Source organism: Danaus plexippus, chromosome 8, assembly GCF_018135715.1.
Source record: "Danaus plexippus chromosome 8, MEX_DaPlex, whole genome shotgun sequence".
NCBI classification, from domain to species: Eukaryota; Metazoa; Arthropoda; class Insecta; order Lepidoptera; family Nymphalidae; genus Danaus; species Danaus plexippus.
The window spans coordinates 2890963-2963051 of NC_083542.1; the positions used below are offsets into that span (position 1 = coordinate 2890963).

A 72089-nucleotide genomic window follows, 5' to 3' on the forward strand; every position below is an offset into this window, starting at 1 on the left:
ACGCGGATTTTATTATTTAAAAACTACATAATCCCGACGTTCCGGTTACTTTGCAGCAACCGTGATCACACCTCGTCTGCCCGTGATCACGGTTGCTGCAAAGTAACCGGAACGTCGGGATTATGTAGTTTTTAAATAATAAAATCCGCGTAGTATATCCGAATAATACTAGTTTCATTTAAAAAAAATGAAAATTTTTTTTTCATACATTTATGCAATTGTATTTTTTGAGTTTAAGACATAATTGTTTTTTAATTTGTTATAAAAAATTAATATATATTTTTTGAACATTACACATATACTGATACATATCTTCACATAGATATATAATTAGTTCAAGAAATTTTCTTTAAATATGTAACCTACTGCATAATTTCCTTTTAAAATACTTTTAAATAAGATGATGCATTAGTAAAGATTTCTAGGAGCTTAAAAAATGGAAATCTGTATCATTTTATTCAAAACTGTAATACTTGAAATAAAAATATATATTTAGATATTTTTTAAACACAAACTTATATATGAATATTCTGTATAACATTTCGCAATCAGATAAGCACCTAAAAGCGACTCCGCAATCTTGTTTTCGAATTGGTTTAAAGATAAACGATTCTTAATAATTCCAAAGTGATTTAACTGAGTTTTTAAAATAATAGTAACATTAAAAGAGCTTTTAGATAAATAATTCCAATAATAACATATTATTAAATTTTTTTGATTTCACAGATTAAGGAAATTATGTAGTAACTTTTATTGAAGCATTAATTGAAATAAGGATGAATACATACATATATCTTGTTCGTCCAGATTAAACAAAGCCCGAATAACATAAACTATCTTTCCTTCGGTATTTCGACATGCATACGACTCAATAGAAACAGTCATGTACAAAACATGCGAAATTTTGGACATGTCGCTTATATATTTTTTGTAATATTTTAACTATATAAACATATGATGTCATGATGTAAAACATATTGTTTTTGTATTAAGCTCGTGTAACTTTTGATACTTGGACCTAAACATAAAGCTGTCATGGTTTGGTTAAAACATAATTAAAGTTGTATGAAAAAAGTTACAGAATTGTAATTGTATTGTATTTTTTAATAATAACTACGCTTCCTATTTCCTACCTACATTCTTGTTCTAAATACTCTTATGACACACACTCTCGGGTCGATGAAAGAGCTCTCTATGGACAAACGTTGGACCTTTTAATGGTTGCTCCTAGCTCCCGTGCATGAATGAAAAATAAGGACGACATTTTCACTGTCGTGAAGACGAGCAGTAAATAACAACCTTCTGCTATAATTACAAAAATATTCTTACACTATTTAGTAAATTAAAAAGTGTTTAAATGTTTTTGAAATATTTTGTAATGATGTAAAAAGTGACGGTTACTTATATAAACAAACTTAAATCCTTGATTTTTAAAAATCTGATTCTTTGGTCATAGCAATCAACAGGTTTCATTATATTAAAAGGCCATAAAAAATTAAGAAGCATAAAAAACATTTTAGCATTTTAATTTTTAAAATAATGGACATATATGTAGGTATATATTTAATTAAACATAAACATCGTGATGCTGAAGTAAAAGGTCATGGTCTTATGAATGGGCAATGAAACTAATTTTTAATAGCATATGTAGCCAATTTTCCTATTTATAAAAACTGGCAACATTGTTTCAGGGGTGTTAACCCGACGGAACAAATTAAGTTATTCAACGACGTTCCGTGAACGAGTTATGCAAATCGAATCATCAGTTTTCCAACGTCCGGTTAGTTCAGTTCTTTCTATACGTGGCAGTGGGAAATTTTGCTGTTTTACATTTTGATGAAATATTTTACTTTGTTCTTTGGCAAATACTGCTGTATTCTGAACTTATAGTGTAGATTTTCTACCTTGTTGCTAGTTTAGATAATCACATCATTCTATATGTATTAGAATATTTTGTTTTAAAATAAGTTATTAGGAAATAATTTTTATATAAAAAAAATACTTCAATAAATTTTGTATTACCTTTAAGCAATGTTTGATACAAAACATCTTAGAGCAGCCGATTTAAAGGAACGTATTTTCGGAATCTCGTTAGCTATAAAATGGGTCCCATAAAGATTCGCAGGCGGTGCCATTACTTCGCAGATGTTATCACAACATAAAACATCAAAATTAAAACTAATAAAATATAAAGTACATGACTTATATAACAGGCTAGTGGGATAAACAAATAATGGGCTGTTAGTAAAAAATATGAGAAGTATATAGATTTTACTACAATATAAAAGAAAATTAATGTAATTTACCTTATTAAAGACTTCAATTTTACTATTATAGTGTCTATACCACATTGAGCAATTTTTGTTGTTAGTTCATAAAGGAATGTATTTTCTACCAATAATGAAGCATTTTAACTTATTTACTGTATAGCAACGATTATTTAAATGTATATAAGCAGCTAAGTTTCAACTAGCGATCAAATTAAAAATTTATATTAATAGCACTATCTTAAAAAAATGTATAAGACATCTTTGAAGCTTGAATGGTGATCTCACCATCTGGTCAAAATCAATTAGAGTTTGGCCAAAATCGTTAGTGGTAGTTATTGATGGTTATAACGTTCATAGTGCTAGACAGAACTTAGTGTTCACATTAATATTTTAGTGGTAATTAAGAGCTGCTCATATAGATTAGAGAAATGCAGGAATAGTTGCTTTTTGTGTTGGAATTCAATTTATAGCATAAGATGGAACCATACATGAAATAAATATAATAGCTAGCTTAATTCTAAGCAAGAAATACCATAACTTTTAATCATTTTATTTCAGTGTCTATATTCATTTTCCAATATGAAATAATCTCAGAAATAGAACTACATTTCTAGCAAAAATTCTCGTGATTCGAGTATCATTGCTTAACATATTTAAAACATTATTCATTAACAAAAATATTAAATTATTCTTATAAGTTCATGATGAGGGATAACGACAAAAAGCTAAAAATTCCAATATAAATCAGTTTATTTATCAAACAACTTACACATAAGCAGTTGATAGTATAACATCGATTTTTTCTTTCAATGATTTAAAAAAGCCCTGTGATATATTTCCACGGTTATATAAAGATTGACGTGCCGTCTGTGCACACTATCTGACCTAAACAAATATGAATCAATATAAAGGATACAGTGTACTACAAACTTCATCATAGCTGGATATGTTATTCACGGGATAAACCAGACATTATTAAGTGGAAAATGTTTTTATTATTACTCATGTAAAAATTAATCGTACACTAGCCTGTCTGTCTGTGTAGATTTTTCACAACGCTGAACTAATTTTCATTACACTTAATGTGTGGACGCACACGTATTTGAGAAGGAAAAGGCTACTTTTCAGCGCAGGCAACTAAAAACTAAATCTACACTAATAGAGCCTTGGGCTTAAGTCAGTGATAATGTAAGTGAACCGCTTATTCAATGGTAAAGAATTTTAAAATAGTGTCTGAATAACCTATGAATCGTTCGGCTTTTTTTTGTTTTACTATGTTACTTTCTTATTCGGTACATTGGCTAAAAAACTTTTATAAATCATTACTATACCTAACACAACTTAATATTTTTCTATTTGAATATTGGAGTAAAATTCATAATTTATTTTTCTAAATTCATATATACGTAGTTAACAACATGACACTGAGGTTTTAGAGTAAAAGGACCATGCTTCTAAATCAAATCTAAACTCTCATATGCAAAGTAATGCTTGCAACGTAATGTTGCAATTAAAATGATTATGAACACATTTTGTACACACTTAATTTTGCGGTGCTTTTCGTTTTTTTAGTGTTACTTATTAAATAATTACAAGAAAATTATAATAAAAAATTCTGTGAGTTTCTCAAAGGAATATACCATTATATAAATGTAATTACATTCATATAAGTAATGAGTGCAGGCTAAACTTTTAAAACTAATAAGATAATTTTTTTATGTTACTTTGAACTCGGAAAGTACTTCAAAATGCTTTCTATTTTAAATATTGTTGTCATTTTAGTAAAATTTCACAATATAATACCATATTTAATAACGTTTTTATAAGTGTAATGTAAAATTTTTTTTTTCATATCTTCGTTACTTCCCGAACATTTCTTTCCAATTCACTAATGTTTCTGTCAGTTTAATAAGGCACATGAAGATAAACATATCTCAAATCGGTAGCTCTTTGAATCGCAGTTAGAATTAAGACTCAAGACTCAAGACTTAATCCGTCTTAAACTGATGGTCACTTAGCGAAATATGGTTAAAACATTCTTAAGTTTTAGCAAGATTCGACGAAACAGATAGAGTCCCGTGTTGAAACTAATAATAAGCATAATATTATTCTCATATTCATATACTTTAATATTTTGGAGGAAAATCCATAAATTATGATTATGAAATAAGCAAAATAAAGTACAATAAAGAATGTATGTTTTACACAATATTTAGAATACTAGCATTTTATCTTTAAACTTAAGGTGAAGCTACTTGTGATAAATTACCAGCTGGAGTTCAGATTAAGCTGTCTCCTGTGCACAATTAATCAACGGTTTAGAAATTAACAGAGGCGTTAGTTACATCTTCTTCAATGCTATGTAGCATCCACTACCTTAATTTGTTACACATCATGACAACAATTATCTAAAACGTTAATTTAATACATAGTATCTCTACTCGACGTTTGTCTTACTCAGAATAACATCTTATTTAAACCTTTTTACAAAGTTAAAAAAAGTATATGGCATTTGTTTTTTTTTGTCTCATAGGTCATGATTACAATGTTTCAAATGTCCTTATAGTCATAAAATGTTATCAGGAATATTTAATAATGATTCGAAGTATAAGTGAACCATCTCTAGGAACTGTTACGGGGTTTGTAAACGTTGAAATTATATTACTTTACAATTTAGTTACGCTATGTTATGCCCACCATGACTCAAGTCATACAAAATAAGCTCTACTGTGTCCTTGAATCAAGTGTATATGCATCTTGCTAAATGAGTATTTTTGAATATAAATATTCACTAATATTAAAAATCTTGCTTACTTGTTCTAACTTCTGTAATTCATTTCTCATAATACTCTTTTGGTAAATGTTAAGATATTTAAACAGAAATTTAATAAAAACAGATTTAATGTTACTAATATTATTGTGGAAATAATAATGAATTTTGAAAAGGATTAATTGTTAATGCAAAAATTAACGAGAATATTTATTTTTTAATAATGTTATATAAGGGCGTTATTGGCGTACTTTTAAAGGATCAACTTCTGAAGTGAGATAAAGATCTTAAGGGCCTATATATTCTAGTCATGAAAAATCAAAAAAGTCACGATAATTATAGTAGTGTAATATAAAATAATTTTAAATTTATTTAAACTTTTTAATTTTATTAATTTATCTTCACAACAAAAATATTTTTTATAGCAGAGCGATCACTCTCCTATTGCTGAATACAATCTTTATCTGATAAACACAAACAGCACGGAATGGTGTAGGCAAAACATAATTTTCGAAAACTTTTTTAAACTGATTAAAATTTGTTTTGAGAATCTTTTATTTAAAAAAATATCTCATTTGTAAACGACTTCGTACAAAATTTTAAACTGAAAATGTAATTCATATTATAAAATTTATATTACCTTTTAGTACAATAGGTACAGTTCTGGGAACTGGTCGTTCCAGTAAAATTAATATTAAAAACAAAGGCATTACTTACACGTTACGAGGAAGATGGTTGTGGGAGGGAAGGTTTGGAGGTATTATACAGAGAATAGTTTTAGCGCCTTGGAAAATTTGGTGGCAGGTTAATTCATTTATTCATTACAATATAAAATATATAAACGTATAGAATATAAAAATATTTTGAATTTTACAAAACACTTATAAAAATATAACAAGAAAAGACAAATAATTTTTTAGTCGTAGAGATATTTTAATATTTTTTTTATATTATTTTCGTAATCATAAATATTTTTTTTTTGTTACAGATCACAATTTTGTTTATTGTTATATATGGATACATTGTTCATCTTCTACTTGCCTATTATTTGGAACAATCATATTTACTTCTGGAAGTAACCCTTGTGATTGGCGAGATTTTTTTCTTTTTTGATGTTATGATACAGCTGTTGCACGAGTTTTGGCCCATTTTAAGACTGTACATGCGAGTCTACAGACGAAGTTATATATCGTTGGCGTATGATGTCATAAGTCTTATGCCACTGATTTTGATATGTGTGTAATTTCATACTTTTATATATTAAAAGATTTAGGAAAAACAATAAATGTAATGCTATAAATTAGTAACTTTAGTTAAACAATTGTATGTTTTAAATCACGGGTCACTATATTATCCTATTTTCTAATAAATTTAGAGCGTTTTTCTTGGGAAAGTGCATACGCTTTACATTGTGAATAAAAATATTACATTAAAATTTCTGATCAATAATTAAGTATGAGATATCAAATTCTTCACGTTGTGTTTGTCAAGCTTCTAGAAAATTTATATATATTTTTAGTCAAACACATCCCGGAGTATCAAGAAGGAATACTCGTTGGAAGATGGCTAGGAATTTTTAGAATATATAGAGTAATTGGTTTCTTTCAAAGTATTAACGAATCGGTAAGTGAAATAATTTATTGTAATAATATTTTTATAATCGTAATAAAACAATTTTTTTTCGGATTCACTACGCGTTTATGTTTATTTTTTAACAACATACTCCCGACGTTTCGGTTACTTTGCAGCGGTGATCCATGATCTCGTCCGGCATCCGTAAATCGGAAAAAAATATTAATTTTATTTCAATCAATATTCCTGAAAGTCTTATATCTCATTATTTTTATACTACGCATGTGTATTATATATCGTTATTATCACATCATAACTATTTCTTAGTCAACATTAATAGCATACATAAACCTAAGTTATTTTTTAATTCACGTTCAAAAATGGCTACTTTGTTGACAGATGCGTACTTCAAGGATAAACTTGTATGTTGGAGAACACTTTGTCTCACTGGGTCTAATACTGCATGCTAGTACTTGTTTATGGTATTATTTTAACAAACCACAATTAGATCCGAAAGAATGGCATATTTATGGTTGGTTTGTTGGTTCAAAGAAGCTCAAATTTGACAAGTATGTTTTAATATTTAACCAGTTTGTAAAGTACATAAATCTGTGACTCCATACATTTTCTTTCAGCTATCTCACATGTTGTTACTTCTGTACTTGCCGCTTGTTTAATTGCATATTTGGGGATAGCTTTCCATTGGTAAATGAATTATTTGATTAGCGTATTAAAATTAATCATAACATTGTCAGATTTGGTTTTATATTCTTTTAGAGCTATAAACAAAAATGGTTAACTTCTCTCTTGATGATTTTTGGATACGTTTGCATTAAATACCATTTCATTGGAGGCCTCACGTGGTGGCTTGTTCTTGATAGCAGTCGCTGGGTGACCTTTGTTGAACAGGTATTTATTGATTACAATATTTTTTTTGTTAACAACTTTTCACTGCGTTGGTATGAGATGTATAAAATGAGAATTTTAAACTGAAGCAGAAAAGAAAGGTTATACGTATGGAACATATATGGAACTAATATAAAATGTCATTGTTAATACTTTTAAGGGATTATTAAGGTATACTTTTATTGTACAGTATCACCACATGGTCCATTTCCTGAAATTTAGAGGGTCACCAAATTTTTTGATAGAACAGGCGAAAAGATATAAGAAACAATTATGGAAGATGAAAGATGGAATACTGACCACACAACATTTACATGAATTACCCTTGCCTTTACAAATGGAATTAATTTTCGACATCAACGTTGGAAATTTTCATGATTCCCTACTTTTAAGAGATGCCGGTACCATAGATATTTTATGTGCGAATTAGTAAAATGTTAATAAATTAAATGTATTACTGTGATAATTTAGATGAATCATTCATGCGCCATATATCATTACTTATGAGGCACGAGCTTTATTTGGAAGGTCAGAACGTTTGGAACCAAGGAGTGGTTAAAAATGGCATGATCTGTATCAAACGAGGAGTTTTGGAAATACTGTCGGATGAAGATGACGAAAGTCCGATGATTGCTTTTAAAGACGGAACTGTTAGTTAAAATATTATTAGTTTGCTAAAAAAATCCTAGTTCTATAATAAAATATATACCTACATACATATACACGCGTTAGAACTTCAGTAAATTATTTTGATTATTGAATTCCAAATTATTGGTAATTAATTTTGAATTAAGACCGATATTCTTAAAGGTATTGGGAGAAATAAGTTTGTTCTACTCAATTCCATCGAAAGTCACAGTAAGAGCAGCCACATATGTTGAACTTCAGGTAACATATTAATAAAATTATGTAAAACAAAGTTATGTTTAATAAAAATATTTGTTATCTAAATAAAATCCTTCCCAGGTCTTACGACGGACAGATTTCATGCGAGCGATGAGTGAAAATCCACATTTGCTTCAACAAATTAGAGATAAAGTCGATTCCCGGATTAAAGACGCTAAGAAAAGACAGGTCTTTACTATAATTTACTATTGTTATGTGGTCCCAGAGATTTAAGGATTTCAAATTTTCCTCCCACAGAATCCCTCCTAATCATTTTTGTGTTATACAAAATCCTCTTGATATCTCCTCCTTTAATACAATTTTTTTCTGTAAATCCTTCTCTGTCCTGGGTGCACAACTTTAGAACTCACCTTCTGTCTACAAAGAGAGTCCAAGTGCACCTGCATTTAAACATCGACTTAAGAGACATCTTCTGTCACTTTTACCTTCTGATATGTAATGCTTATTTATTTATACTATTTGTATAAATTTATGTGTATATTTATGTATATACTTTATGTATATAACTATGTATGTACAATATCAAAATTTTCTGTTATTATGTTTTTTTTTGTATGCTTATATATAAATCTCTTTATTTTTTTTCCTTCTCTATTTTTATTGTACCTACACCACGCTTTCTCATCTAGTTCCCTCTATCAATAGGGTTTCTGGTAGAGATCTCTTTTAAGAGATAAGTTATACTTTGTGCATCACTTTTCTTTTGTAATTAATTTTGTAACTATTTTTACTCTTGGTACACAAATAAATAAATAAATAAAGGCTATTTATTATTAGAATATTTTGAGTTATTTAAATTTCTTCTTTCTACACAACTAAAAATCGGCCTGGTAGGTAGTAAATAATAACAATCTACTACAATTTTAACAGCAGTGTTAAGTAAAGAAAGAAAACGTACTGATTTATTCTTGGTAATTGATTATATTAATATGCAAATACTATATTCTTCCAGAGAGCGATAGAAAAGTATGATCGCGATGACTCAAGATTGATTAAAACTCGTTACAGGCCTATGAAAGTACTTAAAGAACATTTAGCAGGAATAGAAGAGGAAGATCCAACATTCGTCGACGATTCTCATATGTATTATAAGGGTAAACATAAATATGTAATTGTATATTTTAAATAACTAATGAAATAATTAAAAGCAAAGCAAATTTACATATATCGATAAACACTTATGTTGTTTTTATAACGGTAAACGATTTTTTAGTTTCTTTGTCTGTCTTTTCGTTCCGTCAAATCTGTGCAATTGTTGGATTAATTTTTATGGAACTTTCACAGAGAGATAGCTAATAGTATAAAGCGTAACACTAGTTACTTTTCTGTATAAATTTTATTTAATAGTTAATAAAAATAGCACGATATCGAAATTTTGGGATGACGTAAACGAGGGCACAGCTAGTGAATTATAAAATTTTACATGTTTATTATATATTCATATATCAATAATATAATATCAACAGATTATAATATAATATTATTATCTACAGACGAAAATAATGAGAGTCGTCGTAAATTTACTACGGAATATCTAGACTTGTATCAATTGTCTAATAATGTAACGAGTATAAACGAACCGCGTATTTGTCTACGAGCAAACTTTCCTTGGATTTTGGAACCGAATACGGATTTCGTAAGCTATATTAAAATAATAGATCTTTATTAAATCTAATTTTATTTTTGTTGATTTAATTGATAAAAATCTTCATCATAGATCATGGAAAATGATAAGCAGATTTAATGTTAGCAATAAGTATGCTTTATCAGAAAATTTGTGGATAAATTTAGGGGTATTATTATAATAATAATCTGTATTAAAAAATATCACAATATTTTAGTTACATATATTCGATGTTACTCACTTTATAATGGTGCTGTATATCTGCTTCCTGTGTCCGCATTTCTCAGCGAACCGTAACTTGCCTGACTGGGAGAAGATTCTTAACACTATTGTTATCGCTGGACTTTTATTAAACATATATACACAAATCACTACTGCGGTAGTAAAAAAGGTTTGTTTTTTGACATTTCATTTCACTTTGTAAGTTTTGTAACGGAATTTCCATAACTTTTTGTAACGAGAAAAAAATATCTGAAAGAAATTACATTTAGGCTGATCACACTTATCTTGATATGTTAGCGATATTCTGGAAAAGTTTACAATATTAAAGTTAATATAAAAGTCGATATAAGTATTACAGAAAAATAGAGAAAACTGTTTAGCGGATAATAAAATGGATTCTTTTTAATAAGGTGATAATAATTAAGAACGTTATTTAAAATTAACTCATGATAGAATTAAAAAAGAAAGAAATTAAATCCTTAACTGTTACCTTACAAGACGTTAAAAGATTTCATTAATATATTTCTTTTAAACATCCTTCTCAACAATACAGAATGTTAGAAAACTTACGGTACGTGAGATAATTGAAGAAAAGATGGCCACTATGGGGTTTTATTTAGATATAATATCTGTGTTTCCATTGTATATATTCACTGACACTCTGGATCCTCAAAATGAGTCCATTGCTACTCAAATAGCTGCAATGTTGCCCATGTTGCAAGTATGGCATGTATGGGACTACTTGGATAAATGGCAAAATAATTTTTACAGTAATGCCAAGGTGAATAAAAATATAGTTTTATACATTTATTGTTTATTTAATTTATGTACGAGGTAAATAAACTTTATAGACATTATTAAAAAATTTCAAATTTTTAAACAAAGCGACTGAATGATGAACTATTGAAGCTATGCATATATTTTCAGATGCTTTCTCTGTTGAAGTTTTTTCTGCTATTCATAATATTTTGTTATTGGTCTGGATTTATTTTATATCTAACCGCTTGTCCTAAAAACTTATGTCGTGAGGTAAATATTTATATAATATGAGCACTTGTTAATTGAACACTTTAGATTCTTATGTTTAAATCTATTGAAAATAGGATTCATGGATGGCTGCGTTGATTTATTGGGAAACTAAAATATTCGTTACAAACGATGCTAAGCATGAAAGGCCAAAAACATCGGCTTTTTGTCTTGGAACAGCCATCATCACTGGCAGTGGATCATCCAATGTGTATCCAGGGACCGGTGATATAATTCTGGTCTTATTCAAATATTAATTGACTATATAGTATAAATATGATAAAATGATGTTTTTATGCATGAGAATGTGTTTCGGTTTCTGATATAATACACTGGGTTACTTATTTTACATTCATTAAAATTTGTAATGTATTACTTTAGCTTGCAAAAAATGGAATAGATTTTTTTATTGCTTCTAAACGGTAAGTGTTGTAAATATTTCAGGTCATAATCTTAATCGCCTTTGGATGCTATGTTAGTTGTTTTTACATAGCTAAAATAAGTTCCCTTTACTTGCTGTCTACTCAGAGAAAATTAAAATTTAAGGTGAATATATAAAATGTAGTAAAAAGAACCAAAAGGTACTTAAAAATATAAATTTATTGATTAGAATATGATTGAAATATAATTCTTATAGGATTCAATGAGAGATTTATTTTACTTTCTTTCTGTGAACCACGTGAGCGGAAAAATAAAATCTAGAGTAAAGAAGTTCTTTACCGTGCAATGGTTTGTATATACTTTAAAGATAACGAAAGCATTATATTTTTTCTGATAAAGTAATAAATTAATCTAATATTATGTTAACTATAAACAAGGTACTACAACAACGCTGTATCAAGTGAAGAAATATTTAAAGACATGTCTAGCAATATTCAACAAGAAGTTCTGGCTCTGCAAATGATTGAAACGTTTCAATATTGCCCTCTGTTTCAGGTTAGAATTTAATTAATAATTCATTCTTTTTGTTACGAATTTGGCCTTAGTATAACATTTTAACCTTCGACATAAGAAGAGGGTTACTCTAAGTTTGATGTATGTGTGCGTGGGCGTGGGCGCGAGTTCGTGCGTGAGAATAGCCTCGGTTTACTTCAGTTGAAAGTCAGTTTAATTGCGAAGGCTGTTAACTATGGTTGGTTAAATCTGTCGATCAGAGAATGAGTATCAGTTGTTCATAAACTTATGCCGGTGGTTTTGCGTACGATTACTCTATGGGCTCACTGAAATTAATATAATCGTTAAATGAAAATTAATGTGTAGGTTTTTTTTAAATTTAATATAATGTAATGTTAAGAATCGGTTTCGCTGTAACAACTCTAAACTATTCTTTCAGGACTGCAGTCATGATTTTCTACAAACATTAGCTTCTAATTGTAAATCTTTAGTTTTACCCGAAAACGAAGTTTTGCAACATGCAGCTGATATCGGGAGGGATATGTATATTTTAACAAAGGTTTTTTTAAGTTCTTTTGATTCGCTATTGCATTTTTCTTAATATATTAATGAAATGTTTTTTTATATTTTTTTCAAGGGTCATTGTAATAAATTAAATCATTTCGGCAAAGTCGAGTCTTCAATTGGTCCTGGTAGCGTTATTGGAGTTATAGAAATGTTGTATGGCCTTCCAAAGGTATTTTTAATTACATTCTTCACTCTTTTTTGATTCTCCTTTATTGTTTCTATCCCTTTCTCTCGTGGTAAAGTTAATGTACTTTTTAAGTCAATAGAATCAAAGAAAATAAAGTATTATAAAGCCCTAAAGCCCTATGGCTTATGAGCCATATAGCCTCCTACTCCATAAAAAAACCTTACGAAAATACGATTCAAAGTTGGTCTATAAATATTTACTCTGTGTTTTCTGGATCAAGATTGAACTGTTCAACTTTTCTGACTTGACTGACTGACTGACTGACTTTTCAAACTTTTCACAGGTTCACACTGTGCTGACTTGCACCAACTGCAGCTTATTACACATAGAATACAGTGCTCTCGTTCAATGCTGGAGTACGTTTCCTGATATAAAACATCCAATTTTTGAGGTTTGATCGGATTTTCAAATAAGATTTTCATGTTGATTTGTTAGAGTTTCATATTACTTCGATGTTCGTCTGTCTCTCAGTTTATTTCCATTGAACCCCAAAATATCTTGACCGCACTTGAGTAGAATGTTGCTCGCCGATAAATGAAGTTAACAGGCCATTTTAATATAAAAAAATGTGTAAATTTTTATAAAAATATTGAAAATAGGAATAGATACATTTTGATTTTTAAAAGCTTTATACTCGTACTTATGGGTCAATTGTGTAAAGTCTAAGTGAGTAATAGTAAATTTTAATGTTTATAATATTGGTTGTAGACAATAAAGAATCCTGAGATAGAAAAGGAGGCGTCGCAATTTGTAGATGGTAAGCCGTTATTGGGTAGAATTGATACCAGAACGAACAGATTTACGGTATTTACTTTTAAACATACTTATATTGTATATAATTATATAATTACTATTGAATTAATCACTTATATATTACTAATTTAAGCAAGAAATAAAAGAAAGTTTTGTTGTATTGAGTGGACATAGAGGCAAAGAGGAATTTCTAGAAACTTTTAACAAACTTGGCATCATGAGGTTATTATGAAAATCTTTTAAATCATTTATATGATTACTGTGAAATTATAATATATTTATCTTAGTTAATTTAAGTGATATATCAATTAAGAATCATATATGTTTACGTAAAGTATATTTGGTTTTAGTCCATTCGAAACAGCATTAGTGAAGTAACAGTGATAACGTAAATATGCCGCGTGTAATCAGAAACAGCCCCTGTTCTCATAAAATTGTTATTTAAATAAAGCGAAAAAACCCTTCATTACTTGTATAAGTCCTTAACGAAGTGTTTCAAGGCTTTAATGTTAATTAATTTCTATATAATCATATGTATCAGTAGCTGTTACAGCCTCAGATTAACCTCTTTGATACATCATCTCTCTCCCCTTTGATTCATCATCATTTCTGAAAGACCCTTCAATTATATCCTATTTTGGTGACAATGGAACGAACTAACTGAAGAAAAAAGAATATCGGCCTAGAATTAATGCAATGCCGTAACGAACCTTTAGTCATATATATTTATAAGTTACTCCTTTTTGAAGTTGGTTAAATAATAGTCTAAGTTATATAGCATAATGTGATAAATTTATTATAAAATACCAATTTTTTTCCAAAAATTAATTTAATATTATTGTTTTTTTTTTTAAGCGTCATCATACTTTTGGGTCTAATCTTTATTATAATTCGAATTTTCTTTTTAATATATAATTTCAGAAACATTAATGTATTACTCCGCAGATACTTAAGATATATATTTCTACCCGGATGTATAACACCACATGGTCTTTTTATAAAACTTTGGTGCACGCTACGATTCTTCTTGGCAATTTACTACATATTAATTGTCCCCTATAATATTGCTGTAAGTATGTAAATAAACCATTATTGCATATAACTTCATTTTTAAGTTTTGAACTAAGAAAAAATGTGTTTGTAGACAAAACAAAGTAAAAATGGCGGCGGATATAACTGGGTGGATCTTTTTCTATATGTGGATATAATAGTGATGTCTTACGTTGCTTATTACGATGATAAATCACTCCTAATAACACATCCCTTTTTGACGATGACGAGATATTTGAAACATGCCTTTTTTCTTGATTTGATAAGCGTTCTGCCTTTTGAAGAATTGGTGTGTTACGGTTTATTTGTTAAAAAGTTGCTATTTATTATTTTGTTAATGTTGACTATAAATATATTAATACTTTCAGTTTAAAATTATTAATGAAAACTCCGAATCCGACCTTTATCGAATAAATCGCATTATTCTCGTAAGTAGGAATTCATTCCACAGTATTAATTATTGAATTTCAACAAAGCGTTTATCACAAACATTAATTCAGTTGGTCTCATTAAACATCAATACACCCAATCAGTTCACTGGTTTGATGTCCTTAATTAAGTATTTCAACAGAAAAATTTTGAAAAAAATCACTAGTATAGTCTGAACGCGAAAAGTATAAAATTATTTTTCATTTATTTGATTTTGTTATGAATTGAAAAATATAATTAATTCTTTTAGGTTTTTAGAATCACAGGAGCTTTCAATTTCTGGGAGAGTGATATAATGAGAGTCAATGAAGCTGTTATTCTTCTGAAGTTTCTTCCTGTTGCTGTTACTATCGTTAATCTTGTTACGGCCTTAATTTTCATGAACTCTTGTACACCATACACAGTGTCGACAAGTAACTTAATTATGGTTAATTGTACAAGTGTCATGGTGCTCTCGAGCGAAAATCATAGAATCAAATGTAAGTTCCTTGTTATAAACTGTACGGTAATATATATTTATTTATTTATATAAATGCATGTATATAATTTATTCCATATGGTGTACTGGTGTAAATTTTTGGGGTACAGAATATAAATTATATAAGTTACCATTCTGCCATATCATTTAAGCACCATGTCATAACCATATAACCACATATATATATAAAATTGACAGTGCCGCGTATCTGTAGAATACAATCAAATTGTACATCAAAAGATATTTTAAATAAAAATAAATGAATGAACATACATTTATTTTTATTTAAAATTTCGTGTAATGAACTTATTTATGATTCTAGAAATAAAGATAAGATTAAAAATAATAATTTATACTATATTATATATTTGATATTTAGCTTATTTTTCGTATTGAACAATTTTGAACATAAAATTTTCTTCATCAATACTTTGCAGATGCCGTCTCGGAATACATTTACACATTTTTCTGGTTATTCGAAATATTAGTCGGTAATTGATTTTCAAATTATTATTTCTTCAATATTTTACGACTGTAATAATGAAGGGATATGTTTTGATAGCTTTGTTTTAAAGCTCCTTATTCTATTACCATAATTAATATTTAACAGGTTGTGGGTGTATGCCTGTTGCTATTCCTAACAATTCTGACATTTGGTTGACAATGGCATTGCAAATCTTTGGAGTTCTATACTTCGCGTTTATGTTCGGCTACATAGCTTCAACTCGCAGTGCATCGTCTCACGCGTTATTGGAACACAATGTAAGAATTTACGCACCCTCTAATATTTTTAATAAAAAAATATTGCAATAAATTTGATACTTAGAAATAATAAAGATATTCTTTCTGTATTAGTTCAGTACAGTGTTGCGTATTATTAAGTTTGAGAACATTAAGATATAAGAACTCAAACGATATATAGCAGTATTTAAAAAACCTTTTAAATGAAACTAATATTTTTCGGATAAACTACGCGTGATTTATTTTTGTAAGAAACTATATACTGCCGACGTTTCGGTTACTTTTCCGGTTTACCCGTGATCACGGTTGCTGAAAAGTAACCGAAACGTTGAGAGTATGTAGTTTCTTACAAAAATAAATCACTCGTAGCTTATCCGAAAAATATTAGTTTCATTTAAATGATAAAACTCGCGAAAATCTTAGATCTCATTATTTAAAAAACCTCTTAATCACGCATCAGCTCTGTTTGTAAATTTAAACTACGAATTTTAATTATAAAATTTAAGTTTTAAAGAGAATTTCACAAAATGCAATGTTTAATTATTCTACAGAATATTTTCTTTTTACGTAGCTTTATAATTTTACGATTTTAAGGGAAAAACATGTTAAAAATAATTTTGTGCTTATGACTGGTTAAGCTGAATTAGAAGTAATGGCTGTGATGATTAATCAAGTCAGCGAAGGCGTTCTTTCGCATAATATTATCTTACAATCTTAACAACTTCAAAATTGCAACAGCTTTTTATTCTTTCTTAAATTATGATCATATTTCTTTGCAAGAAAACAAAAACCGCAAAATACGAGTTAAATGGACGAGACCTACAACAATCGCTTCTTCACTTTAGTTCACAAATATGTAGTCCTATCTTTAAATCTTAATTAGAAACAGCTATTTCTTTACAAAACTTTATAGATGTATAAGATTTAAATACTTTTACTGAATAGAAAGTAAATATAACTTCCAGGAAAACGCTCAGGATTTGGCTAACTTTCTTTATCAAGCAAATGTCGACCCCATACTTACAATAAAGACTTTGAAGTATTTCGAATATGTTTGGAAAAGGACACATGGCAGTGACCCACAAGTACGTTAAAGAAGTAATTTAATTAAAACTTTCATGTTATACGAGTTATTTTTTTCTTCCATATACCTTGGTGTATAAACGTGTTACTCACATACATAAGTATTTTATTTATCCAACCGACAGCTGTTTTAATTTCTCGTGGAACCTCGTTAGGTAGGTTTAATGTAAACAATACTTTTCTTGAACGTAATAAATGCGAGATCTTGATATTATAGAAAATATGTCGAGGATTAAACTGTGCGCTAATGGAAGACACTCTTGTGTTCATGTATGAACGGGCTCTTCGGGAGGTGCCGTTGTTCGGTAAAGTGGAACGGTCTTTCATCAGAGTCATTACGCAGCATCTTCATGAAATGTATTTTCTTAAGGGCGACACGGTTGTGCAATGCAAGGACATACAATCAAATATTTACATCATTTACAGGGGCAAGGTGAGTAACGTCACGTAGTAAATATATAAAGCCTGGAAATAAGGTCTATTAATATTTTAAAAAGTTTAATGATACAAAATATAATACTACATAATAATCTCTCATCAAAAATAAACTTATTCAATAAAAACGACAACATCCTATTTTGCCTTTTTTGCCCTTATAAATTGTCATTATATTACTTTAAATTATGTATAATATTAGTAAAATTAACCCGTTGTCTACACATTATAATATTATAGTACGTCCAAAATAAATTTTCATGCTGTTAAAAAACACTAATTCTCTTTAAAAGTAAGTTTATTATTGTATTCATAAAATTAAATAAATTAAATGAACTTATGCTCAATCATTTGAGCTAACAATAATTTTCCGTATCACTTATATCTGTAGTCCACGTAGTTATGAACACCTTCTAACATCCGTAAACGTAATCACATCTTACTAAATAAACACATTTTATTATTAATGAGATCTAAGATTTTCGCGAGTATTCATTTAAATGAAACTAGTGTTATTCGGATTTACTACGCGGATTTTATTATTTAAAAACTACATAATCCCGACGTTTCGGTTACTTTGCAGCAACCTCGTCACACCTCGTCTGCCCGTGATCACGGTTGCTGCAAAGTAACCGAAACGTCGGGATTATGTAGTTTTTAAATAATAAAATCCGCGTAGTAAATCCGAATAACACTAGTTTCATTTACATTTTATTATTATTTGCGTAAAGAGATTTCAGACATGATTAAAATTTATTGAGGAGAATGAATTAACGAAATATTATGTTCAGGTAGACGTGATGAACTCATACAACGAAATGATAACATGCATGGGTCCTGGTGGAATGTTTGGTAATTTTACTGGAGTAAGTATACATATTTATATGTCGTAAGTAAAAATTACATTTTCTAATTTAAAAAAATTTTGAACACAATAACCATACTTATGGTGATCGCGATTTTAAAATGTCTGACACACACACACACACACACACAAACACACACACACACACACACACACACACACACATATATATATATATATATATATATACATATATAAGTTTAATGCATATTGAAGTATTTTTGTTTGAAATTTTCGCGAGTTTACTGGCAATATATAAGAAGTGAGACGTCCTTTACTAAGTATGTCTTTTTGTTATATATTTTTAGTGGCGTGCAATAAAATTATAATAAATAATGTATAACAACTTATATATTTTGAATTTTTTTATCTAACAGTCAACGAGCTCTAAATCGAATTCAACTCAGTCACAATCTTTAAGAATAATTATTGTGTATGATTTAGTTCAATGAGATATTAATTGTTTTTATCCGTCTTAATTTAAGGCTTCTTTTAAGCTCAAGTCGCATTCCTCATGTTACCGCCAGTCTGAGAAATTCATAGTTGCATCAACTCAAGATTTAAATGTCATTAAAAAGCTTTAATTCCTTAAGCTACAATGAAAATCTTATAACTTATCTTATTGCTGGAACTATTTCATAGCAATGTTACACATCTATACACTGAAGAAACATACAACTGTAATATAAACTCGTTTCAGCAAACAGTTTCGAGTTCCGAAGTAGCGATATACGCAAGCCGAAATTTGGACCTGTTAGTTCTGCCTGCTCAGACTTTCTTCAATTTAGTTAAATACTATCCCAAAATACAAGAACCGCTAAATAGAGCGTTTGAGGTTTCTAAGAATTACATCCTACCTATAACAGTGGATAATGAAGATACTTCGTCCTGTAAGCGGATCAAATATTCAACTCACGATTACATAGTATCAGGAAATTATAATTATTTTATTAATTAACTCACATTTTACAGCCGATTCTGACTTGGACTTGTTATCACAGGATTCCGCATTCGATTCAAGAAGTGGCTCTAGCAGATTTGAGACTGGTAATACCGTAATAATAAATATGTCCGCGTAAAAATAAATGATTTTTAAAAATAAAACGATTTAGCTAAATGTTTTTTCCTGTGAACTTGGGCAGGGGGTGTTCAATATAAGCTGACAACGGCTCAATCGACAAGCAATATAAGTCAAGCAAAATCCTCTGTTAGCGTGATGACGTATCAGAGCTATATGGATATGAATAACCTATTGAAACCTGGATCTAAGTTATACCAGGTACTTGAGTTATCTAGTGGTTGAAGAAAACACTGAAAAATTATTCCAAGAAATTTAATTAGTATATTTGATTTTTTTTCTCCTATTGAATCAAAATTCGCCCAATCGTTATCTTAACGCCACAGCGTAAATTTAAACACGGGAGATAAATAATTGTAGAGCCTTAATTACATAAAAAAATAATTAATATGTTTTATAACCAATTGAAATATATATATATTTTTAGGGTTATGGTTATATTACCTGCGCGATAGCAACAGCCAACTACGTGCTTGCCTTGTACGAGCTGGTCACCTTAAACGACTGCTTCATTATATTTTGGCTGCAATACTTCTTCGACGTGTTTTTCTACGTCAAAATATATTTATCAATGCATGGGGTATGTATACATAACATAATAAATAACATTCGAGACAATTTATTTAATATTTCTTAAATTATACTTTGTTGTCAATAGTAATAAATATCATTACTTTAAATTATGATATCACAAATCGCAAGTTAACACATGATCGTACAAAATTACGTATTTATTTTTTTATATGGGGTTTTCCAATAGGGACGCTTGAACTTTGACAGCTGATTGCGGCCATGTTGTTTGAGTGACAGCTGTCAAATGCAGTGTGTTATATTCATTCCGTCCTCCCAAACCACCATGGCAGGTTACAGTGTCGAGCAGCACGTGCAAATCATAAAATTGTTTTATGAAAATGGGTCTTCAGTTCGAGCAACGTTCCGCGCACTTCGCCCGTTTTACGGTCGCGATGATCGTCCTGCCGAGTCGACTATCCGTCGATTGGTGGACAAATTCGAGTCAACCGGGTCAGTTAACAATCAGCCGGTTCCCGTGCGTCAACGTAACGCGAGATCTGCCGAGAATATCGCCGCTGTGCGCGACAGTGTCCTCGAAAACCCGCGGCAGTCAATTCCGCGTCGCGCACAGGAACTCGGCCTTTCGCAGACGACAACTTGGCGAATTTTGCGTTGTGACTTGAGCCTGCACCCGTACAAGATCCAGCTGACCCAAGAGCTCAAGGTTAATGACCATAGACAGCGCCGTGTGTTCGCTGACTGGGCATTAGAGCAGTTGGAAGTTGACGCCGATTTTGGCAAAAAAATCATCTTCAGCGACGAGAGGCATTTTTGGATGAATGGCTATGTCAACAAGCAAAATTGCCGTATTTGGGACGAGATTCACCAATCCACACGAGGTTCACCAAGTGGCAATGCACCCGCAGAAAGTGACTGTTTGGTGCGGATTTTGGGCCGGAGGCGTGATTGGTCCGTATTTTTTCGAAAACGATAATGGTGTGGCCGTCACCGTCAATGGTGAGCGATACCGGTCGATGATAACCAACTTCTTTTGGCCTGAAATCGAGAATATGGATCTGGACAACATGTGGTTTCAACAGGACGGCGCTACGTGCCACACAGCACACGCTACGATGGAAGTTCTGCACGAGCAATTTCTGGACATGGTCATCTCGCGCGGAGGCGACGTGAACTGGCCACCGAGATCGTGCGATTTGACCCCGCTGGACTTTTTCTTGTGGGGTTTTCTTAAGTCGCAGGTCTATGCCAACAAGCCGCAAACCACCGATGCCCTCAAAGTCAACATACGCCACGCCATCGATCAAATACAGCCCGATTTGTGCGCCAGAGTCATCGAAAATTGGACCTTTCGTGTGCGCGCCACCAACCGAAGCCGTGGCGGTCATTTGAATGATGTCATATTCCATACATAATGGGGTCGATAGACCTTCCAAATAAAAAAAAATTTCGCAAATATCTTTCCTACATGTATTTTTTTTTGCATTTCAAAGATCAAGCGCCCTTAATGGAAAACCCTATATAAATGTTTTTTTTCCAAAAATACGATCGTATAGAAATTCAAAATATGATTAAATTGACCTGCTGTTTTAAAACAAATGCTATAACCATTTTATGTGTAGAACTAAAATTTTTAATCCTTGAAACTTTAAAACGGCATCCTAATTTCATTAAATTTATCGCAAACAAGATTAGAAGTGAGGAGCTATGTATCTCACCATATGTATATGTATATACGAAAGAGAGCTATTAATAAAACGTCATTTTCAATGAATATGCATACAACAAAATTTCATTTTCGACTTATAAATACCGACCGCTTGAAATACCTTTGTTCCAGGGATATCTCAATAGGCATGGTGACCTAATTCTTGATTCAAGCAAGTGCCGAGCTAGATACTATAGACATAAGCTGTGGATGTGGAGCGATTTAGTAGCCAACTTACCCACTGAATTGCTAGGCTTTTGTTTTTTGTACGTACCAGTGTACAGTCAATTATAATTTATATATAATAAATGAACAAGAAAATGCATTTCATGAATACAAAATTCATAATTTAAAATGGAAAAGTAGAAAATATATAATTTTAATTTAGTTTTAATTTTGAATCAGAATAATATGTTTGTAAATTATTTTAGTAAATCAGTGACAGCAATGCACTATCTGCGTGCTAACAAGCTATTGAGAATAAAGTACCTCGTTGAGTTTTACCGCACCACCTCCGCCGAACTCACCAATAATCTAACAAAGCTTCAGGTAAATATTTATTACATAAGTTTATACAATGTTACAAGTCATAAGTATTGTTTTAATTTGTACAATATTTTAGAAGTAATTGTGAACATTTCCAACCTTATCGAGCGTTCATAAAGTAGGCTTTGTTGTAGGAGCTAGCTCTCAGTTAATTTCTCGTCTATTACAGACAGCAATGACGTTCTTTATCGTTGTATTATTGCTTCATACTTTTACTTGTCTTTGGTTAGTAACGCTTACAGCCATCACACCGATCAACTCAATAAGAACGTTGAAGTTATATATATTGGATGAGTGAGTTGTTTTCATGATACCTTAAACATATAATAACAATTTATCCAATAATTATATTATATAATCGATTGTTTAAATTTTATTAACATAGTATAGTATTTATTATTGACATTAATTGATTGCTGCAGTGACACGTCTCAGACGGAATGGGATTACACAACATCATTTTATATCATAGTAGCTGAACTTACATCTACCGGTGGAGATGAAATTCTTGTAGATTATTTGCTACCAATAATTATTCTCGCCATATCATTGATATCCGGCAAAATGTTGGCTGCCATTGTTATTGCAACAGCTATGCAGGTTGAATACTCTACCAAGTATGCTTTGAATAAATACGAAAGGGCTACTGGTGAGCTCTTAGACGTTCTGAAAAATCAAGGACTGTCAAGTAAGAGAATATTAAGCATTTACTTTCTAGTATAGAATTAAAATAACAATACACACTCTCTTATAGGTTATCAGTTGAAGAAAATATGTAAATATGTTCAGCAGCTATGGGTTACGGAAAGAGGGCGTCAGGTAAGCGTTTATGTTAAAATTATTACCATCTGTATTGTATAACTATATGATATTGGAAACAACTAAATCAATAAGTTAAATTTCTGAAAACGTAGTGTTTTTAAAACTCAACTTCTTGTTTATGAAAAAAAAATAAACATATATAAGTTTAACATTTGTATGTTAAGGGTTTTTCAAGTGTCTGTGTAGCTTGGAATTATGAATAATAACAATGGTTTTGAGTTTTAATTATTATTTCATAAGAAAAAAATAAACGAATTACAAGCCGACACTACAGCGTCTTAACTTACACTCCCTATTATTGTTATTCTGTTTGACATCTCTATTCATTTATTATATTTATTTCTCATTTCGAATAATTTTTTTACTGTTTTGATTTATAATAATAAAATTAATATTTACTTCCATTAGAAGCGCCTTTGCTACGAATATTTAAAATTAATATTAATCAATTTCGTTATTTTAGCTGCCAGTATTGATATCGAGAACTCCATACGTTCTCCGATGCGATTTAATGACGGCTATGTTTGGTCAACATCTAAGGAATTGTTTCTTATTTGCTGACACCGGCCAACCTTTTCTACGTCAGTTAACAGCGTTACTGGAATACTCTGTTTTCTTCCCTGGTACGTTTGATTTCATACATCTGTTTCAAATTTGAAGTAAATTAAATTTTAAATTATAAAATTGTCCCGAAGTAACTTGATCAATTTTATTAATAAATTGACATATTCATAGTGAGGTTATTCTGCACCGTATCGTACCTATCTTTTTGTTGATTTTGCCAACTTCGCCTTATAGTAGATACAGTTTGTATGAATATTTTAGATGAACTCATTTCAAAAGAAAATTTATATAGAGAATATAATTATACCTTCAATATCTATTAATGAATGTAAATTGTATTGGTTCCTAGTCCATTTGATCTTACTATTTCTCCTTTTTTGTTAGATTTACACTATACATAATATTTTTACGGAAGTTCCGATGATATAATTATCCTGTTCGCTTTTCATATTTATTTCGCAGGCTTTAAAATAACATTAAATAATTAGTAAATATAAGTAATTATAAAATCTAATGGGTAACTAGGTGACGGTATGTGTATACGTATATGTGCTAGGACTTACCATCATGATACATGTTGACAGTATCATGATGGTATACAAATTGTCTTTGTTATATTTCAGGTAATTACATAGTAGTAGCAGGGGACAGTGAAGCCAGAATGCATTGGGTAGCATCAGGAACAGTGTCCGTGGTGTCAGTAAAATCTGACCTAACCGAAACCACACATGAGATCTTAGGTGTTGGAGACGTGTTCGGAATACTCCAGGGTTTGAATCGAGGAATCACCCACTGTTTTTCCTACAGAGCTCAAAACAAGGTTATAAAAATATTGCAATAATGTTTTTTTGTTACTTAATTAACCTATCAGACATTTGAGCTAGTGGAAAGAAAATAATTATAAATTTATTTCCGTTCTTAAACCGCTGTTGGGTATCTGATAATATAATTAAAATTACATTTTTTGTTTCTATTATACAATTGTAACAAGATAATTCGATTGAGCATACCTTACAAAGGCTTCTTGAAAACACTTTTATTTCTAATGACGCGAAAGTACAAACAGATGTTGTGGGAAGCGTAAAACTGTTCCTAGGTAACTGAAACGTGCTCGGAATACTAAATGCGTTCGAGCGTACTTTTTTCTTTTGATCTAGTCAATAAAAAAAATATGTTTTCGTTCAACCTCTATTTTATATCAGAAAAACTGTAAAAGAAAATGTTCCTATACATATGTGTCAATAAAGTTGAAAAATATTTTTCAATACAACAGATCACTTAGCCATCAGACCCGTTACTTTCTCTGACCTGAATTATATATATGAGATTTGTCATATTACTCTGAATATTGAGAATCTCCCGTAACTTTATCTCATTATTCATTTGTAGGTCAGCATATTAACGTTGAGCCTGGATTCCTGGATAAATTTATTACCATACTTCCCGGACGCTCAAAGGATTATAGCAGAGAGGGCACAAATATTATTTACGCGAATTTAATTTATTACAATTTTCATTTAAATTATTTTATTAAAAATATATTAAAAATGAATGTTCATATCTTCAGTAAGATAAAAAAATGTATCAAATTTCAAATGCATATTAGTGTTACATATATTTTATTTAATAAACATTTAGTTATCTCTTTTTTGTTCTCTACTACGTAATAATAATAAAAATATGTTGAAATATACGTTTACGGCTTATTTCCGGCATATGCTGAATCGTCTCTTATTATAATTTTTTTATAGTTCTTTCTCTAGTCTTGCCACTATTCGTTTATAATTGAGCCTTTTGTCTTATTTGAGATAAATGATTCAAAGTACTTTTATAAATAATGTCAAGACTTTCACAGGTTGTGTGATTTATACCTCAACTATTTTCAGCTTTCAAATAAATGCGTATTGGGTATAATGATTTAATTTTAATTTCATTTACCATTCAATTCAATATGACACTTTAATTTTATCTTACATAGTGTATTAATACTATATAAATCTAAATTTGGAGCAGAAGTGAAATTTCAAAATAATTTTTGTTCTACCTACAACTTCGATAAGTTTTCACCCAATTAATCGAAAACCAACTTTGTACTTGTTTGTATGTAGATTACGTTATGTCGTTCATAAATATTTTCAAGTTATTTTGCGCAGTTTGAAGAGTCATACACAAATATCTGATAAGCTAGCCGATATGATATATATTTCTGAATGAAAGTGATATCAACTCGACCCAAAACTTTCTTGGGTTGGCCCGATAATACTTGGGACCGTTTTCCATCAAGCTGGATTTTAGGAATAAAATTTGCATACAAACGTGTTATGTACCGTAATATACTTACAGAAACTCGTTTGGAAGTTCCATCTGGATTCGTTGAACTTTTAGGTCCGTTTGTTAGGATCGAGAAGTTTCTATTTCATTTTTATGGTAAGCGGCTGCAGTTAATGAAAAACCTAAATAAACCGATCCAAATCCCTTCTGTAACCAGCTATAGGTTTAACATACTAAAGAAGTATACAACATCTTAAAATTTAATATAATTGAATGGTTCTGGTAAAAAATATAATAATTTTTTGATTCCGGTTTAAGACTGAGTAAAGATCAAAGCCAAAGGTGTTTTGAAAACACCAAACAATGGTTAAAACGATAAACTAGTAACGTAGCAAATGATGATTATTTCCATAAAATTATATTTTAAATACTGAAATGATTTTAATTTGCAAACAAATAAGAATATCGTACCATACATATTCATCCTTATTTAACCTTAATATAAAAAAATAGAAAATATTATCTGATGGATCAGATAGTGAAATATAAGTCGAGATTTATACATGTAACTTGAGAAGTAGGCGAGTCCATAACAGTGTACTAATTTTAGAATATAAAGGACATACAGCACTTTTTTCTTAACGGGTGCCGTGATAAGCAGAAAACACTGCAGTGCGCAATTTATGTAATACTTTTAGTGCTCGCCCACATGTTGCAGCCATTTAATATGTTCTCAACTTAATAGGCTCCGAGAACAGTTTCTGCACACGCGGCTTTATTTGATATATAATTTTTATTTAAAATTAATGTTCTTAGGTTTTTGATTCTAGACTAAAAATATTTACATCGACACTCTCAATGCTATTATTTTACGAACCAAATAAAAATTCTTCATACTCGTTTCACTCGAAATCGTTATCATTTTTAATGATCACAATTTTTATTTCTTCATTCAATTAAATTACTCTTAATTGAAACTGATTGACTTCTGATTAAAAGCGTACTTATAAATTATAATAACTTCCTTATTCATGTCATTGTATTTGAAAACTGGTTTATTTCTTCCTATACGACTGGTAAATACAGGAAATAACAGATCCCATTGATTTAATTCTCGAGTTCCATTAATGCGGTAATCCTATTACAATCTAATTGGTCTGTGTCGGCTCTCAGACTGGATTAGAGACTAAAGCATCATAATAGCATTGTCCTTTTTCGCTTACTCCAATAGACATCATCCCACGTTACGTCGGAAACGCTTTAACAGCAACTTGCAATTTTCCTTTTTTAATCTATATTATTTAACGACGTAGGATAACACACGTCCGGAAGTGGTTTTCGAAATTTGTCATGACTTTAATTTGAACCATTAGTCGTTTTATCTGTCTAGATATAGTCAAATAATCCATAGGAAATTATTCTCTTTGCTGTAAATTTTAATTAATTAGAACATTCAAGTACTTTTGCTACAACTGCCCTACAATCCAATTAGTAAAACAAATTACTTTCCTAGTTAATCCATCAAAACTACGTAAAAATATTATTCTGTTCTATTTTTGCAACAGACGTATCTCTTTACGTACTAGTCCAAAAAAAATACTTTAAAATCATTTTTATTGCAAATTATCTAAAAACATAGTTAGAAATATCCAAATGTTGTCTATAAAGATAAAAATACTTACTATGTCTGTCCATCAACAATGCTTTGCTAATGGAGCGAAGTAATGATAAATTACTGTTTAATTTGCTTTACGAATTTCCAAGTAATTAGTAACGTCGAGTAAAACTCTGTGGAATATTATGCATACCGACAATTTTTGTTAACCGTCTATTTACAGTTTGTTAACGTATAATTTGAATGTAGATATCTCTTTAACAATTTCATTCTTTTAATCAATCTATCGATCAATCTAAATAGGTATAACAAATCCTTTTTAATCAATCTAGGTTAAGTATTGTTCCAATATTTAAATTAGAGTTCGAAAATAAAACATTACGAAAGGATTTGACTTTAATTCATAATAAGTTATTAACATAAAATCAGCTTTGTTTTAAACGTATCATCGCGATCTTTCTCTGCAACTTTGTTGTCTAGAAATTCAATGAAATAAAAAGTGGTAGCCAAATTACACAAGTTTAGATTAAAGATATCTTTATTAAAAAAATATTAATGAAAGATTTTTTTGGTGAATTTTATAATTATAAATATTGACAAAATTATATTTAATATAAATATTCAAAGACAAGTTTATGTCACAAAGTAAAAAGTGAGATCTTAAAAAGAGACAAACAATTTATAAGGAATTATAAGTTTGAGCAACAGTTGTCCGGTTTATATTTTAAAGAAAATATTTGTGTTTTTTCTTTAATTACGATAAATACTCATTAAAAGGGCGTTGCAAAATAAAAATACGTGTGTATAAATAGACAATATTATTGTAAAAATTTTTGTATACATATTAATATGTATAACAGAATTTACTAATACATAGACAAGATTATTTGCTAATATTTTGGCAGTGTCCCTTCAACTCCCCGAGTCTTGTGAGCAACCTGTAGGAGAACAAATATTTATATATATTCCTTTATTTTGTCTTTTTGGTTTAAAAACAATGAGTCAAAAATTTATATTTTTATTAAAAGAATTCTCGTCGTTTATCTTTCTGTATTGAATATAGGCCCTTATCTTATATATTTAGTGACTTTTTCTAAATGACAGCCAATTAATTTAAACTGATCATAAAATTTCAATGAGCTATAAAATAGGGTAAAACTCTTTCTGAGTTGTGTTTATTGTATTTTTGATTAAGTCATGGTACCATGATCTTGGCAGTAGTGACGTCGTCTTCTACGTCGTCGTTGGGCCTCACAGGCATCTAAACAGGTCTCCTCTGTTAGAAAAAAATATTATAATTAATCATCCTAAATACAAGAAAGGGATCTCAAATAGTGATATATTTTTACTTGACCACGTGTCTACAATAAAAAATATTAATATTACGATTTTATTACTTTGGATGTTATCCTAAAATTTTTACAAAAATAATATAATAATTATACGATAGCATGGAAATAGTTAATACAACTGTAATAAATAATAAGGGAAAGAAAACTGAGTCCTGTCAGAATGAGATCAAAGACTTTCGCGAGTATTCGTTTAAATTAAAGTAATATTTTCGGATTACTACGCGTTATTTAATTATTTATTTTTAAAACTACATACTCACGACGTTTCGGTTACTTCGCAGCAACCGTAATCACGTCTGCCTGTGATCGCGTTGTAATCCGAAAATATTCGTTTCATTTAAGTCCTGTCATCACAGCATATCAGAAAAACTTATTTAAGAAAGCATTCCTTAACTAATTATTCTTACCATCACAACACGATGGATGGGCTGGTGGAGCAGCGTCGTCTTCGTGTCGCGCTAAAGCACGAAGTTGTAGTGTATACGCCCGTGAACCGCTGCCCACACCGAGACCGTCACCACCCGCAAACGTCGCGTATGGACTGATTTCATACACATCTGTTTTAAAATGAAATATTTAGTTATCGTTTAAAAACCAATAATAAATTTATGACATCTAAATCGGACGACATAGGCGTATCTGTAATCTGAATTATATCATACCTGGTGGGTCAGGAGGTAGTTTGGGTGTTGGATGAGGGGGCGGTCTGTATGTACCACAACCTGGTTTGTCACTGGTGATTACACGAGCAACTGCACCTTCACCTCTGAAGGTAAGTATAAACATTTTAACTAGAAAATTAGAATTACCAGCTCTTACAAGCTCAGATACGAGAGCAATAATATTTATTTTTAATGTTTAATTGCTTTTTGGTCTTAACAGAACAGAATTACTTCGATAAAAATATCAATTATCAATAAATATACATATATTTAACCAAAACTGAACAGCTATATCAGTTTTTTCATTTATGCTTAATACGACAGAAGAAAATATGTCATATGTTTAAAGCCAGGCAGTTCCAGAGTGAAATTCCTATAAAACTTATTTTCTTACTAAAACGAGATAATCAATAAACTGCTTACAGCTTTAGAGTCTTTCATAATGAATTCTAAAATAATTCTTCATTTATAACGTTCAATTATAAAATATCTCGTGAGAAGATCTTTTCTTTAGAAATTAATATAATGATTAAGAATTTTACTCCCATTAATGGGACGACGGCCCTTTGAATTTAAAGCTAGAATCTTTATAACCTCTGAGATAATTTTAGTTATATTTATCAACAGTACATTTTTTTTAAATATATCACAGGATTGTTGGAAATAAACCACTACTCACAATTAAAAAAAAATTGCTTACTTACATTCATAAAATAAAATATTACTTATTAGGCTCACTTTACTTTTGTCATGTATTTAATATATATAAAAATATCGAATCTTGCTATAATCAGCCATTCCGAATTAGAAAAACTTGAAGAAATGAGTATTAACGTTATATACTAAGTATATTTCACTAAAATAGACATTATATTCCACGCTCGATAAAAGTCTCCGTTATCTCCTCGTTATTATTCGACATGAAACGTAATAACACTCACGAAAAAAGCGTTACTTCAGCATAATTTTGGCTGGTTTCATTTCAATTACTTACATTTACATTTTTGTAGACTTTTCGACGGATGCCTTTGTGAGCAGACATTTTTAATAATACACTAATGGAAAAAATAAGGGACCACAATAAAAATTGAATTTTTTGACGATTTTCAAACTGCTATTTTGAATGTATCTTTGATAGAAGTGGTCGTATGGGATTAAAAAACATCAATTTTAAATATAAAGTTCCTATTTTAACGACTCTTCAACGTTGATGAAATATAAGTAGAAATTGACTGTATTTATATAATTTTAGGTCATAAATATGCAATTTTTGTATTCCTATGTGTGGATTGTATAAGTTTTGGTTTTGTTGCCAATAACGTTGCAATTACTTGAGCTTCTAACATTTTTACAGGTCTCCAAATAATAAAGTTTATAAACTACATGTATATTAGTTTGACTAGACATGACCTTCTAAAAACGAAATGACAGATTAAAATTTTATAATCTTTAATTTTTTGGATTAATGTTACTCACCTTTTTCTCCTTAAAAGAATTGCTAATATAGTAAGCGCTGCTAGAGATAACGCTGCGCAAAGAGCTAACAACAAAGCTAGCTCGCCGGCAGTTGCAGGAAAAGGAGCATCAACTTCCTCGGTATAACTACCCTCAGCCGGTGTAGTTGTGAATTCATACACTTCTCTGGTCCATCCAGCTTCATTTGATGCCCGAGCAGCGACCCGATATCTTGATCCCGGAGTCAAACCTAGTGTTTTCAAACGTTATTTTGTATAATAGAGAAAGTAATTAGAAGTAGAGCATTGAGAACTATGCATTAGCAGTTATTTACCTCCTAAAATTACTTCACCTCCAACCGGTACGTCTCTAGCACCAGTAGTTCCCGAACCAGCCCATTCTAATTTCAAAGTAACTGGTCCGCAGCCACCATCAGACCAAGTGCTTGTATCAAATCTAGCATGAGTCGCATTAGTTCTAATCCATCTCGTATCTGGTGGTGCGGTGGGGGGACCCCCAGATGTTCGTATTGATATTTCAGCACCCGGTGCTCCACCAGCAGACCCATATGCTCTATACGCTGAGCCACATCTGAGTCCTGTTAGTATAACGGGTCCGGGACTTGCAGATTGCATTCGCCACTCACCCTAAAATGTATGAAATAAATATCGAAAGGAAGAACAAAGTGCGAGAATTTGAAGAAGATGTAATTATTCAAAGAAAAGGGAACAATTATTATACCTCTGGTGCAGACAGTCGCCAATGTAATGTGTATACTTTTGATAAGGCATGACCTTGTACTTTAGGAGCTGGTCTAAGATCTAATTCCAATTCCCTCGATTTAGCTTCTAGCAAGGCTAAACTTGGAGGAGTGGGTGGTCGTAAAACATATAGTCTCCAAGTGACAGAATCAGAACCATGTGGGTTTTCTGCCACACATGTGTAGTTGTCTGCATGTGATAGTTCCAATGCTATAATAGGGAGGATAATAATTTTAAACTGTTAAGCAATGAGAGTTACACAACACAGATCTAAGAAATATATAATGCCCTACTTCGTATTAATAGAGCGTCGCCATCCAAATGAAAGGGGTTTCGAGGATGTAATGGATTGCCTCCTCTTAACCATCGTTTAGCGGGTGGAGGAACTCCTCCAACAACACAACGAAGAGATAATGACGTACCAGCTGCTCCAACTGCAATACCCCCAAATGACGATATCCGAGCCGGAGCTACAAATTTATCATAAGAATATAATACTGAGCTATCATATTATGTAACGCTTTGTTTATTCTAAATATTATTTGTAGTTTTATTTTATTTCTCTTTTCAAACTAAAAATAGAACTGAAAAATACTTTTACAAAGTTATTTTTAAGTACTTTAATACCTAGTGCACTAGTTTGACAAGCAATAACAGAAGATGGGGGCCCTTCACCGACACTTGTAGCTGCTCTGACCCAGGCCTCATAAGTTCTTCCGGCGCGTAAGCCGCGTAGGGATTTCATGCATTCTACCATATTGTCCCCCTCTGTGCATGCGTTTACACGTGTCACGTTGGCTTCTTGAGTCCTAGTAATTTTTATTATTTTTGTAGATTATGACTGTTTGATGAGAATACATCTTTTTTTAAGTAATAAATAGAAATATTGTATCAAAAGTATATCTATTTTCATTTCATTATATGCTAAATGATAAATCTGTGACATAAATTTTCATATTTTAAAAAGCGCCAATGAAAATACAGATAGCCTCCTGAAAGATTAAAAAAAGCGGAATTAATGACTGCGTCCGATAAAACAGAACGATATATTTCACGTACCCTGATAGATCTTTGACGTAAAGCGAATAATGGGTGAGCTTTCCGTTTGGCTCCAGTGGTGGCAGCCAGGAAGCTCTGAGTGACCGTTCACTGAGAGCAATCAATTTCATGCCCCCAGGCGCACTTGGCACTAAAACATCGTGTATGTTGAGTTTATATCAAATAACTGAACATTTTAATAAATTTAAACTACCCCCAACGCATTCATTGTCATTTAACGATTATACTGGCACACGTGAGATAATTAATTGAGTAATAATAGACCAAAAATGTATAACTTTATTTTGGACAACACACGATATTCGAACACTATTAAACGACGTTAATAAAATATAGCAAAAGTGGTTTTTATCAATTTATTCTCAATTTAATTAAACTGGAAATAAAGCGGGGAAAACAATAACGAACAAGGAAATCATTTTTACATTAATATATATATTTCTTATCTCTTTTGCTTACCATCTTCATCGGTCTTACAAACTTTCGGTGCGGAGAGAGGGCCATCTCCAGCAGCGTTGTGAGCTCGAACTCGTATTTCATACTCGGCGTATGATGTTAAACGAGATATTGTTGTGTCCTCGCCCTAGTTCAGTAAACGAGTTTGGAACATTTTAATAGTCTCTTATTTTATATTGAACATTTAGAATTCATATTTCTAATTGTTTTAATAATTACTTGATCTTAGTGTTATATTCTTTTGATAGAATTTGTTACTACCCCCATTTTTTACTGTCATTTATATGTCTTAAAATCCAAATATGACCTTATAGTAATAAATAAATATGGTAAATAAAATTTTAGAATTCTTGTATGATATTCGTTTTGTACCTCAGGCCAACTTACTTGTACTCTCAAATGAGCGTCCTGAGTTGGTAATAATGGATCAGAGTCTCTTCTTGTGTACTGTAATGTATAATGTGTAATTTGGCCCCCTCTAACATCAATATTTGGGGGTCGCCATGAAACGCGGAGTGAAGTTGAACTACTGGATATGCAGGAAACATCTTCTGGACCGCCGGTTGGAGCTAACAAGAAATAATTCCATTCACAGTTGCAATACCAAAAAAGATTTTATTTATAAATTGTTGCCATGTCATGGTTGTAATTGGTCATAAAAAGGTCTATATATGATTATTTAATTAATTATTATGAGTGGAAAACCTTTAAAAAAAAACCCCCTTTTATGAATATTTCATTTGTAAAATTTTATATTAAAACCTGTTATTTTGGCTATGGGTGTAATCTCAAATTACACAGCTTTGTATGCATTTCATAGCAATGCTTAAATCTTGCCGGTTGTTAATGTTAAGCCTCTATTCATATTTCTCTTGTTATTCCGAGCAAAGTCATTATCGTAAAAAAATGCAGTCAGCTCTTTTAGCAGAGTTTGTATGGATTGCTAAAGCTACTGAATCTACTTGTACTTGAAGTTGCTTTGCAAAACTTTTACCTCCCTCAGCTACAAAGTAATTAAATAGAACATTTTGTTAACTTCTTTAGAATTCAGTGTGCTTAGAAGTTGTAATTGTTGTTTCTAAAGAAAACTAATATAATATTTTACAAAGAATCTGAATACGTTTTTTATTAGTTAATTATAATTTAATTATAAGAAATGTATTCGAGGAATAAAATATTAATCAAAAATACAAATATCAATCGATGTCTGTCTTATTTTACACTAATAAGACGAAAGACTGAAAAACAAACTTTAAACCAACACGGCTAATAATTCTAGACAAAGCATTTACCCCAAAAGCCAGATATAAACGTATAAAAATGCTATCAATTTGTTCCGAACCGTTTGACCTGGAACAAGGCCACGGTTCAATTAAGCCATTTTGCATTTTGATAGGAAAATTTACGATGGCCGCTTTTGAATATATACGCCGCAGTGACAAAACTTATGAGTGCCTGTGGTTGCCTTTATTGGACTTCCAAAGTACATATACATATTTACATATTCAAATGAGTCTTGTTCCCGAGCCCGTTTTTTTCCTTTCCCATTAAAAGTTCGTCTAACATTTTTGGGACTCGCAAATGATATTTCTGTTTATGAAACAGGACCCGTTGTGTACGACAATTTTAATGACTTTCGTTATGAGAGCATATGGAAGTCTAAGCAAATGACATCAAAATCATACAGATTAATATAACAAAGTAGGGCCTTATGTCACCGTATCTACATGATTTTATATTTGCATATTAGGTAGCTTAAAATCCCCCTTCCATTTCGTAACAACTGCATGGACACAATTAATTAAGTTGGAGGCATAATTATTTTGCCATAAAATAAACTATTTATTTTAAGCATTGTTATTTGACGTTTTTATTATAAAAAAACAGACAAACTAGTAATACTGAGTAATATTTTCTGTTCAATAACTAACAAATAACAGATTATAATAAACCAAAACAAGCAGAATCTGCTTTCATTTTCTTAAAAGAATAAAAATCAAATTATTATAATATTCTTTCTTCAGAATCTAGTAGCAACATTAATATCGTGAAGAGATTTATTAATTGATACATTTACATTAATGTTATTAGTTACCAGCGACATGAATATTCTTTAATTTAAGGATTAAAATGACAAAAATTGCAACCGAACGGATTAAAACGTTTTATACACAAATTATACCTATAAACAAACAGGTATAGTTTTCTTGCTTTCGCGGATACCAAGGACGTTATAAAAAAACCTACATGGATAATTATATTTATATACTGTTTATTTAGTAGGTACTATAGTCCTATAAAAAAATATTCAGCTTAGATTAATTTAATCATAGCATGCACAGACTTGGCACCGAAAAGATAACTCACGTGATTCCAGAGTATGTCGGTAATGAGGCGGAGATAATGGACCAGTTCCGGCTGCGTTGTACGTCCGTATGGTGATCCCATATCTAGTAGCCGATTTAAGACCCCTGAGGGTAGTGCTTGTGGCGTCTGCGCTAGCTCCACTCTCAGAACCCGTATCACTGGCGCCCTTGCCTTCTTCGGAAGCTTCCCACCACCGAATCGTATATCCTAAGAGTGTACCATGCCAGGTTTCTCTTGGAGGTGGCTTTAAAAGATTCATTTTTATAAAGTCATACTTAATATAAAAAAATAATTTTACAAAACTGAAAATATTAATTGATACAAAAGTGTGTAAATATTTTATGAATTATAATAAATTATAAAATAATCATTTAACGTAAACAAAGTTAGTTATATTATATAATACTTTAAATTAAAGAGTTATATTTAATTAAAACAAAAAACGCAAAAAGAGTTAAGTAAAGAAAGTATATTAAATATCTCCCATTAAATAAAAATGTTATAATAATATTTCAAGACACTTTTTACTTAATGGGCTGGTTCCGAAATAAGGTACAGAGAAAGTTCACGTTAAAGTACTCTTACATTAAAATAACACTCCTTTTAAGCAACCTATTATTTAAAACATTGTAGAAGGTACTTTAAATAATCCTTTATCCGCTAACCTGCCACGTGACTTGAAGCTCTCTCGCTCGAAGCGCACGTACCGTGATGTCACGGGGAACTCCTCCGGGCGCTAATGAATATGGAATTAGCTTTTATATTTTATACGGCCATTGCGTCTCGCTATGTTTAATAATAGATGCTATGCGGTATTCTTATAACAGAGAGTTATTTGATATACAGGCTAAATTGAGTACGATTGCTTTTAAATGTTGCTTAAATGAATTTGAATATACAAAATAAAGCACATGTACTAAAGTTATTTGAATCGTTTTCAATTATAATAATATTCCCTTGTGTCATTGAAAATACGAAATTAACTTTGTGTCTAACGGCCCGACTGTGATGAGATTTGATTTTATGGGTTGGTAGTCGAAGGTAAATTTTTTCACTAAGCGGAGCCGGTCACAAAATCTAATTCTTTATAAAAAATTAAATATATGTTTTTGTTAAATACTATATACTCTAAAGAAACACTAAATAATATGAGTAATTACCCTCTTCACGTGTAGTGAAATGAAGGGGCTGTGTGTATGAGGAAGATCCAACATCGTTATACGCAGCCAGTCTTAAGACATAACGCGTATCGGGAGAAAGACCCCCTAGTGATGCACCTGCTCTATTTGGACCTTCAGTTCTATTAATAAAAAAGAAAAAGTCTAACTAAATACCAAAAAGTATAGGATAGCTGGGTATAGACATAAATAAGTTTGTTGCTCTTTGAAGTGACGACTACTGGACTGCACTGTAGTTTGTATATAAATATGTATGTTTGTGATTCCTAAACGAAGACTAACTTCCTTCCATTACAATATTTTCAAGAATCAACAGCGACAGCAATAACTTTTTTACACTTTTTACCTTCAAGAAAAAAATAATAGGCACTTACGCAATATGAAGTAAGTCTGAATTAGCGAGTGTCATGTTGAGAACTTCTGGTGAATCCCAGGTGTCTATCAAAGTGGGGAGTGGAGCATTAAGCGGAGCGTTCGTAAGATCCATCGAGAGCGGTCGGTATTGTAGTGAGTAGTGGGACACAAACGCCCCCCGAGCGACTCTCCATGTAACCCGAGCTTTACGCGACCATACTTCTGATATTCGCACCTCTTCTGGCGTATTTGGTCTCTCTATTCACAAAAATAATTAGCTGTATAATTTATGGCTGCCATCAGATGAACAACATTTTATTTATAGAGGAATTTCAGTAAGGAATAAAGTTAATAAATTACCTTTTACAAAAAGCCTGAATAGCAGCTCGTCAGTTCCATAAAGATTCCTCGCCATGCATCGATAATCACCTGCATGCTCAGGACCCGCATGAGTTATGGTTATTTCCGAAGTCATGGCACCATTTCCCAGATCTCTCATTTCAACCCCTCCTGAACCGCTATAATAAAAATTTTACATAAAAACATTTGATACATTACAAATATCAAAGAATTACGAAGTTTACTAAAATATTTGTCAAACCAACGATCTCCATGGTATTCTGCGGTTTACAACACATCCATACATTTGTTTCTTACCCAGCCCCTCCCCCCTCCGTCCGTCCGCCCGTAACGTAAAAGAAAAGGCAAATACAATTGTCGACTAATTATATGATGTTAACATTTTCATACGACACACTGGTATTTATCAGATTAACAGTGAATTAGTCCATCGTTGGCTATCTGACGAGTTACATATTTAGCTCCGTCTCTGATTTAATAAATATTCGGTAACATTTTACCTGAATTTATTATATTTACATATTCTAGTCAAGTGTTGTAAGTGTTTTATTACGAACACATTTTTTTTTTGTTGAAGATGAGAATTTTATTTTTATTAAAAACTCGTCTCAATAAGTATGAAAAAATATATTAAAAAAGTATAATTGTTATTGTATTTAGGATAAAAAGAAGTTTTATTTTAAAAGTCAATCTGGAAACAGTCTGGAAAATGACAACAACATGTATATAATATATAGATTAGAATAAAATAAAACATACTGTAACGTAAGTGGTCTGGAATCATGAGTCCAATGGACATGTATTTCTGGCTCTCCACGTACAGTGCAAGTGAGTCTTGCGGTTGAACCACGAACGACCCATCTTGTCTCTCCCGCACCCCCTCTTGTCAGTTTTGGGGGTTCTAAATAAATTATATTTAGATTATTGTGTTATGTATTGTTGTCATTGCATTAACATGCGTTTGTTGACTATTTATATATAATAACTAAATGATATATTGAAAGTCAATAAATTATAATTTGAATAGGTAAAGTATTATAAAAGATTTTTTTTATATGTCATCAAAGGTAGAATACGTACCCCTAACGTCAAGAAAAAAGGAATGATGAAGAAATGAATGCTGGACACGAGCTGTGCAACGATACCAGCCCTCATGTTCTGGTGTCGCTGCTCTTAACCACACAGTACCATCTGATAAAATAGAACCCTCGCTGGCACTTGCCGATTCAGTTTGACTCCAAAGGATATGACGCCAGTTATCTCCTTCTGTTGTAGAAATCATAGATGGATAGAAGTGATAATTTTTATGTTATCTGCCATGACCTAAGATATAAATATTGATCTACCTGTTGTGAATTCCCAAGATATTCTAGGCATTGGTTGTCCTTTAGCTGAACAAGGGAGGAGAACGGCTGCACCGGCGGACACCGAAGTATTCTGAGGTCGCCACACCCAAGTCGGAGGCTCTAAGCGGAGAAACTACTTTATTTATTATGCTATCCAGTCTTATTAATAATTTTCAATTAGAGTTTGCATTTTTAAGTAAAGTATAACTTTAACTATGTAAATAATTACCTTTAACGATCAAAGATGCGCTATGGCTTACGGAACCAAAGTCGTTTGTGGCTTTGCATGAATATTCTCCGCTATGCATTGAATTTAGGTCTTGGATGACTAATATTGTAAAAAAGTCCATATTTTTTTGTTCAACCTACAAAAAAGTATTTGTTTTATTTTACTGGATACAAATTAATCTACAGTTTATTTAACAATTTACATACTTTCAATGTTGACGGAATAGGTAAATTATCTTTATGCCAAGAAAACTGAATCGGTTTGTCCCCAGACACTAAACTGCAAGTAGCCTGTGTACTACCGCCTACCTCTAATTCTTCTGGGAACTGGAACGGCGCTATTTTAGGAGGTTCTGTAAAAAGACTTTCCATTTTACCATTTAAATTCTTGATTTTACACATTAGCATAAAAGTGATTTACACAATCAATTTCTTACTATGTACTTCAATTCTAACAGTTCTTCTTGCAAGTTCTCCGCTTTCAGCTCTTACTTCGCAAGTATAACTGCCTGATACCGCATTTCTAACTGAAGTCAATCTCAACATGCCTTTCTCATCGTTGCTTTCAATAGGACCATCCAATAATGAACCGTCTTCACGACGCCAGACTACCTCTCTAAAAACGGGAACAACGATTTTTCATTTTGTTGAAACATACCATGAAATATCATGACTATAGCAACTTACTTTAACGGATAACCCGAATAAGGACAGTACAATGTTACATCGCTATCGGTTTTGATGTGCATTGGAGGTAAATATCGTATATTTGGAGGGCCTGTAGAGAAAATAATTGGTATAATCATTAATGACATACTAATAATAATATATGACTACAAATATTGTTTATCTCGTCGTACTAATGGTTACCAAAAACATTGAGCCGTGCGTGATGTGCTTGAAATCCTCCAGAATTAGAGGCATTACATCCATATCTACCGCCTTCATCAGCACTTCTAATAGTTATACTCAAAGTAGAAACTATCGTTCCTTCTTCCCCTCCAGGTACTGTTTCAGCTCTAGTGTTGACATTATATCTAAAGTAATTAATATTTTTATTACATAATAACTGACAAAAAACGTTCTTACAAATACTAATGTCTCACTTTTCGGGTGCTGCTGGCAACGGTCTATTGTCTAAAGTCCACAAAATTCTAGGAGGTGGAATTCCTGTTGCTGCACATCTAAACGCAATAGTTTGACCAATGCGTGTTATTGCTTCACTAAATGTAGATACCAATCTGGGTGGTCTGTCTAAAATATAGTTCAGTATTTTATATTAAACGTCAGGGACATTTATCCACCAGAAATGTTTTTTTTAACTAGAATTATATATACGTATATAATTTAAGAATGTAAAGAATAGAAATCCAGCTTCAAGTAATCATATTTTTTTTTATGTATTAATATTTTAAAATATTACCAGCTATAACTAATTCAGCTCCAGCCACAGCGGAATCCGAATGATCAAACGCAGTGCACTGATACATTCCGACATGGTGTAAACGAACTGGTCCTAAAGCTAGTCGCGGTTGAGGAGAGTGCAATGGACGACCTTCATGTTGCCAGCTTACAGTAACCCCTCCACCTCTGCCGCCATGAACTGAGCAATTAAAACTACCGCTACCACCAGTACCGAGCATCTATAAGATGTTTTCCACAAATATTGTAGGTGTATATAATATGAAAAGAATTTTGTAAAATATCTTTGTAAAAATAAATTACCAGTGGATTAGGAGTGACTGAAACTGTTAAAGGCTCGTATAAAACTAGACGTACAATAACACGAGGTGAGGTTTCAGTGCCCGCTGTGCAAGCGTATCGCACCGCATGGTGAGCGCGTACATTGGGCAAAATAAGTGTACCTCCACGAACAACACCCTCAGTAGCAGTTATCCACACACCGTTTGCTTCCTGTCGCTGCCAACTATGTTTTGAGTTTGAATATTTTTATTATTTATTATTAGACTTTTATTTTGGTTAACGTAACTTAAAAAAACATTTATTAACACTTACATAATAGCGTGTTTATTGATATGTCTTATTATACATGGCACTAAGACTGTATCTCCAATACGAGCTTCAATAGAATTAACTTCAATATTTTCCAGCCAACTACTATCTGTGACAAAGAAAATTAATATATCTTATAATTTTACATTCTCGTTGTTAAACTAGAAGATTTTACAGAAGACTGGGACATCATAGAACCTACTCTAATTTAGTTTTTTTTTTTAAATGGTTTGATAAGGGATTAAAATAATTTTCCTTTTTTATTCTTATATTCGAGGTTCTAACTCTATGGAAGGTTTATATTAAATTTATATCATAATTTCTGACTTCATAAAGCTCACCATCTGTTGTAAGTTTCAAAGACGGGCTGGGGACATCAAGCGCCAAACATGAATATTCCGCTTGTATATCAGCCTGCGTTAAATCCGAGCCAAGTAACAAGCCAGCCCCAGCCACCCACCGTGTATCTGGAACAATTGCTTACAATTAACAATAAACTATGCAACCAGTGGCAGAATGCAGCGATAGTTTTTGGCAACATCACCCAAATATGCAATATAGCTGTACTGTTTCCTGAATTATGCCGCTCTATTCCTGAATTTTGTTTCCTTTATCATGGTTTTGCACATATCTATATTCCACATAACTTTGTGTATTATTAACAAATAAGTGATTTTTTTTAACGAAAAGCTCTAAAAATGTAATAACGGATAATAAAAACTGATTTTTTTAAAATTGAATACTAAATTTACATTTTGCTATTAAATGTTGCTAATCGTAATAAAACTGACCAGCTCCCATATATCCTGATGATAATGGCAAGCCATCTTGAAGCCACGTAACGTCTACCAATCCCAACTGTGGTGACAATTCACAACGGAGCACAACAGCACCTCCGACCTTCGCTGGCATTAGCTGTCTCACAAGATGTGATAAGACGCTGTCTTCCACTATTGAATAATAAACAATAATTTAAACATGGTTTTCAACACTAAAAATTAAAAAAAAAACGGTTTTTTCTTAAAAAAATTTGTTTGATTCTCAACATTTCTACGCTGAAGGTTGAGTTAATAATTAATCTCTCTACAGTGCAGATGACGACTATGGTTTGTTATTAAAAATAAATTTCATTTTATTTATGATGTTTTTGCAACAATAAACAAATCACAGCAAATAATATTACAAAGCAAACTATAAAATACAACAAACCATTAACATTTCATCGTAATTTATTCGCAAAGTAATAACGTGGTTACATGAATTAACTGGCAAATTAATTAAACATGTTTCTGGAACAAATTTTAACGGACCTTTCAGTGGAATTATTGAAATCATTTATTTAATAACATATTCGTCACTTGTTAACGTATAATGAATATTCAATGTCCACATGAAAGGAACACATTTTTTATTCAATTTATTAGTTTATCAATAAATATATTTTGTTTGAAAATTATAAATAATTTATATATAATATGTACAATAATATGAGCGTCTATTTCGCTAAGAAATAAATAACTTTCCTAAGTTCTATGCTCTCTGATTTATGAGTATTACAATTTCTCTGAAAATGAAAACAAAGTATTAAGAGAAATGAAATTATGAATATACAAGTAATTGCACACAATTCGTTGCTTTGAAGCCTTGTTATTGGCTTTGTAATTGGATTTCATATTCTTCATGTTTCAATATAATACGTAACTTTACCTTTATTGAAAAAGCTTTAGGTAGTTATTAGATATTTAAAAAGTAACATATAGTAACAAAGTAATAATTAATTATACATTTCATAAGTTAATGAGAAACATGTTGATGGAAACAAAATAAAGACAAAAATAAAAACATCAAAGTAATGTATATTTTATTCATTATCCATTTGAATGAGGAAAAGATTGAAATGCCTTTTCTATGGTTGTTGCCTTTCAATTATTACTTTGTTTATGATAAAATAAATAATTAATTGGGACTCGGGTCTAAGGAAAACGGTCGCAGAATACTTTTGTAACCACCCCCTGGTTGGGGGGAGGGGGATAAAAATTATTTGGTTGTGAAGAGGACTTTCTATACAGATTTAATGTATTTATTGTTTTTGTTGTTTTTTTTTAATATATATGTTTTATACTGAGAGGAAAATGTGCTGATCATGACTCCAAGAGCGAATTTGGTACTGGCGTATCTAAAAATATTGGTAGTTTAGATTATGTATTACTATGTGTGTCTAGCACGAGAAAAGTGTAGATTAATATATTTATAATAAAAAAAATATTTAAAAATTGTCATCTTTATTATAGCTATAATACTATTCATCGCTTTTTGGATCTGTATTTTAAAATTACTTTTAGTAAATTATTATGTTGATTAACCTGTTCCTAACAAAAACATTGTTTAAGATTTTCTATATTGTGAATTTGAACTGAAAGTTTGATAAATATATCTTTGTTATAATGAAGTTTTGAATGATGAAAATCAAAAATTTAAGCATTCTGTACTTGTTATACTTTATACTATACAATATTTAAATACATCTACTATTATAACTTCATGAAAAAATTATATCTCTTGTAGATGATATATACTTTCAGATTTCTGTATTATTAAATAAACGTGTTGGATTCCGGCACAACGTTTTGTGACGTTTTTGATAGACAAAGTGATATTGATTGTTCCCATGCGAACAGATCATCAATTAGGGATGATCCTATTTTATTTATTCTCTTATTATTTTATCTGTATTGCGATTAATGTCGTTGAAGCATTTTCCTCAATAATTATACATGTTATCTCGCTATTATATTAAATTTATTTATTAATGAAAAAATGTACCAAAAGTTACTGTTTAAAGAGTATTGTTACTACATAATGCTATCCAAATATCTCACGAACAAAGGAAAACTTAGCTTGTTTCAAACTCGCTCTAATGTCATTTTTAATCCCTTAATTAAAAGTTTTTCCGTGTAAAAACTCCGAGGGCCTTAGGCTGTTTTTCATTTTATTTCATATTTTCTGTGCTGTAACAGAAAGTTAATTGGTTCAACTGGGAATTTTTAATTTGTTTAGCTCTCTCCGTTCAGTTGTGTATTATTTTATTTTAAGTCATTATCCATACGTTAATGGAATAAGCAAATGCATTCCTGTTTCTCTCTCATTTTTTTTTTTCCAAACAACTGGACACTAAAACTAATGGATTTTTTTCTAGCAAGAGCAACGTAAAGGTAAATAGAAAATGTGCAAAAAAAAATAATTAAATTATTTTCAATAACAATCATGTCCTTAATTCTTGAATAACAATTTAATAAATTAAAAAATAATGTGTTAAGTTAATCTATAACTCTAAAGTGTAATACAGTTATAAAATAATATTAGACGTAAAGACAAACCTGCTTGTAGTAACATGGGTCTGGACAGTGTGACACCAGCTCGGTTGGAAGCCCTGCATCGTAATAAGGAACTGCTACCACCACCACCTGCATCTACAAGTGACCTTCGAGCACCCACCACTAGCCTACCATCCGCTAACACGTGCCTAGGGACAAAGAGAAATCAGTATAGTAATAAAAATAAATACTTCCTATAGTAAACATCTTCGAGAAAAGATAATTAGGCCATACAATTATAATGTCTATTCAAACATTTCGTTTTACGAACGACTTTCAAGAAACGAATGAGCAGATGACAAATGTAAATTCTTTTTGTATTGTGATTTTGATTAATACCAAAATTATTTCTTGGTATTAAGAAAATAACATAATAATTGTACTTTTGCCTTCCTTAATAATAAAAATGGTACTTAGAGGAGATGGGCTGATGAGAGGTACTTAAGAGAAATTGCTTGTTTTTATTACAATAATACATAATCGTTGTGTTGACTTAAAAAATAAGTAAGAAAAATAAAAAATAACCAGGATTTATTAGAGGAAGAATTGTCTATAATGTCGTTTTTACTTATAATTACTTATACTTATAGACGTGGATCCTAAAGTTCCTTTAAACAAGAAATATCCTATGTGTTATTCCATTAGTACATCATAAGATATAATTATCTTTACTATTAATAAAGTCCAGACTTGAATTCAGTGTAATATATTTTTACACTCTATTAATTTCACCTTGTACGAACCTGCGAACCGTTAAATATTATATCACACAAACGACTATTGTTCAAAAAATTCTTTAGTCTCAGCCTTTTAATAAAATAGAAGAATCACAATAAACGTAACCTTTCACTTTTTAAATAAGGCTTCTTTACGTAACAACAAAATTGTATTTTGATAAAACATCACATCCCATTATCCCTCGAAATTAAATTGATATAATCATATTTTTATATTTTGTCGGGTCGATTCGCTTGTAAGTAAACGACGTTGAAGAATATTAGGTGATCAATCTTTGAAGTAGCGAGTGCTCAGTATAAGAGTCCAGACCCTTTTACTGTTACATACATATACGTGTTGGGTTATAATACATCTGGTTTCTCATTTTACACCGATATTAAATATTTCACACATAGATAAACTGTTTATAGTCAAAGTAATATAACTAAAACGTGTCTAAAAATAATTCAATTATAGCGTAAAAATACCTTAACTATTTGTATTCTTAAATTAATGAGATCTAAGACATTCGCAAGTTTTATTTATTTAAATTCTTAAATTAATGTTCATAGATATTTTTTCATCAAATTGTTAATTTAAACGCTTTTAAATAATCTTTAAATAAATATTATTATAAAGTAAATTGATCCGTAAATCAAATTATCGTTCAAAAATGTTGTTATTATTATTGTTATAATGTATACAGATATGTAAGTAGTAAGTTTTTCATCACATGCATTAAAAATATCTCAGCTTATATCTTCATCAAATACTCAAAATATCTTTTTACATTTTCATCTAAATGTTTCTTTTTTTATGTGAAAGGTGGCAAACGAGCAGACGGCCTACTTGATGGGCACTAGCGACCGTCGCCCATGAACATAGATGTGGTGGATGTGTGGTCAACCTTGATTTTTGAGAAAAAGGAAGGGGGTGGGAATAAGGAAATGGCAGGAAAGGGTGGAAACAGGGAAAGGGCAACCGGTTCTCTCACTCATCGGACGAAACGCAGCCACTAGAGGCTACTTCACGCCCATCTTCTGTGAGAGAGTGGTACTTGCCCGGTCCAGCCAGCCCATGTTAGAGCAGCAGTTTAATCACAGCTAGGGTCTACCACCTCTAATGTTATAATCAAAACTAATAATTATTTATATTCTACTGATACAACAAAAATGAAACGTTTGACAAACGTATGTTCGTTTTGATCACTAAGCAAAACTGTCGAAATTGCTACGATAAGGCAGAAATTTCACTTTAATCCCATGAATATCTATAATCGAGGAATATAGGTGAGAGTCGAATAAAACCCTTAACAATAAGTATATATTGTATAAATAAAATACCAGTACTATTTATTCGTTTGTCTATATATATAAATTTTATTTCTGTACTGCCATGGCCCGGTATCAGATATTGTTATAATAGAATATTTGATCACACAATCTAACAAAGCTTGACAGGATATCTGTTTCGCGCCGACAACTCTAGACACTCAATCATCCTATATTATACATCAGCGTTTGAGGTACGAATGACGTGAAAGCAAAAATATCCTGTATTATAATTTATCACCTCAAATACAGTTACTTATGGGAATTCACTCAATGCAAATTGGTGTAATATTTGGATTTAATATATTGTAAACCATATTATTGACTTTTCGTTTCTTAAAGACAGCATTAATATAATATACATCTATTAGTGCCCACTGCTGAGCCAAGACGTCCTCTCACATGGAAAAGGTTAGAGCATTAATCACATTTCTCGCTGAAGGCGTAACATAAGGCTAATCAACAAATATGGGCAAACGTCAACTTATGGCACAAATTGATATTTGTTGGTTCGAAATCGTTTTTATTGTTCACTTGCTTTCTGTAATTATTCATATTTCATCATATACAAGTACTTTTTTACACTGTTTTAGAAATTATTAACAATTATACATTTAAATGAAAATAATATTTTTTGGATATACTACGAAAACTACATACTCCCGACGGTACGCCAGAAAATTAAGAAATCGATGACGGTAGATGATAAATAACAGAACCAACTGACGGACTTTCACATCTCGTCTGCCCGTAATCACGGTTGCTGAAAAGTAACCGAAACGTCGGGAGTATATAGTTTTAACAAAAAAATAAAGCACGCGTAGTATATCCGAAAAAATATTAGTTTCATTTAAATGAATAAAACTCGCGAAAGTCTTAGACCTTACTTTTGTATATGTTAATGAATTTTTACCAACAAATGAATTAAATATATTTTAGATGAATATAAATACATCGAATTGTTAGTAATACATTGGTAAAATAAAATCTTTAATCAATAGGAACAGGATAAGGATCTGTCAATGAAATCACTCTTTGAGTTAATCAAAGTATCAAACCCTTAATCCAATCTAAAATAATAAAAAAACAAATATTTGTTTCCAAAAATATAATGAAACAATCGACAATCTAATCGATTAATCGACCTTTTCTTCCTCTCTCGATATTATCTTAAAACTAAGGGCGATGTTCTAATATATTTTTTTTTATGTCATTTGTACCAATCCTTTAAATTTAAATTCTTGAAGAATATCGTTCATGTTTAGAGCCAAAAATATGAAAAAATAATTTATTTATATCAAGTAACATTTTCATAAAAATAGTTTTCCTAGTTTACATTAGCTAAATTGGAGAACATTTTAAGCAATAATTATTTTAAACTGATATCGAGGAAAGAGTTTTTCAGCTGAAAAATAAATCGATGTTATAAATTTTACAGCTCTTCTCTTAAATCAAAACATTGTTCGGAAAGCGAGTTATAATAGCTCTTACATATAAGTGTTCAAGCAAGGTGTCTAAAGTTTACCGAGTCAACAGTGTGGTGTAGTGCTGACATAGTTTATTTAAAGCAACCTTAAGAATATAGAGCCTTAAATCTTCCCCTAAGCTTAGCGATAGAGTTTTTATTGATAAAAATAACAGTCTCCCCAACTAAAGCACAATATGAGACAGGTTATATCAAAAAACCAAACTTACTAATATTATAAATTTAAATAAATTAGGAGTGTTTTACGTCTTTTTAAAGTTTTTAAACGAAACACATATAGATTTCATTATTTTTTCTAGATTATTAAACGTTAAGTTCCCATGAAAGTTTTTAAATTTCCTATAATGTCTTTCACTAAATCAGATATGGGACCATTTGTCTGTTTATGTAGTAAACGGAATATATTACAGACATCCACAATATATGTAGAGAGAAATTTTAATGAGAACATTACTAAAAACTTTATACTTTGTTCTCGTTTGGAGGAACTAAGACATGACTCGTTTATGCACATTTTAGGTGTAACTCAATCGAAAACTTTCACGATTTATTAGAAACGGCCCACGAAATTGGAAGTTATTCCACATATCATTTGGGACTTTGAATAGTTCGATCCAAGTTTTAGATCAGGTCGCAAATAACTTAAGAAGTATGTGATTAAATTTGTTATTGCTTTTCGTAAGTTTACTAATTAGTTTTTTATTATACTTTTCATTTTTAATCAAATATAAAAATATTAATAATCAAAATAATAAAAACAGAAAATGTTTATTTGTGATTCAAATAATCATAGATCTGACAGTGAAAAAGTAAACATCAAATTTCATTAGTGAAAAATTATTTCCCTCTTGCTTATTAACATTGCAGTTGTTCAAGTATTTATCTAAATGTATTCAAATGGTTATTCTAATATTATGAAAGGATAAAAGAACATTATATAAAATTACAATTTGTCAAATTTAAGATACAAACTTGCTTCAGACTTAAATAATGCTGAAAACATATTTACATATATAACATTGGAAGAAGTAGATAATTCTTCAGTTGGCAACCATGTTCCAGAAAGGTGTAGTATCCCCCAAAAACGTTTGTCATTTAATGAATATGTACCACAGTCTTCGCAAACTCGATTTACCATCGGTGAGCTAAGACTTGAATTAATTAAAACTCATATACCATTTGGGACATGGAATAGTTTGTTCGAAGTCTATTTATACTCCAGATATAACATTAAGGAGATGGATATAAAGTCATTTGATTATAGAAGTTCATGTTGGTAATTTTGGATAGTAATTTCTATGGACATTAAACTTTTTCCTCTGTCATACATATATTGTACTGTCTTGATGCGGTTCGACAGTTACTATAGTTACGGAAATATTTTATTGGTTTAAATAGGATGAAAAATTCAATATAAGTAGAAGTATGTTTTAAAAAACTATTTTAAAAAGGTACCTTAGGTACTGTTTCGCATTTTTGCAGTTGGAACTAATTTTCAAAACCTCTTAAGACTCGTAAGACTAAAAAGATTGAAGTATATGCATATCTATTTATTTATATGGGTGAGAGTAATTAAGTAATATTTAAAAAAATTTCAACGCCAAAAATCTGTAAAACACTAATTTATTTTTTTGAACTGCTTTTTATGAAAATATATGCGATTTACTTTTAAAAATACAGAAATAAGTGCTTACCAAATATGTCGGGAATTTACAACAAGTTTAAAAATTTTCATTGCAAATGGTAAATTAGTTTAACATTATAAAACGTTAGCAAGTTGAAAAAACTCGATTCTATACAGAGAAGTCTTCTTGTGAAATACGTAAAGTTTTGAAACTTTGGTAATATTTTGCAACTCGGTGTAGACAAGTTCAAATGCCTAACGTCAGCGGAAACTTATTGTCAGTTAATTTCTAAAGGGACGAGTTGTCAATTTCGCTAGAGTGGAAATAGCGAATGCTCGGTAAACGACCATAATCAATGATAACTTCAAGTGCAATAGTAGAATAGCAATAGCATTTAGTGACATCATTGAAAAATAATGTAGAAAAAAGAGTCATTACGTTTGCCTGTGTCAAAGTCATGGTGTGTAATGTTTATTTAAAAAATATATATGTTTTTTAAACTAAATTTTATATTAAAAATAACTTTGTGCAATTCTTCCTATAAATTTATATATCTTTTTTATTCGGTACTTATTTGTTACCGAAAATATTTTTGTTACAAGACGTCTACGTATTTATGCTAATTAATAAAAAATTTACTTTCTATTGTTTGTTTTTGGTAAATTTACGCCTTTTATTTGTAAAATACCAATAATCTACCCCGAGTTAGAGTTTGCTACAGAAAAATCTTTTTTCCGTTAGTGTTAAAATATAAACCAAACATCTAAGCAAAATGATACAAAGTTACATTAATGTGACTTTATTTCTCATTGCCAGAAGAAAAAATCACCTATTTTATTCTCAGAAATAAGCAGTTTCAAAAAATTTAGGCTCTAGTATTATTTCAGAAATACATAATGTGTATCCTACGCTCACTTTTTCCATCCTTTAAATTAGTGTATAAAACAGAAGAAAAGTTTGTCGCCGAAAATAATCACAAGTATTGTCGAAGCTCACAATCACATTATTAATATTGGAAGAACAAGTAACTGTCATAAGTAATAATTTTATACGTATCAATATCACATATGATTGTATAAAGTCTTTAATTAACATTTTTTATAAGAGTGAAAGTTTTATTGAGCAGGATTTTCTGAATTTATGAAGAACTTACTGAAATGTAACTATGTGTACTTTCAATCCAAACGTACCTTAAGCCAGGGATGGTGGTGATTAGCTGACCTTCGGCAGTCACCCAGTGGATTTCTGGTGTGGGGTGTCCTGAGGCTCGACAAAGCGCGTGGGCACCCCTTGTGGCCGGCCATAACACGCGTGGTGGAGGTTCCACGGTGAAATGTGGCCGTTTGTCTGTTGACGCGACTGACGTCACCAGCGTTATCGCTATCATCCATTGTATTGTGTAACCTAATGGATATAATAGATATAATTTAATTGATATGCACAGTCAGGTCAAACTTAGATGTTAACAAAGAAACTTATAATTGTGAGTGAGTCTTTTTTAATTAGTACATTTGTTACATGGGCGCTTTTATATAATCAAACTTTGATCTGGTAAGATATTTGGTATGTGTATTGTATGGTGACAGTTGTAATGTACATACTCGTATACTATGAACATTGTTTACTACTTCAATTAAATATAAAACTTATCGAAATATTCCGATACCGTTGATATTTTTGGAGTATTGTCGACATAAGCCACATTGAACAGTATTTTTGCGATTTATTGCAACTTTCGTAGCGGACCGTACAATTATTCAGGGTGGACGTCTATCGTCCGAGCTCACGTTATTTACTGCCCAGAGAAACGCGGCAAAAACAAGTTGAGATTTTTTAAAATGGAATATATGACGTCGTAAAAATTTTAAATTACAAATTTTCACTCGCGCTATTGTTATGTAAACTGTAGTTTATTGTTGCATTGTAAAATATGCCGCGTCTATTTAATGTAATAAAAAAAATAACAAAATATATACCGACTTATTAGTTTCATATATTATTAGTGATTTTTATTATTCGTGTACTATATTCAAAGAGTACAACATACAAAAATCTATGTTAATATTTTAGGTATAGAGCTTGTGAATTAACCTAACATATTTATATAAGTGCAACATCTACAGCATCGTCTTGTATATTCTTAATCATTTCTAATTACTGTTTGTCCTTATGATAACATATTAAATGTATAGTCGCATATTGCAAACTAAAAGTAAAACATTAATTTACATTGAAGTTATAACGTCAGTTCAATCAACTGTAATAACTATTTTAATTTTCTTAACGAAAACTTTTAGTAATATCTTTAAAATTTTAAATAATTTATATTTATATTAATTCCTGAAACCTTTTAGTTTTCTGGCGTTGAATTTGTATTTTAATAGACGTTATAATATTATTTGTCAGCGTTAGCGCTGAAACTAATTGTTTTGGTAGCACGTCAAGTGTCATTACAAACAAATTTGAACTCAGAATTAACTGTAAAGTAATTAATAAGATTAAATCGTATTAAAAACAAGACAGAATTCGAAGACCACCCAATATACTACGTGCTAGCAGGGGCTCCGAGACTATAAATATATCGTTGACCTTAAGAATGACTCTGTATATGTATGTATATGAAAAAAGGACCTTTTTCCTTCTTGTTAAAAAAAAATCATCAAAAGAGATAATATTGAAAGGCCTTTCGTGGTTCTTTAAGCGAACACAGCTAATGGTTGTTTGGTAAGCTTTGAAGACAAAGCTCACTTCCTTTGCCTATAATTTTTTTCTATCATTTGCAGCTAAGTATTACATTTTTAATAAAAAAGTAACATTAAAAATATTTAAGTTTTACACGAACTTAAAAATTAACAATAAATATTTAAAGCTTTTTATTTTTCCTACTTCCAATAACATGTAAAATAGCTATAGGCTGTTTCATAAGTTATTAATCACAATATAAAAATGATATTTGAAAATCTCTAACCTCAACATCCATATATATATTTTAAACAAAACGTACGCGATATATTATATTGAAAAGTTTTATATTTCAGTTTTATATATATTTCTTTAAAGCAACACCTACCTACCAACTAAGAAAATATATTATTATTATTAGTTATTGAAATTATAACTTTTTCATTGAATTGAACAATTAATTTAAAAAAAAACCTTTCGATATAAATGATTTAAAAATATAAAAACAATCCAGTTTTCTATAATTTTTTTTTATCAACTTATTTATTTAATTTATATCTAATTAACAAACCTTTCATTCCGCGATCACTTCACGAAAATTTCAACAAATTTTCTGTAATCGAAATTCATGTAGGAATTTCTCATTCCAAATTTATAAATCACAAAACGACATATTCTATAAATATTGCGATATGACGCGGCGATCGCAAAACTTTTCCCTCTATTCTAGAGGAGCATACAACACGTCTGTCCCGTGCGACGTTCAATAGACGACTGATCTCGCAACCCCCGCCCAAAGACCATAGCATAATACACCCATTATGCGTTGAGATAATACTTGAACAGCCATCATTGTGAGGTGAATTTTAAAATAAGTATTCTTAATGTTAAAAACCATTAAATCGAAATAATATAATACTATTTTGTAAAGAAGGCAACGCTAGTTCTAACAAACGATGAATGATATGTTTATATATATATATATATATATGATTATTAGCTGATTCAAATAGCAAATATTGTGATATTAAGGGTTACATATACGATTAAGACTAACTCGTAACCAGGGAATACATGTATATGAGTATTCTTGAGCTGAAATAAAATTAGTTATTTTGAATTAAAATGATGCAAACATAAAATTTAAAGGTTATGTTGAATATGTGTCCAAGAAAAATAACTTTGTTTTTTTTTTCAAACATTTTAACTATACAATACATTATTAGCTCCTTTATCATTGAGGTACTAGACTAGAAAATAGCAGTCGGTAAAATCTATTTCCATCTAAAGACAAAGAATGCTGTTCTGCAAAGAACTGAAGCAGGTTTTGCTATTCAGTCGGCAACATTAAATTGCATTTCAAGTAGACTGACTTTTAAAGTCAGGTTTAAACTTTCAGAAACATACAATTATTATAAAATATAAAGAATACGAACACAAAAATGTACAATAAAGAATATATTTTACATTTCAAATTATGTATTTATAAGTAAGGTGCTAATCTACTTTGGACATTTTAATAAAATGAAATGACAGAATATTTTGGACATGCTCCAACTACTTACAATATCAGAACTGCAATTCGCATAAATTTTTTTAAATGTGTTCCAGCGTTAAGATGTTCATTTCGAATAGAAATATAGAAGATATTTGGCAAAAGGAATATGTATGAATAATTATAAAAAAATATATGAAAGGCTTTTATTTGTATAGATATTATCTTAGTACGAATATCTGTTAATTAATACACATTAAAAAATTAAGCTGGCTTTATTAAAGCGAGTGATGTACTCAGCTCTTAAAATTGCATTTAAATATTAATGCTTCCTTGTCTGATCCGGTATCAATGTATACCAGATGCGAGATGGTCTATCGAACGTCCCAGTAAATGGTTCGTGCTACGGAATACATTAACTGATACGTAAATAATTACATTGTACCCCTTTATATTGAATCAACATCGGTCTGATCTGTTTATCTGAACGCGTACACTAAAACGTTTATCGCTTGTATATACCTACAATTTAAGAACGGTATGTATAAGACATTTTAATCTAACATCTTATACATTAACTATGTGAAGATTATTGTTTCGTGTTTATATGTTTTACACAATATAATTATTTTATGTTTAAGTATATTTAATGTTTCGATAACACAAAATTTTCAAAGAAATAAGTCAAAAAGGTAAGCGAAGTCAGTATGAAACTATAATCAAAGGGTCAAAATTTTGTTTAAAAAAAAATTCATTCACTTTAAGTAATCATACTATATCGTTGAATTCTTACAAATTGTTCTATTATATACTAATATAGAAGTATTACACGCAAAATTATATCTATTTTTCTAAAAAAAAAATATTGTTCAGTACCCTACAAGAATCCATCAAAATATATTCCTGCTCATGATAGGAATAGACATTTTATTCAATTTACTTTAACAGAATACCTCAAGGAATCGTAATACGCATTATCCCAGCCTTTCAACAAAATAATACAGATAATGTCTTCATCACAAGTATCGATTTCATTCAATCTATTGGAAACCCTGATTTGCTTTCGCGTCGGACCGAAAAATGTGGATTCATTACACTAATGGTTCAGCTGATGCTTTCAGGAATCTTTTCATCTGTCCGGAATATTAAGTAAAATAGTTAAAATTGTTTTTTCGACCAGACAATACGAGATCTTATTAGAGTGGACAACTTTATAAACTTAGATCATTTCAAGAACATGATTCATACACTACGAGTACTTATATTTCAGAGATCCGATATGGATAATGCGAACTTAATAACCACAACAACTTTCTTAATGATGGGTTTGTTAAATATATAATTAATATTTTTTTAATTATAGGAATAAGTTATGTTCCATTTCATTTTTATTTAAATAAATCGTATTATAACATAACGACGTGACATATGTACCTATAAAAAAAACAACAAACAATTCTTTTTTCAAATTTTCGTTGTTAATAGTTGGGGCATTGAATATTTAAGCAGTGTCACAACACAAAAAATATTTATGAAGCTATTTTATACTGATTATATCAACATTAAAGGACAGTTATAGGTCAAGCTTAACATCTTCAACAAAGCTTTCATTTAAGTAAAGAAAAAAATTCACACAATACATGTAACTTTATTTAAAGTATAAAGCAAACCTGATGAAAATGAATTTAATACCCGTTCAGAATTTCAATCACTTTTTGGCTGTAATTTTCTAGAATCATAGTACACACATGTGATAAGTTTTTTATTTGGTCTAAATAAGAATTCTCAAAATTTCCTTACAACATTTGCAAAAATGTTATATGAAAAAATATTTTCTTATGAAGTATCATATTCCTAAATATATAGTTTTTGATATTTAGTTATTTATTTGAATTCAATGAGATTATTTTCTGTTCTATTAATCGATGTTATTGTGATAAAATTCATATACAAAAAAACATTTTACATAAAACAAATTAATGTAAAACTGATGTAATCAAACGAATGTAAAATTTACTTACGTTGATTTTATTTATTTCGTTCTATTTATGATTTTAAAGTTATTGTTATTATAATTCATATATGCAACCCATGAAATATTACTAATATGACCTGGTCTGAATATTGAGAAAGTTTTGAACACATGACAGCTAGTGTAAACTGTTCCAGCTTGTTGTTTCCTTACGATAACAAAAGTTTTAGTGATTGTTAACAGTGTACCTGAGTACTGAACAGTCTCATGTAAAATTAAACTTATAAAAGGTTACCCATTTGATTTACCATATAGACTAATATGAAATCATTATATTTATCAATGTGTCTCTACGTAGAGAAAAATCACAGTCAATTATCGTTAAAACCATAAAATTATAAATTTATTATAATGATTAATAATAATAATAATCAAAATAATAAGGACCACTCATGGAAAAGTTTAGTTAGGTCTAACAATGCTTTAAGTTAGGTTTTGTATGACAACGTAGAGTAAAATCGCTGTAAATTGTTTTACACAACTTGAAACAAAGTTTCCCTTGCTTTGCATTAATACTGCATCACAAGGTTCGGCTTCCTTATTTATCTTACAACGTTAAAGCTATTGACATTCCTCTTAAAACCTCAAGACTGCTGGTTCGATTAAAGAGAAAGAAAGAAATTCCAGATAAAACAGGAACTTAAAAAAATTTAGTAAAATCATTGTCATTGTTTGTAAATGTATGACTCCATGATCTTTTAATAGTTTATATACTATGTAGTGGATATACTCGTACTTAAAACTTTAGATAAAATCCGATAGACTTGAACGTTTGGAAACAAAATAAATATGTATTTATAAATAAAAAAAGATACTTTATAAGTCTACAATTTTCTGGTAAATATTGTAATTGTAAGCGGTAGAGGTATAACGGCAAAATCTCTCTACAACCTACTAAAAGACTTGGGCCTTTCTAGAACTAATATCAATTAATTCTTGGAATGTACTTTCAAGGTAGCCCTAGTAGGTTATTTTCAAATTTGATTAGGTAGAGAGGAGCTTGGACGGTGGAGGTGAGCGTTTAATGCGCGTTAGATAAGGGCCCTTTAAACCTACACCTGGGTCGCAAGTCTCAGGCACCGTTAAAGCTCCTCTCCCTGCAACGCGATGGACCCGGCACCCGCACGGTAAATCCATTAAATGCTAAGAGATTTCGTTTGTCTCCGTCATTGATTTGATATACAAAATTTCATCCAGTTATTTACTATATTTTTTCAAATGAAATAATATTTTTTTAACAAGAGTTTTCAATGAAAAGTACTCCTGCGGAAAATTCCCTTATACCTTGAAAATGTATAACAATCATAATCACATAAAACTTAACTGAAATGAAACTAGAAGAAAATTGTCATCAGAAACTGCAAATCCTTGTTCTGAGATGATTTTCACGTTTGATGAAAGTTGAATCAATCTAATTTTTTAAAGGGCAAAACGTCAGCTAACTCTGACAAAAGATCATTTTCATACTGACAAAAAAAAATTGAAAATAGTTATTTAATTATAAACTAAAATAATTACTCTACGAGTATAACTAAATAATGAGAGCAAAATATTACCAACCCGGCATGATTGCGAAACCCGATAAGTGAGCTTTCAAATTAAGTTACCGTATCCAACCAAATGGTTTTTGATATATATTCGAACATTCTTGTGCACGGATAAACAAACACCCTCTAACACTAAATACATATACGCCTCTAGTGCCATTTCAAGTAACCAACTGTTGATTGTCTTGCGAACTGTTTTAACAGCGCTGCTCTCCAAAATGATGGTAGCTTTCTCGTAGTCTGATATGACGATATAATTGTTATCCTAAATTCCTATTGAAAATAATATATATTTTAATTTTATATACCTTAATTCAATCCAAGAGAACAACGATGAATTTATGTTTATTTACTTCGTAATATAATATTCTTAAAATAATAATTGAACTTAATACCTTTTAATAACAAAATTAATTGTTTATTTAAGTATTTAAATAAATACATTAATATTATTGTTCGCTTTATGCATATACATTGTATGAGACATATGCGACAATCAATGCAACCGCAAATAGTTACGCAATGTTAAAGGTATTCATTAGTTAAATTTCGCAGTATTGCGGCCATGTTAGATGAGAATCCCGTAGGAGGCTGACATCCGGTGCAGATAAGCCGCCCTTGTATCCGTTTCGCTTTGAATCATCTCGCTTGTTACGCTCGATTTATCATTGGCATAAACTTTTCTAATAAACGGACTAATTTCATATACACAATGATTAAAAATTAAATGATTTAAAGTTAAATAAATATTAGCAAGTTTTCGAAACTTATTTGTTTTTGGTCTCACTATGAAATAAAACTATCGTTTTCTGGTATGACTCGTATTTTTATGTCTATGTTTATTATTATTAATTTCGGTTACTTTAAACCAACAAAAAAAAATTGTGTCATTTTGTCTTAATTTTTTAATAAAGTGAAAACTGAAAACAATTTTAATAGAGTTATTTGTCTATACTCTACCTAAAGTTATTTGTCTATGGTCTAGTATGTCATAAAAACGGATCAAGTAAAACTACATATCCTTTACTTGTAACGAAAAGCTATAATAGTTACTAGTATTTTTATACAACCAAGAATATAAGCAATTTTTGGTTAACATACAAAAATATTTATATTTGTAAATTGCGAAATAATTACAAATAAAATGTGAAACTCATAAAGTTTTGTATAAAATTAAATCAAAACAGACGTGCGTCCTAAAATTATACTAACATAATCTACTCATGTAGCCGAAAGGATTGTTATAAAGTAAAAAATGTGTCAGTTACAATATTATTATATTCAAACATCTTCACACACGTGCCTGAATACCAACAGTCATGTAAATATGAGTAATTGAAATTGAAATAAAGCTCGAACCGGGATGTTTGCGTTTATCATCGATTGCTCACATGCGAGTTATTGACACTGCAATTTTTGATGTAAATTTAATTGTGTGTGTGTATTTTATGATTTTTTTCATGTTGCGATATCCGAAATCATTCTAACAAAAAATTGAATCGTAAATATATTTTTCATATTGACTCTTACTATAAAATTTTATGTGAATAATTTTTTAGTTAACAGAATTGCAATAAAGCTATTCACATTTATAAAGCGTATAGATCTTGTTTAATCGAGGGAACCCTAAAAAAAATCAATAAATTAAAGTATCTTTACTAAATAGTATTGGTGGTCAAACTCACATCGTTGTTTTTGCCCCTTTTATGCACAATAATACGTTTTCACATTATTTGTTTTGATAAGACACTCCTAGAAAAATAATTAGTAACACCCAGTGAGACACGCACTTGTCCAGATAAATAACTATTTTATATTAACTAAGTTAATATGCAAATAACCTATTATATGTATGTACACAGACTGCACAAAACAGATGACTCTTATTTTCTCTACAATAAGGTGGAAAGTAGCATTAATAGTTATAACTAAGGTTTGATAGAACCTATACAAATATGTATATTGCATAATTTAACATAAAATAAGATATCTGTATTGTAGATAAATTTATTTTCTACGCGTTATTATTGATAAATATGGGATTGACCGTGGCAAAAAAGCTTTACTATTTCTTAAGTACCAAAAGTCGAGGGTCAATACTGGCTGGTCGTTCGTTGACTTTAATTACCGACTACATCAAACACTCCTTTTGTCCCGATTTTATATTTTTTTAACTCTTGTCGCTATAATTTAAAAGGTTTTTTTTATTCTGTCTCATGACTATTATTTAAAAATTTATGTTACAACTTTTTAAAATTTTTAGTCAATACTGAAACCTGAAATACCTTGTGGTGAAATATTGCTTGTTTATAAAAATTGTATTGACTGCGAATCATCCTCTTAGAGTTTATTTGAGTTTAAATCCGTTAGTTACTAAGTTACCTATTTACTTCGTAAGAATTTTATGTAAATACAACTTTCAATGATCTTACTCGTTCTCGTTGCGAATAAGTTAATATTGATAATTTTTTAAAGACTAATTTGTATTTTTATATAAATTTATTGCATGAAATAAAAAAAAAACACTAAATACAATATCAAATGATAAGACGCGTTCTAAATAAAGGCAGTTATTCCTTTTATAATTCTTTATACTACACGTTAAGCAGATGAAACGCTTATCTGCTTTTTTGTATTCAGAGATTTTATTTGGCAGTACTTCCGTTCGCTTCAGAGATGAAAGCCTCTTAGTGAATCTTTTACATTGCCTCATATAAATTATATATAAATAACGTAGTATTTATTTCCTTGTTACTCCATGGTCATAGCGTTTTAAAATAATGCTTGTATAAACACGTTATTTATATTAGATCAGCTTATTTCAATCTCTGTGTTTAGTTTGACCCTTCTTCTTCACAAATTATGAAAATCAACGACAAAGAACACTATAAGTATTGGATATAGTAGGCATTACTCATGAACACTGCCAAAATTTAAAACTACCCTAAGCTCTGAGACCCTGATCTCTTGTGCACGCGAATACGAATTTGGATTTTAAGTCGCCGTTGAAAATGAGCTAAGGCAATTTTTTGGATCCTATATTCGTAGACATTATTTAGTGTAATGATAATTTTGAGATAAAGAAAAAGAAATGTTGCCTCCCTCTGTTTGTTGAATATACCGAAAAATGGGATGTTTTCCGAGAAAAATGTTTATCATGATGCTAAAGGCTAACTTTTTTCATCATATCTCTATTCATTTTGCAAGGAATCCATACTTATACGTAAGCCCCCAACGGTAGTGCAATGTGCGGTTTCAGAGGAATTTTCTCTAAGGAATGCTTGCTCTATAAACTAATTTTCTGTTTTTAAGTTTAAGTTTTTCGCAATGGATTGTACGGGATTCTCGCGAAAAGAATGAACAGGAACTTGTCGGGTTGGCAAAATGTAAATGAATCCCTAGTCGTGCCTCCATAGCCAGTGGTTACGGTATCAAATCAAAAACAGGCGGATCCTACATTTTTTTGCTATCGACGTGGTATTAAATAAGTATAATGCATATACATTGTCTTCAGAAAGTAAGGAGACTCTTTATTTGTATTCGAAAATATAAATTATTTATCGCATTCATATTGTCCCCGTAGAAATAATCCCTCTTAGATGTGATACACAATAAAACCGGAGAATGAGAAGGCGTCTCAGTAGGCCAAATCTACTTAGTATGGTGGCAAAGGTATAATTATGGTATTGTTTCTAGTTAAAAACTCTCTCACAAGCAACGAGGAGTGGGCAGCTATATCATCGTAATGCAAGAGCTACGAATTATTTTTCTACCATTCTGGAAGTTATTCAAGTAACTCATAACTTCAACAGATTAGTTCTCTATAACCATCTCGTGTTAAGAGCTCTGGATGTCTTGCACCACGGTATGTAAAGAAAATATACAGATAGAATTCTATCTTTAATCAAACTTGAATTTTGACAATCCTAGGCTCTTTTTTTGGGACAATAGGGCATTGGGTTAGACGTCGATAACCAGGTATGATAATTTTTTCTAATCAGTCTAATATTGACTTATTTAAACACTTATTGAGCTATGATCGTCTGACGGTTTTACTGGTCAAAATTTATCATTTTCCTACCAAATATCGCTGATGCCCTTCTCATGTCCATAATATCTAACATTATTTAATGGCACGAGCAAAGTATAATAAACAAGTTCTCCAACGGTAACTCGATGACTATCTGAAAGTATTTTCTTCACTGATTCATCATTTTCAACTGTTGTCATCGCGATAAAGCGTCCAGAAAGTGGCTCATCATTGGCATATACTGGGCTACCATGGAGGAGTTAACATAGAAAACAATCGTTACTGTTGAAGCTTTTACCCAAAACAGGTCCATAAATATTTTATTTAAAACTAATCATATGTTTGTTTAAATTTTACTTTTAATATAGAAAAAATAAAGCTTTATTAATATTAATAAACAAACAAATTTACATATACATCCTTGTAATATTCTCCATTATTGTTCCACTTCGCCGAACATAGTCTTCTCACAACTTCTATTACGGCATCCCAGCAGCTTCCGTCCCTTTGTAAAGTGACTGTCTAAGCACAGTTCACATCCACTTCCGCTAAGGATTCCAAGAGCGGAAATCTGGCTAAAACAGTTGATCCATAAAAATACATTGTGTTTATCTCAAATGCGAATCATATATAAGCTTCTCTGTATTTAAAATGCACCCTACATAAGTGATAATACTAAGTAAACTGCTTACATTAAACAAAGTTAAAACTATTTAACATTTTATGGTTTCCCACGTTATACACATTTCTACTAGTTTACAATTCATTAAGTTACTTAAACAAGGAGAAACGTAACATTTAACGTTAGTTCATATTATAAAATTTCAATGCATACAGGAATCATCTAAAAGAATCCTTAATAAAGCCAATAATAAAGCTTTTTACGATTCTACTGTAATTGGCATGATGAAGTTAATTTGCGTCTCAATTGTCCACTTCCTTTGTTCTCACTTGATTATTCAGCTTGAGTTTCTGTATAGCTAGTAATTATCTGTGTTTTATATATAATAACGTATATTATAATACAGATTATATATAATTAAAGCATATATGTACTAAGTTAACCTTTTAGTAAATTGTGAATCTATAAAATTATGAATGCAAGTACTGTTTTTGGTATTACGTAATTGCATGTTGTTTAGTGCTTGCACGCTCCACTTTCATTTTAGTTAAATATTTATAAGACTATAAAAATATTACATATACTGATACCTAATGAAATTCATTGCTATAAAGATAATTCAAAACATGGAACATATTTTCACAAAATGTGAAAATATAAATATTTCGTCTATCACAGTGGAATATCGGAATTCGATTTGAATATTGTAAAAGTAGTTGATATTGTTCAACAGCTTATGCTTGTTTCGCTGATGAAAGGTCTTTTGTGAAGCTTGCAGCCTTTAATAAGTTTCAGTACCAGACTACACGTATTTCAATGGCCTGTTCTCATGCGGTTTCGTTTAAAACCTTAAAGCAAACTGATATAATATTAGCAATTTTGCGAAGTAACTATTTGTTTATTTATTCAAAAAAAGAGAGAATATTTCAAAGCAATTATCATATGCACAATATTACAAGTAGTGAAAAACAGTCAAGGCGACAATATATGTACATACAAATACGCAAAAATTAAGGAAACAATATTACTAATTGTATGATATATATATATATATAATATTTCTTGCATTGAATAAACACACTATGTAACAATAACATCGTACATTTACAAACAGCAAATGCAAGGAATTCACACAAATAAATCATCAACATCGTGTCTGTATACGATGTCGTCAGTATATCTCTTCCGCTGGTCAATTAAGTTTTCACAATATGTAACAGTGACTGCGACTAAAGCTGTCAAATTATCCTTACCATGCATGGGATTGTATAAAATATAAATGTTGTTAAGAAAGAAAAGCTACTTATCACCAAAGAAACTGTTTGTAAAGCTTTTCTTGTCCAACTTAACAGTATATTACAGAAAAGCATTTTACAAATAGCATAAGAAAATGTATTATTATTTAAGTTCAAGATATCGAAGTAACGGTTTTACAATTTTAAAACAGAATATGAAAAATTTTATTCCTTCCATAAAAAAAATACGCAAAATAACCGTATTTTGTGTTAAATGATTAAAACTGGTGAATCTATCAATGCTATAAAATGTTTCTACCTTGATTCACATTTTGATCAATTCTATTATAGGGATAGGCCATACCTCTCGTCCGAACTGAGATTTTTTTTTTCAAGTGATTGCTAAACTAACAATCAAAAGTACAAAGGATTCCCCTTTGAAGAGCCAACAGGGGAAAAAACCCAGAGACGTCTGATAAGTCATTAAAAGACCAAACTCCATCTAGAGTACAGTCCTATTGTCTATAGTTTTAGGCTTAGGAGTTGAAGGTCAGGCTAGCGCCCTCGAGCGTCCGGTGCTGTTATCGTGGGGGAATGAGATCTTGAGTTTCCCCTGCCAATCTACCGGCTCTTTGCGAGACATTACACTCTCAGTAAACGAGGTGACGGAAAACCACCCACTGCTGCTCCCTACTACAGCTGTTATCACAGCCGGAAGTACGGGGTCTGCCCTTATTGCGCAGCGAGTTAGCAACATTACGGAAGATCAAGCTAGACAGTACGACTTTGACCCAGTTTCAGATATTCAGTACGGAACTAGCTTATTATCATAGATACTTTTAGAATTTCGTATAAAGGTTTTTGCAAACAATTTAGAAAAGATACAACCTATTGCGTATCGAATAAGTATCTTGTAATATCGAATAAAAATTCTATTTACTTAATTTATTTCCAGTTTATTTCTTTTTTTGTGTGTAAAATAATAAGTTAATTACCGCAAGACATTATTTTAAAAGTATTTTATGTAGAGGTGGTTCTTAAAATAACTTTATGAATTTAAAAGACGACTTTCATAAGTTAATTTTTTGTGATTGTCCACAAATTGGATAAAATTGTTTTATCAGAGAAGTTCAATTTCCGATTCAAATTTTTCACCCGGAACAAGCTGAATTTTGGAGCAAATTCACTGTTATTCTTATTTTATAAGTGATTATTATTTTTAATATTATACCGTCTTTGTATTTTTTGTGAGAATCTATCCGATATTTGTTTAAAAAACTATATATTTTTTCTTGAAATTTAATCAATACTACTTTACAACGATTAAAAAGAGTTGTATAAATAAAATATATATTTACTAAAATTGCTTAGTATTTACAAAGCTACCAAGAATCCGCTATCGAAGAATAATTAAATTATAAAATGAACATATTATCTTTGTTTAGGAAAAGAATTAATGTAACATGCAATTAACTTTATCTCATATTAGACAGGACTTCTTTGTTCCTTAAATTCGTACTTGTAATTAAGTTTTACAAGTAAAATTTAAAACAAAAGTACTTAAGAAGAAAATAAAATTAAAAAACCTACATGGCGAAAGTTACATCCAAGTTATTTTTTATATAATATTATAGTTCTAAGATAGCGGTTAATATCGTCTAGCATAAGTGCTTAAAATATTCTGCAGAATCATTTTTTAAATGTAAAAAGAAGACAGCTACAATAGATATTAAATCCTTTTTGTTTAAATCGCAAAGGGGACAATGTACGGGCTGTCGTCTGAATAGGAGACAACGGCGACGCGCTGTCACGCGTTCTTTTGCAAGTACAAGTGAACACCGAGCGCGAACAATCCTTGTCAAAGATAGCGTTTCGTTTATCCGTCATGGATACAATTATAAACACGATGTAAACCAAAATAATATCATTAATTCTATCAACTAAATTTAAATAAAAATACTAATTTCAAATACATCTTTAAAATTTTCACATACTATTAATTTATTCAAGACTATCTTCATATAAAATTTAATAAAATTTTCTACGTTTTAAATGCTTGTGGTAAAGAAAGGTATTGTTTTAGGGGACATTTGATTTATAATATGTTATATGTGCGGCGTCATTAAAATATCACCGCTTTGTTATCCCAGTACTAACGAGGGCAATATATTATCTGTTTCTCCCAGGAGCTATGCATATTCACGAATAACATTAAACGGTTACTGTTATCAAAGAGACAAAATAAAGTCTATATTTGGTTAGTATAAAGGTCATAATAAATATATTTTCTATAAATTCAGTACTCAAAATTATTTCATAGTTTTATCATTAATTATGTTTAGACTTAAAAAATAAGAAATAAAAATATCTTGTTAACAGAAAGCATCATTATAAAAATGGGGATTGCAAAGCTATCTGAAAAAAGATTCGTGCTCCGTAATAAAATGAATGAAGAGGCTGTGAAGATTTGACAAGCAATGAGGCAATTTAAAAAAAAAACATACAAACGAAGAAGAGCACCGGTACAAGAGTTGAAGAATTTATCTTGTACATAAAAAAATATATATTCTGTTTGTGATTCAAACTATGAATATGTGGTGAACGGCCCAAGCCATTCAATCCATTTTGAGAAACGAGAGCTCCAATATACACTTAGATTAGTGGCGAAGCTATCGAAAATAATCTTATTTCAATAGAGAATAACGCTAGCAATTATCTAATACCTGAGATCAACTCATTTTTAATATGAAATCCCATGTCCATTATCAGACTACCAAACCTCAAGAGGGACGAGAAAGTAAATAAATCCAACGATTTCTTAATTTACTTATGTACGTAGAGGACAACAAAACAAGTCTGACTGGCAGACACTTTCTTCTCGGTTTTATGTACGAGAAGTTACTGCAAAAGGGCCGAGACGTTGGTTAAAATGTATCACAATATAATACGAGAAATAATTCTTTTAAACATAGTTTTGTTTATAAAAATAAAATAACTGAAGGTTCTTTTTTCAGTTGGAATCATAAAGGATTATAAAAAATTGTAAACAATTATAACGAAATACAGAAATTCTTAATATAGCTCGTAATCGAATATTTGTTCAATTTATAAAAAGTTATTTCAGTGAATATATATCTAAAATAGCTTAAAATAATAGTAATATTTGTTTAAATTGAGGACACAATTAGAGGTGGCCGCTGAGAGCTGTTCCGTGTCGTGCGTCGCGACGCGTCGTTTGTCTCGCGGCTACACGCTCTGCATTAAGTTTAACTGTTGTTTTATGAGCCCGCTGTACACATACCAGAACACTGATACTATGGACTATGGACTGCGGACTGTGGGCTAATGGACTATTACTATTTATTGCTCGAGTTTTATGCACGTTTCGGTTGTAAAATTTTTAAGGGACTATTGTTTATGGCCTTTCTGATTCTAAGGAACATTTATGGTGTTATCCGTTTTTATATATGGAATAAACAGGATTGTAATCTTTTCTTCATCTTACATGGTTACAACACTATGTGATTATATTTGTTTGTTTATATTGCCATAGTCTCTATTATATTGTCTTAACATAGTGAGCAGCGATGACTGTATTCTGTATTAAGGCTTAAGGTATTCTGTGAAACACAGGGCGGATTAAAAATAGACACAAATTGGAAGCCAACTTAAGCTTCGTCGTTATGATAATATCCCTGAAGGCTACATTTAAAAAATATAGCAAAGATAATTAACAAAGCGTATTTTATTTTAAAAATTATACAAAAAATAACAATAGATAAAAATGTATCATAAAAATTAAGTTCAGTGATACAGATTTTATTTGTTAAACGTGGATTATCAATGGCAAACTGAACACAACTATTAAGGAAATTATAAGTAGGAAAATTAGAACTTCGTTTTGTTCTATGACATAAATTTAATAGAATAAAATGATCATACTCATTTTTCTAGAGTTCATTTTTAGAACAATAAAATATATTTTATTGAAGACAAGTAATGATTATTATCAAAAAACATTCTTTAATTTCAGCAAAATATATCATCAATTAATTATCTAATAATTTTTGGATAAAGTTGCCATTTAATAAAAGTTATGCGTTTTCGTATGACGGATTTAATTCTTGCCACGTGTATGAGAAAAAAAATGAAAGAACTAACAGATAAGTCTCCGCTTCAAGCCTACACACTTAATCCATCTCGCAGACGATCAACGCTCTCTTCATATAATTTAAATCTACCGTACAAAGAATTATGGAAAATAACTCTAAATAATAAAATGTTCCGTAACTATAAAATATATTTAACTCCCTGAAAGTGTGAATTTATTCTACTTCTTGGCAACTAACGTGGAATCCCCGGCGAGAACATGATTGATTATACGAATAAAAACAACAATATTTATAAGATAAGCAGTTTTACTTGTATTTGAAAAAGACGTTATTATATTTCTTATATTAATAAAAACCACTAGCAATCTTACCAGTCTCCTGCTTCTGTTTCTGTTTCGTCTTCTTCTGATTGTGTTTATATGTTGTATCGTAATTTAATACGAAAGACATTCGTCATCGGATATGAATTTTCGAATAAAAACTAGTGTTACGATATATAGTGATTGATTGATACGGTATTCATAAGCGATTGTCATAGAAATAGGGATTATATGAAATATACCCACATATATTTAGAAATTAAGTTCGATTTCAAAATAAAATAACATTTAATATCAGTTTTTACTTAAAATTATGAAATATAAAAGGTAAATTATGAAACAAAATAATGAACTGCAAACACTACTTGATGGGCAGTAGTCACCGTCGCCAATGGACATCCGTATCTTGCGTTGCGGATGCGTTACCAAACGTTATTTTAGAGGAAGAGTGAGGGGTGGGAATAGGGAGATTGCAGGTAAGGGTGTGGAACAGGGAAAACCGGCTCTCTCACTCATCAGATGAAATGCAGCCATTAAGGAGTACTTCACGCCGATCTTCTGTGAGTGGCTGATACTTCCCCGGTCGAGCCAGTCTACGTTCGAGCTGTAGTAACTTTACCACACCTACGCTCTACAACCTTTAAAGAATAATAATACTAACTGTTAACACAATATTAGTACTTAAAATCCTTGAGCGATGTCACTTCGAAGACTGACAACCGAAAGGGGAGCCGACGTCTCTTTCGCACATGGCTTCTATATCGGTTGTTCGAGATGTTCCTTACTCGACCTCTCCTGACTCTAGTTGGTCCACGGCCATGTTCTGTTCATGTGTTTCAGTAGAAGCTTGACTTACTGAGCCACATTTCCAACCTTCGTCCTCGAGCATTGGCATAGACAATGCAGCCACAGCGCCGTAACCATTGTAATTCTGAATTTTTGAAATTGCAAAAAAAGCAACTGACATTCAAGACGAAGAAAATAAAAATTAAGAAAAAGGTGTGAAATTGTAGGTGTCCCAACAATTACACTTCCTCACAATATTTATTGTTGGACGACTCACTCCTTTGAAGGGTGACTAACGCCATAAAGGTGCAGTTGATGCCAGTGCGACTACCGCAATCGACGACTTGCGTCAATGGCGACTAACACCGGTGCGACTAACTGAATTTATGACTAACGGTAGTTGCGACTGACGCCGGTGCGATTAACACGATTGACGACAAACGTCAGCGGCGATCAGTAGGTATGTGTCATGAACTTTCACCCATAAGCAGATCAATGAGATGTCTTCTGCATCTTGATAAGTGACGTCCCGCGTCCCTTGTCACCACTGCTTTTGGAAGCAACCATTAAAATACAAAAATGCAAAGTGACAAAACAGTTCGGTAATCTCACCATCGAAGAATATATTATAATAGTACCATATGTTGAGCGGCTGCTCGGGTTGACTTTCCCTTGATGCTATTGAGTAACTTCTGTTTGGCAGGACCTTTTTAACACGTTAAGGCTGCCTCATTCCAGAATCTAGCTTGCCTGTCGATTGTGAGTATTTTATGACAAACGTTAAATCACCAACAGAACATGTCCGTGGTTGGTGTCTTGCTTGGTTTACTAAAGTATCCTGATTTTCTTGATTCTTTTTAATAAATAAGTTCAGAGGCACGTCTCCTCTTATCTTCCCTTAAAATTTCTTGAATTTTCATTGGACTGCTTAGAGCAATATATCACACTAAAGACCATAAGATGGGAATCGTGGCTTCGGTACCTATCTATAGCTGATTGGGAAGGCTTATGTGGTCTTCTGTTTGGTGATATTGAGTACCACTTCACTAGAGTTGATTTAAGAGTATTTCAGTCGGTTACGATCTGAAACTGGATGCCCACTAAATAGTGGCGGAAGTGTTTTAAGGCTCTGACAACTGCCAATGATGATTTCTATTAGTTTTAGGAATTTTTTTTTGAGAAAATATCTTTTTGAGCAAAAATAAAGGAGCAAAACACTTGAATCAATGTATTACCGAAGAGTATCATTGATAATACGTTGGTAAGCAATTGATGGGTTTGTAAAACCATATGGCCTCTTTAGGTATTCGTAGTGCCCTTCGGACGTAAAGAAAGCCTGTATTGTTAGTAGAGTCATTCCTGATTCTTATTTGTTGAAAAGCAGTGGCCATATCTTGGCTGGTGAAGAAGGAATGTCATCCTAAACGAACAAGTTGATCATAAATGAGTAGAAGTGGATATCTTTCCCTCTCTGTAATACAATTAAGTGCTTACAAATGGATGCAAATGCGGTCAATGCCATACTTTTTCTTCTCCAAACTTATTGGCCTGGAGTATTTTGAGGGTGATTCCCCAATGATGCCCCTATCCAAGAGATCCCTTTTTAATTCGCAAACTTTTAGTATGTCTCAGTAAGGCAGCCTATATTGACGGTAGGTTAACGGAATAGAACTAGTAAGTTTCATCTCAATTGCACCAGTATTGACACTGGTGAAGGCGGTACCCGAGATGAGAAAATCCGAGAAAGGCACATTTTAAGAAAAACATGAGTATAATAACCTTTATTTTAGTATTTATAATATAGTTTATAAATCAAATGAATTGAAAGATTTGAATCACTAGGTAAAATTTTATAAATATACATTTTTACTTAGTGATTCAATTCTTTATCCTACCGTAACAATTACATGTACATGTATACTTACATTTTAATTCTTTAGCTGAAGCATAGTAAACATGGGAAGCAGATAAAAAAAATATTAAAAATTCAACGTAATTATTCAGGAAGCGAGCTCAAAAAGCATACTGAAGCGAGGACAAAGAGAGTGCTTGATGGAGTCGCTAATTAATGACAACGACCGCTAGAGGTTATTGACCTTTAGTTTTAGATTCATTGAAGATTTTAAAGCCTATTCATGTATAATTTATTTCTTGAGCATTCATCTTTAATAACAATCCTCTTGGAAACCCATCAAAATCATGATAACAAAAGAAAGCTAATGAGATTACAGCAAACAAATATTTTTTTAATCAATCATTGGAAATAGATATAAAAAAATATTCCGTCCAATATTATAACAAATTTTGATATCAAATATAAAATGTATGATTGAAATAATCCTGACGCATTTCATACCGACAATAAAATGAATTTTCCATTCATACAATATATTTAATAAATACACACTTAATAAATTAATCTCGATAATGCATACTACTAGTATGCATTATCGAGATTAAACAGCGAGCCATTAAATCACGAGCAGTATCACAATCGAACAATGTTTTGTAATGTTCGTCATTATGCACTTCAAAGTGCGACAGCGTTACAATATACACCGACAAAGTTCCGACACTATCCTCTATTATCTAAATGCGAGTCTCCACGGATCATAGATTATGACGCAGATGCGACACGCTCTGGCTTCATGAACTTTTATGAGAGCTTTTACGAGAGTTAAATATTTTCTATAGTAGCTTAATTCATGATAGAGTGACTAACAGATCCTTTACTGGATAGCTTTATTTCGGGTTCTATTTTAAACGGCTTCGCTTTATTTGTTTTAGAACCAAAACGTAAAGTTCTTACAAATTGATATAAAGTTATTATTACGTTTACAGATTTCCTGATAAATCGTTGTATAAAAAGAGTTTTTTTTTTTTTATTAATTTTAAAACAAAAGGCGAAGGAAGAAGATGAATAACTTGTAATTGTTCTAATGTTAAACAAAAGCTGTGATGTATAATGTAATATTAATTTATTTATTCCTTTCTTTTATGAAAGCCTTTACTTAATTTAAGATGCTGTTTCACTTATTATATCAATTTTACTATCCGTGCCCATTAAAGTTAATATTAGAATGTAACATACGTGCCTATGTGTTTCTAAAGTTACAATTATTTTGTTACTTCTTGCGTTATTGAAAAAACAAACAAATCAAACACAAATTTACGAAATTTCGTGTTTATAT

At 30.8% G+C, this 72089-nt stretch overlaps 2 protein-coding genes across 2 annotated transcripts; one reads left to right on the top strand and one right to left on the bottom strand.

Annotated features, from left to right (window-relative positions):
• The first annotated feature begins 4809 nt into the window (after nucleotides 1-4809).
• Nucleotides 4810-25720, top strand: LOC116776822 (uncharacterized). Its single transcript, XM_061521397.1, has 46 exons — nucleotides 4810-4909; nucleotides 5688-5844; nucleotides 6029-6275; nucleotides 6560-6663; nucleotides 7012-7181; nucleotides 7248-7317; nucleotides 7390-7521; nucleotides 7709-7919; nucleotides 7990-8168; nucleotides 8329-8406; nucleotides 8485-8592; nucleotides 9377-9518; nucleotides 9918-10060; nucleotides 10266-10439; nucleotides 10824-11051; nucleotides 11198-11299; nucleotides 11374-11535; nucleotides 11741-11842; nucleotides 11934-12025; nucleotides 12115-12232; nucleotides 12630-12749; nucleotides 12828-12926; nucleotides 13228-13335; nucleotides 13653-13748; nucleotides 13831-13919; nucleotides 14643-14766; nucleotides 14842-15036; nucleotides 15116-15175; nucleotides 15427-15655; nucleotides 16092-16145; nucleotides 16265-16416; nucleotides 17361-17480; nucleotides 17696-17911; nucleotides 18705-18779; nucleotides 19479-19668; nucleotides 19751-19825; nucleotides 19921-20057; nucleotides 20284-20436; nucleotides 22228-22361; nucleotides 22527-22644; nucleotides 22811-22935; nucleotides 23064-23329; nucleotides 23396-23460; nucleotides 23927-24086; nucleotides 24651-24847; nucleotides 25417-25720. The coding sequence occupies exons 1-46, from the start codon at nucleotides 4866-4868 to the stop codon at nucleotides 25525-25527; spliced, it is 6231 nt and encodes a 2076-aa protein (XP_061377381.1). The 5' UTR covers nucleotides 4810-4865; the 3' UTR covers nucleotides 25528-25720.
• A 2940-nt stretch (nucleotides 25721-28660) lies between these two features.
• Nucleotides 28661-53461, bottom strand: LOC116771557 (cell adhesion molecule Dscam2-like). The gene is made up of 34 exons (XM_061521401.1): nucleotides 53291-53461; nucleotides 51228-51441; nucleotides 44882-45027; nucleotides 42296-42454; nucleotides 41846-41971; nucleotides 41508-41613; nucleotides 41217-41418; nucleotides 40915-41134; nucleotides 40598-40745; nucleotides 40362-40528; nucleotides 40179-40269; nucleotides 39929-40107; nucleotides 39699-39844; nucleotides 39493-39628; nucleotides 39264-39383; nucleotides 38998-39183; nucleotides 38677-38818; nucleotides 37918-38075; nucleotides 37578-37815; nucleotides 37186-37325; nucleotides 36691-36761; nucleotides 36026-36269; nucleotides 34046-34227; nucleotides 33662-33785; nucleotides 33203-33332; nucleotides 32771-32952; nucleotides 32437-32613; nucleotides 32124-32353; nucleotides 31717-32029; nucleotides 31404-31632; nucleotides 29928-30031; nucleotides 29673-29822; nucleotides 29118-29189; nucleotides 28661-28851 (listed from the first exon to the last, which is right to left on the bottom strand). Exons 1-34 carry the CDS (start codon nucleotides 53295-53297, stop codon nucleotides 28826-28828), a joined length of 5265 nt encoding a protein of 1754 aa, XP_061377385.1. The 5' UTR covers nucleotides 53298-53461; the 3' UTR covers nucleotides 28661-28825.
• Between the last annotated feature and the right edge of the window lie 18628 nt (nucleotides 53462-72089).

What these genes read in the sequence shown, in the direction of transcription:
- LOC116776822 (XM_061521397.1), top strand. Translation starts at nt 4,866, where the DNA reads ATGATTCGAAGTATAAGTGAACCATCTCTAGGAACTGTTACGGG. An exon ending in TCTCTAGGAACTGTTACGGG is followed by an intron (nt 4,910 to 5,687) that starts GTTTGTAAACGT and finishes ATTACCTTTTAG; the next exon opens with TACAATAGGTACAGTTCTGG. An exon ending in GTTATTCGAAATATTAGTCG is followed by an intron (nt 16,146 to 16,264) that starts GTAATTGATTTT and finishes AATATTTAACAG; the next exon opens with GTTGTGGGTGTATGCCTGTT.
- LOC116771557 (XM_061521401.1), bottom strand. An exon ending in ATCAGGATATATGGGAGCTG is followed by an intron (nt 41,972 to 42,295) that starts GTCAGTTTTATT and finishes CAATTGTTCCAG; the next exon opens with ATACACGGTGGGTGGCTGGG. An exon ending in CGCATCTTTGATCGTTAAAG is followed by an intron (nt 39,384 to 39,492) that starts GTAATTATTTAC and finishes TTCTCCGCTTAG; the next exon opens with AGCCTCCGACTTGGGTGTGG.